At 52.5% G+C, this 54,345-nt stretch overlaps 1 protein-coding gene across 1 annotated transcript; it reads right to left on the bottom strand.

Moving 5' to 3' along the window:
- Positions 1-7,385: 7,385 nt before the first annotated feature.
- On the bottom strand, positions 7,386-40,282 carry TGM2 (transglutaminase 2). Its single transcript, XM_032845739.1, has 13 exons — positions 40,183-40,282; positions 36,983-37,162; positions 32,173-32,415; positions 28,551-28,669; positions 25,980-26,108; positions 24,494-24,671; positions 20,531-20,666; positions 19,758-19,861; positions 17,680-17,922; positions 15,828-16,100; positions 11,167-11,327; positions 9,989-10,125; positions 7,386-9,213 (listed from the first exon to the last, which is right to left on the bottom strand). Exons 1-13 carry the CDS (start codon positions 40,190-40,192, stop codon positions 9,066-9,068), a joined length of 2,061 nt encoding a protein of 686 aa, XP_032701630.1. The 5' UTR covers positions 40,193-40,282; the 3' UTR covers positions 7,386-9,065.
- Positions 40,283-54,345: the final 14,063 nt, after the last annotated feature.

Genomic DNA, 54,345 nt, shown 5'->3' with positions numbered 1-54,345 from the left:
GCTCATCCCTCTCATCCCGAGCCGCCGTTTAGATGTTTGTGCCGCCAGGGCTGAGCCTTTGGGTTGTTTCCGGCTTTGGGGTCTGATGAGAAAAAGCCATTCTTGCACATGTCTTTGGAGGATGCATTGGACTCGTTTCTGTTGGGTAAGCATCCGTCAGAAGAATTGCCACCTCACTGGGACAAATGAAATGTTTGGCTTCAGGAGACACCGTGAATCGTTTTCCCAAGTGGTCCTAGCAATTTACACCCCTCTCCCGGCCACACAGCAGAGTTCTTCTTCCAGGTCTTCCTGGACACTTTGTGCATGTGTGTGTGTGAGTGTACATGCGTGCATGTGTTTGTGTGTGTCTGTGTGTGTAATGTAGACAGAAGGAGGGATTGTGTATCTGTAACTCCTTTCATTTTAGCCATTCTGGTGAGTAGACTGTATTATCATATTGTGGCCTTAATTTTGATTTGAGGGGACTATCTTTTTTTTTTCTTTAAGATTTTTATTTATTGGGGCGCCTGGGTGGCTCAGTGGGTTAAGACTCTGCCTTCAGCTCAGGTCATGATCTCAGGGTCCTGGGATTGAGCCCCGCCTTGGGCTCTCTGCTAGGCGGGGAGCCTGCTTCCACCTCTCCCTCTGCCTGCCTCTCTGCCTACTTGTGATCTCTCTCTCTGTCAAATAAATAAATTAAAATCTTTAAAAATAAAAAAGATTTTTATTTATTTATTTGAGAGAGCGGGAGAGTGAGAGAAGGCAGGAGCAGAGCGGAGGGAGAGGGGGGAAGCAGGCTCCCCGCTGAGCAGGAAGCCTGACCTGAGGCTTGATCCCAGGACCCTGGGACCATGACCTGAGCCGAAGGCAGACACCTAACCGACTGAGCCACCCAGGCGCCCCTAGGGGACTGCCTTTAAGAGAAAAAAATATAAAATAGAATTTTGAATATAATATGGGGTAAAAAAAATGAATATTTACTAAGAACGTGAAAAGAAATCATAACATATTTCTGGAGAATTTCAAGCTTCAGATTCCTTTCTTGTGAGATTTTTTTTTTGAAGCTGTTTCCCAGAAATGCTTACACTGAAGGGCTGCCTGATAGCGACCTGGCTTCTCTCTCGGCCTGGAGTGCTTAACAGCTACATGAGAGAGAACAGACCCCCCGTGAGCAAAGGGCCCAGAGCTCAGGCGTCCCCAGCCTCCTGGGAAAGGACTTATGGCCCCCGACCATCTCCTCCGCTCTGCTTGCCTGACTCCTTCTCTTTTGGGTCTCAGCTTCCACGTCAGCTTCTCAGAAGGCCTTTTCTGCCCTCATTCTGTAAGGCCACGTCCTGAGACAGATGATGACAGAACAGTCACTGCAGACCCAGCCTGCCCGGTTGACCTCGTGATTCCACCATCTCCTAGCTGTGTGACCTTGGACACCTCTCACAGCCTCTCTGGGCTTCCGTTTTCTCACATGTAGAGTGAAGTAGGCCATGCTAGCTCCCACGTGGCAGGGTGTCGTGAGGACCCTGCTAGTTAACGCACTTGAAAGGGTGCGTGGCACCCATGTTTGTGAGATTGTCACGAGGGCCGCCATTATCATGAGCCTTGGTTCTCTCCTTCCGGCACATCTCCCCTCACATGGGTGATCAGCTTGAGAACCGTCTGCCATGGGGCGTGCTGTGTCCCCAGGTCAAATGCGGCACCTGGCACACAGCAGGAGCAGAGAAGACGTCGAGTGACTGACTCTCGTCAACAGAGCTCACATTCATCCGGGTATCCCCAAGCCACAGCTGTACCCTGGTCTGTCTCCTTCATTCCCCGCAGGCAGCAGCCCCCTTGCTCCCCTGCAGCAGGCACGACTGAACACACGAGCCTTGGCCGCCTACCTTGATCTCAGCTTTCTCGGACTTGGGGCCAGAGCTGGCTTCTGTGTCTCCAGGCCTTTACAGGTGACAAGGCCTCTTCCCTTCCATAACCACATCTCTGGGGTCAGTGACAGGGCAGTGATTGGGAGCCCCAGTGCAATGGAGGTTTGGAAAGGGTGAGTGGCTCCCTCAAAGTCACATGGCATGAGAAAGGAGAGAGAAAAGACATAAGCCCATGACTCCCGGGTGAGCCTACCCTTGGTCCCAGGGCACCTCTCATCCTTCCAGTGAGAGCCACAGGATGAGCACATAGTAGGCACTTAGGCTTGTTCAGAAAGAATGGAAACAGGCTGAGCTTCAGCCATTGGCTCTGGGACCGTGGGCATGGCCTTGGCCCACCTGTGCCTCAGTTTTCCCATCTGTAAGAGGGGTTCACTTACCAAGTGAAGGCAGATTTGTCTCAACTGGCCTGGGTGGTATTTCTCCTTGGTCCTTTTGTCTGTCTGTCTGTCTACTCCAGGATGACTTTGGAAGGAGCTGGGGTGGAATCAGAACTGACTAATGGCATGGAGAGTAGCTGGGATTTTCCCTCCAAGCCTCTGGTGTCCGTCTTGACCCAGAGCAGTGGCGAGCAGCCATGTTTGGAGAAATCTCTCCTCTGCCATCTTTAAAGGATATTGCTGATACGTGGCCTGCCTCTGGTGAGGCCAGATGATCTGCAAAGATAACAGTGAACGGTTAGGGGTAGAAGTCCCTGGAAGACCCTTCAAACCCCGCCCCACCACTGCCACCTCAGAGGGCGGACAACAAGCAGACATGATCTTGGACAGCTGTTGTAAACAGTGTGATAACATGTCCAAATCAATGACACTTCACAACTCCTCTGCTCCAACTCTCCCCTCTCCCAGGTGACAGCAGGGACAACTAAAGCCCAGAGAGGGAAGGCATTTACCTAACATCACCCAGCATATCCAGGCAGATCTCTCAAATCAGAATCAAGTCTGTGATTCTGGGTCTCAGCCTTCTTCCCCACCCCCCTTGCTCATGACTAATTATTTTTTTTTAAATAGCTTTATTAAGATATAATTCACATATCTTGCAATTCACTTTTTTAAAGCAGAGAATTCAATGGCTTTGAGTACAGAGTTGTTCACCCATCACCACAGTTAATTTGAGAACATTTCTCCACTCCAGAAAGAAACCCCGTACCCTTCAGGTGTCAACCCACTTCCGCTCCCCCAGGATGCCTCCATCCCCTCAGCCCCAGGCCATCACCGATCTATTTTCTGTCTCCGTATATGGTCTATTCTGCACATTTCACATGCAACATGTGGTCTTTTTTGACCGGCTTCTTGCACGAGGTATAGTGTCTTCAAGTTTCCTCTGTGGTGTAGCCTGTATCAGTCCTTTGTTCCTTTTTACGGCCAAGTGATAGTCCATTGTACGGGTGGACTGCACTTTATTTATCCTGGGATCAGCTGATGGACACTTGGGTTGTTTCCCCTCTTTGGCTGTTGTGAATAATGCTGCCATAAACGCTCGTGTCGAGTTTGTTGCATGGGCATGTTTTCAGCTTTCTTGGGTGTATACGAAGGAGTGGAATTACTGTTCCTATGTTTGTGAGCCTGGGCTCCTGGCTCTGCCTTTCTCAGACCTGCAGGGTGCTGGTGGCAGGGAGGCTTGCCACTCCCGGTGCCCAGGGTCTGGGGACCCATTCCTCCCTTACACTTTGCAGAGTCTCCTGCAGGACACGTGGGAGAGCCAACTGGATTCTAATCCCTGCTCTCTGCCATCAACCGGCTGAGCTATGTTATGTCTCTGAACCTCAGTCTTTCCACCTGGGAAATGGGATGGCAATCCCTATGGTCCCTGCTGAGGGTGAGCTGAGATCATAAAAACACTACTTGTGTCCGTTCATTAGTGGCTGATGTGCCAGCAGAGGAGACACACAAAATCCCCTGTAGTTACACAAGAAGCATCTTACTGAAGCCTCACAATAGCTCTGAAAGGAACACCTCCCCATACCCCACCTCCTAGGAGAAGAAAAAGAGAGAACTCTGGAAGCCAAGTCCCTTTTCTCTATCCCCCTTTGGACTTAACTTTAGAACTTTGGAGTACTCTATCTTTTGAACTTTCATCGCAGTAAGCCCTACAGGCAAAAAGAGCACCATTGAAAGTACCTGTACTGAGCTCCCAGATGAAGAAAATCAAAACCCATCCCCATCCCCCCGAGCCCCCTTGCACTCCAGCCCTGTCTTCCCTGCCAGGGAGAACACAGGTGAGTTCTGCCTGTTCATGAACTTCACATGAGTGCAGTTCCATAGTTCACAGTCTTTTGTGTTTGTCTCTTTTGCTTGACGTCAGGCCTGTGAGATTCATCGTGTTGTCGTGTGTCGTCGTAGCTCTCCTGTATTCAAAGCCACGCAAACCATCGTTGTTTTCACTGCCTCTGTTTTTAATGGGTCTCATTGGGCTTTTCTTCTTGAAACAGAATACAGGGTCTCACACTCTCCCGGGCGTGTGTGTCTGTGCATCTGTCCAGGCCTGTGCAGTAGGGAAGCAGGGAAGCCGGGATGGCATATGTGCTGACCCAGTCCTGGCCCCAAGGTGCACGGGCTTAGAGGAGGCCGCCGCCTGGCCCTCCTCCCGAGGCCCCTCCCTTTTGGACTCTGTCAATGTTCTGTTATTCTAGGCTTGGCTTGGGGCTGAGGGGTGAGCTGGCAGGCATCCTAGGTAAGCAAGAGCAGTGGAAGAAGAGAGGGACTTTCAGGGGTGGGAAGATGGACCCAACAGGTCCCCACTGAGTCCTGTCGGGGCTTGTGTGGAGGGCGCTGCGCCATGTGTCCTGGAGCACAGTGGGAAGAGGGTCCGGGTGGAAATCAGGCCTCGCCAAGGCTAGCCTCTGTGCTGGGGAGGCCAGGCTGCCTGGGAACCAGTCACAGCTCTGTGACTATAGAATCTGTAAAATGGGGGCAACAAGCGGATAAGGTTACCCAAGGAGGAAGGAACTCAGTGCACGGAAAGTTTCCTGAGCCTGGAGTGAAGTTGGCTCCTAGGATTATAATGTGTAAGACTCAGGTAGTTTCTCTCCGTCATTGCATTGAACCTGTGTACTGGTCATGGAAGGAGACACCAAATCATCTCCATTCAACAGATGAGAAAGCAGAGGAACAGAGAGGTTGAGAACCTGCCTGCAGCCACACTGTGAATCTTTGGCAGGCTCGGATCCTGGGTCTGTTTGGCTCCAAGCCTCTGAGCCGCCGAGGAGCCAGGCACAGTTGCCCTGCCCTGTAGGACCCGGATTCAGCCCTGCCCTGGTTTGGGGAGCCGGAGCTCAGGCTCATCTTCTTTGTCTGGGCCTCTGGGAGCAGCAGGGCCTTTGTCCTTCCTGGGTTCCTGGCGAGTGGGCTCCTGGGGGTGGGTCAGACGTGGGGGCTGGTCAGGAGAGGCCTCTGGATCTGCTCAGCATTGGGGAGGCAGTCAGGCCTGCAGGCAGAGTCAGCAGTCCTGAGTCCACCTGGGGGCCCCCTTGTAGGGCGTGCGTCCTGACTGTGCTCTTGGGGTGCTACGCCGGTCAGGCACACAAGCAGCTACCTATGATAGACCCAGGTGAACCAGAGGTGGAAGCCATTGACCGCAGTCCAGGAAGGCTTCCCAGAAGCGGCCTCCTTGGAACAGGGTCTTAAAGGCTGATTAAGTGTTGATGAGGTAGAGAGGACGGGAAGCTGTTCTTAGCAGAGGGAACAGCGATAAGCATAAGCTACTCGACTCCATCCCCACGCCGCACCCTTGCTTAGCCATCCGTTTTTCTTGGGGTGGCTGGAAGCCTGAAAATGATATTTTCCAGAGCCCCTTGCCAGCTTGTTTCTGGTTAGGCTCTGCCAGTGGGGAGAAGGCAGGAGGGGAAGAGCTGCCAACCGGCCTCCAGCTCCCGCCACGGCCTGGGCCCGCCGACTTGAGCAGACCTCTGCCATTCCAGCAGCCCTGCTGGTTCCAGCAGGTAGGTGGTGAGCACCGGCTCGGCTGGGGGCTCCCAGCTATTCTGGACAGCAACTGCCTTGTCACTTTCCGTCTCCCTTCTACTCTTCCTGCACGTTGGATGCATTTGGAACCCATGTCCCTTGTCTTCTCAGCCTGGAAATGGCCCAGGGGTTTCTGTTTTCCAGTCGGTCACTATTGATAAAATGTTCAGTCCACATAGACCAGGACAAGCTGCAGTTTTCAGGGGACAGAAGGCTTCAGTACCCCGAAAATGCGATGTCGTGTTTTCATTTTGATTTATTTTCTTAAGTGCATGTCAAGTGTTTCAACAAGAGTTCCCCGAGGGCAGAGGCTGTCCTCCATCGCTTATTCAATCAACAAATATTTGCTGATGGCCGGTCAGGAGGGAATGAGGTGAATGAACAAGTTCCCCTACTTTTACAATCCCAGTCTAAAAGGCTCCTATGGTTGTTGAGAACCTGAAACGCAGTTAGTCCAAATCGAGACAGGCTGTCGGTATAAAACAAAGGCCACGTTTCATACATGTAGTATGAAAAAAATGTAAAAGATCTCATTTCTTTTCTTGATTACGTATTGACATAATGTTTCACACATACTAGGTTAAATAAGATACGCCATCAGAACATGATTTACCCGTTTCTTTTTTTTTTTTAAAGATTTTATTTATTTATTTTAAAGATTTTATTTATTTATTTGACAGAGAGAGATCACAAGTAGATGGAGAGGCAGGCAGAGAGAGAGAGAGAGAGGGAAGCAGGCTCCCTGCCGAGCAGAGAGCCCAATGCGGAACTCGATCCCAGGACCCCGAGATCATGACCTGAGCCGAGGGCAGCGGCTTAACCCACTGAGCCACCCAGGCGCCCTACCTGTTTCTTTTTACTCTTTTTAATATGGCCACTAGAAAAACTTAAGTTCCTATGGCTTTGCATGTGTGGCTCGCATGCTAGCTCTCTTGGACAGCCCTGGGCTTAGGGGAGCTGAGCCGAAACATTAGTGTATCATTTCAGCATTTGTTGTAGTCTATTTAAGAGACAGAATTCAGATAGGATGTTCTTGGGGACTTCAGACAGGATGAGAAGGGGGACAGATACAGCAACATGGAAATAAAATTCACAGTGATCAGTGTTTGAGTTGGTCCGTGTTCCAGCAGTCTGGGGGTTGCTGAGAAGAAATCTAGAAAGGCTTCACAGAAGAAGTGACTTTGGTATTAAGCATAGGATGAGTAGGAGTTTGCCACATGGATAAGGAAGAGGAAGAGCACTCCAGGCTCAGGGCAATACCGAGGCAAAAGCTAAGAGGTTGACAGGTGCACAGGGCATTTGAGGGATTCAGGAATTTGACTGTGATCTCAACATGACTCGTTGGAGGAAGGGGCTAGAGATGGAGCTGGACTGGGTAAAAGCTTGGATGCTAGTTGAGTTTGGACCTGGGGAGGGGGAAACTGAGGCTGTGGACGCTCGGGCAGGAGGAGGTGGCTGGTTCCAATGTGAGCACGTTCACCACACACCCTCCTCCAAAGCGGAAAAAAGACTAGACCAGACTTTGTTTGAATGTGCAAAGCAAACGCTTTTATTTCGGTGCTCACTCTGTGGCTCGAAAATGCATCTACTGCCTGCTTGGAATCCAAAAATGTTTACAGAATCATAGAGAACTACTGCAACCTTTGTAAGAACATACACAAGTCGGCTTATTTGGGGATCCTTCCCAGTGCAAATCAGAAAGTTCTATGTGTGTCTGCATGGCTTTCCCCAAGTCCCCCTCTGAGATTTTGGGGGCCCTGGAGGCTGTGACCCCACCCCAGATATAGCATTCTCCCTCATCCCTCTTCCAGCCCAGTCATGTGGACAGAGAGGGGGATAGAGTCAGAGATGACAGCCCTTAGGTTCTCGGAGCTTAGTCGGGGCTGGGGCTATGTTTCTGGGCCCTGGTCCTGCAGAGAGGGGGCGGCTGAGGTGCTAACCTTGTTAGTGACCCACACAGGTGGTTAAGGCTCTCGTGAAGTCTAGGCATTGCAGTGGGCAAGTTCATGGGTAGGACAGGGGCCTGTGGAGCTCTCTTCCCCAGAACTGTAGTGTGAAGGAAGGTGACTGGGCATGACAGGGGACACAGTTGGGACTGGGGGTGGGAAGGTGGTCATGGTCAGAGTCTCACACTCAGAAGCATCTGGACCTGTGGCCTCAGGCTGTGAGAGCCAGGGATGAGGACTTGCTGTCATTTGCAAGGCTGGGTCCTATAAGCATTGGAAGAGCAGAGCTGAGAGGGCCTTACTCGTGGCTGGGTCAACACCCCATCGCCCAATGAGGAATCTGAGGCCCAGAGAGGGGAAGACAGTGACCGACTGGACTTGGGGCTCAAACCCAGGGCTCTGACCCCTCCAATCTCCTCCCCACCTCACCCCAACTGCCTCCTTTCTGCTCAGGTCCCAAATGGCCTCTTTAATATTCTCAGGTCGGGACTGGGGCCATGAACGAGGAGCTGGACTCGGAGTCAGAAGTCCTGGGTTATGTTCTAGAGCTTTCCTACTACCCAGCCTTGCAAATATCCTGCTGGTGCAGAGAGAGCCTCCCCTCCCTCCTCCAAGCCCCAGAGTCTTCATCCAGAAAGCAGCTCCTACCCTGCCATTTCCCATGGTGACTTAAATGGGTTGTAGTCGTGTGAGTACTAGCAAAGGCAGGGAAAGTGCCCCGCACATGGCCGGTGCCTCACAATGGTGGCAGTGGGGATGACTGGGCCAGGGCTGCTGGGATATGAGGGGACCTTGGGTCTGACCCTTCCTGGGACTCCACCTGCCCTGGCTCTCATTTTCCCAAGGGCTCCTGGGGCCTGTGTATTGTCTGGGATCTGGTCAAGGGGCATACCGTCTCTCTTCTGCTGGCTTCAAGGGGCTCTGGAGTAAATCAAACAATATGGTGGGTGGTCAGTGGTTTCCAATAGCATCTAGGCTATAAAGGGAGGCCTGGGTCCCTCCTCCCCGACCCCAGACCCAATCAGCCAAGGGCAGTGCTCCTAATGGGGAAGCACAGAACATTCTTCACAGTTAAAGGGAGATGGGAATCCAAGTTCAGGGGCACAAGATAGGCTAGGAGTACATTCCATCCCAAAAAGCGCCCACAGGCTCTGAGGTCTGGGGCCAAGAGGGGGCAAATTGGCGCATTAACTTGGAACAAAAATTGGGATCAGGTTAGGGGCTCTGAGCTGGCTGAGGCGGGGCTGGGCACATGGCCTTTAGGCGGGACCAATGATGACATTCCTGAAGCCTTTCACAGACTTCAGCTTGTCGCTCTCAAAGTTCACCACCAGCTTATGGCGGCCCACGTGGCGTGGCATCAGATCCACCCTCACCTTGACCTCCCCCTCTGCCACGGCGTCCGGGCTGCGGAGAGAAAGAGCAAGAGGGTGAGGGGAGGGGCCCAGCCTGGTCCCTGCAGTGGGGTCAGACCAGGATGACCAGGGACCCTGGCACAGAGCTGCTGTGCATGCACAACGTCATGTGACAAGAACAAAATGGGCCGCACTCACCACTCTCCAAGGGCCTGGGGCAATGGGCCCTCCCTCGTGCAGAGTGTGTGTGTGCGTGTGTGCACGCGCACGTGCGAGTGGACACTGTGCTTGGGGATAAGAGTGGGTACGCGCAGGGGACTACATGTGTGAAAATGCACTGAGCCCCACATACACCATTTCTGTTATTCACCGGACGTAAGTTACAATAAAAAAGTTTAAAAAAGTATCTATGCTTGTACTTGTGTGTGTAGTAGATGTGTCTCTCTGAGGACACAGCCACAGGTGCCCCCTCGCACACACTCCAGATGCGGGTACTTGTGTTTACACGAGGATTCGCGTGTCCAAGGGAGGTGCTTAGGGACTGCAGTGTGTCAACTGCTCAGGTTTGGGAAGACAGGTGCTTGGCGCGCTAGCTGCGCGGTGCGGGTGCTCACGGAGGATGCAGGGGTGGGAACCGTGCCTAAGGGGGCGGCCGAAGGGTCACAGCCTTAAATTAAGGCAGGCGTGTGGGTGCGTGGGTGGGAGGCGATGAGAGGGAGTTGCCAGCCAGGGTTTAGTGCCTGCGGGCAGCCCGTCCCTCCACCCGCCCTGCTCTGTGCTTCCAGCTCCTCCCCACCCCGCCCCCTGCTGGAGGGACCGGCACTTACACGTCCACGATCTTCTGCTCATCCATCAGGCCGGCCCCCTCCATGGTGAAGGTGCAGCCTAACAGCGGCTTGGTGAGAGGGTTCCGCAGGGACGCCTCCGCCACCAGCTTGCGGTTCTGCTTGGGCTCTCCCAGGATCTGGAAGACAAGACGACAAGAGGGACAGATGTCAGGGCGGCCCTGAGGGAGAGGAGCCTAGAGCCCCTCGGGGGCAGGCAGGAGCCCCGCGAAGGCAGGACGGGGTGTGGGAGGCATCTCTGTATTTGCTGCAATTTGGCCCCGCTGGGCATGATTGCTCCCCACCTCTGCACCTGTTTCCTCATCTAGGAAACATGTTCAGGGACCTGCAGTGAGATTCCACGTGACTGGGGGGATGCAGAAAGTGCCTCCCTTGTTCTAAGGTCTGGATGGATAGATCACAGGCTTTCCGGCCAGGCTGATCTCTACCCCTTCCTCACTGTGTGACCTTGGGAAAGTAATGACCCCCTCGGAGCCTTGGTTTCTTCTTAGGAGAGAAATGCCTTGCTGCGGGGCTCTCATGAGGATTAACTGAGCTAACACGGGGGTGCCCACTCCCGCCCCCTCTGCTCTTTGCCATTTATTTCTAACGCTGCATTTGGGATTCTGGGGCTGTGGCTCTCTAGGATGACGATGATGATGGTGATAAGAATAGTCAGCTACTGTGAGCCCTTATAAGGCACTTCCTTGGATGTACATTTCATTCTTACAACACGCCTAGGTGCTAGGTATGTAACTCCACCTTGCACACAATGAAGTGATACCCAGAGGGGCAGAGTGACCTGCCCAGGGCTACCCACACACAAACTCAGGGAGTCAGACTGCAGAGTCTGTGCCCTTAATTCCTTCACCTCTTCCTGCCCCACCAGCGCCCCAGGGCCTCGATGGAATCCAGGCAATCAAGGGTCCATGATTCTGAGATCCCTAAATTCCACCTCCCCATCACTCTGGAATTCTAGGATTCATTCCTAGAGGTAGGAGTCCCCAATCCTTCCAGCTTTACGATGCTTTCCTTCGATGAAGTTAGGATTTGAGGAAGCCTGGGGCATCAAAGATCTGGAGAGGGCCGAGCTGCTGGTATGTACATGGGCGGGGCAGCGGTGGGGGGGCTGTTCTGGGACCCCGCCCCTGCCACCATCCCTCGCCCAGCCCATCCCTTACTCGGATCTTGATTTCTGGATTCTCCAGGTAGATGTCCCTCTCGGCCAACAGGTAGCTGTTGGCAGCCGGCTCTATGAGGAGGCCCCGCACCTTGATAAGGTTCGACTCGGTCAGACACTCACAGTACTTGTCATAGAGGATTCGGAGGGGAATGCTTTTCTCTGCAAGAGGCGAGAGGGAAGAACACTGTGATCGCTGAGTCATGGCCCCCACTTCTCCCACGGCATTGCCCCAAAGCACTGAGAGGGGAAAGACTGTGCTTGAGGTCACTTAGTGAATGAATGGGCAGATCCCAGGCCTCGCCCCGGCCCCCATTTGTCCCGGCTTGGGGGTTCCCAGGTAGGAGCCTGGTCAGGCAAGTGCTGGAGCTCCAACAGGCCTGGATTCTGATCCTGCCTCTCTGCCCTTTGCCAGCTGGTGATGCTGATCAAGTCACTCCACCTCTCAGGGCCTCAGTTTCCCCACATGAAGCGGGTGGGATTGTGCCCATTTTACAGATGAAGAAATACTTCTGCCAGTAAGTGCTCAGATCAGGAGACCTGGTGTGGCTTGGCCACTGATCGACTGGCTGTGTGAGCCTGGGAAGGTCACCTCCCCTCTCTGTTTCTCTTTTGTACCCTGGGAATCTTGCACCTGCTGGGAGGAGCTAAGACCAGGGGTCACTTCAGAGCAAAAGCCACATAGTGATGAAGAGATGAGAAGGGCCAACCCCTCCCAATGCAGAGAAGCAAAGTGTGGTTTCTAGCCCCATTTTTCTGACAACACTGTGGCACGAGGGCACCAGGGGTCAGCTTGCAGGAGGCAGGAAAGAACAGTGCAAAGAGCACAGGCCTAAGAATTAGCAGGCTGGGCCATGGAGTGCTTGTCCACACCATCGCAGAGTCACTTGGGCAAACCCCATCTGGAAGGTTCCTCGGACCTCCCCTGTCAAACGGGAGTGCTGGACGGCCAGTCTTGGGGCTCAGCGGGGCTCAGCCATCCCCGGGCCATGATGGGAGAAGCCTCTTTTCCCACCATCTGTCCCCTCCGTCTCCCATCAGACTCCAGCCACTCACCGGACTTTTCACATATCTGAGGATAACCTCATTATTTGCTCATTGTTTTGCTCTCAGCCCACTCGCTTTATACTTTTTAACCTTTTCTGCCTGGGCACACTTTTCGATATTTGCACCAACCAGTCTCATTTACTATAAATAGAAGGTAACTGGCAAAAAGAAATACAAAGCCAAGTCATTCTCACTCAGTTCCAGCTTGATATTCTTGTCTGCCGAGGGCTCCGGGCTGAGATCCATGAGGGGTAAGGGTGCTGGGCCTGTAATTGCCCCCGAGATGCTCCTTGCAGGGCCCATATGAAGGACGGTGAGGGCCTGGCGGACAGCCAGCTTCTTGCTGCTGGTCAAGGTCTAAGCCCCAGCCAGCCCCGCGTCCCAGCGGCTCATCCCCAGGATGGCTCCGCCACAACCTCTGAGCAGATGACATTGGGGAAGAAAACCCAACCTTCTGCCAGTGAAGACAGAAAGGAGTGAAAATCCCCAGGTCAGGGCCTGGTGGAACCGAATGGAAACTGGCCAGCTACACGGGAAAGGACAACACTGCCCTCCAGGAGCTTAGAGGATGTGGCCCCAACTGTTGACTTTTCCAGAAGGCTGACGTGAGGGTGGGGCAGGACCTCTGAGAACCGTGGTCCAACGGCCAGGGACCACAGCCTTGGTTGAGAGAATAGAACCTGTGTGGTCAGTCTCAGTCGTTCCCTAGGTGACTAGTCCTGTTCTAGAAGGTGCCATGGGTATGGCCACAGAGGCCATAGTGGCTACAGTCCCAGTGACCCACCTGGAGGGGTGAGGGGAGGAGAGAGAGGACGGGTGGGGCAGGAAGGGGAAGGGAGAGAGAAGCAGCGCAAGGAGGCAAGGGTGGGGATGGCTCCCTGTCCTCGGCCTGGTTTCCTGTCCATTAGCACATTCTGGAAATTCCCCAGATCTTATCATCAGAGAATAACAAGCAAGCCAGCCAAACTCTGGGGTCTCGGGGCAGGGCGGGGCGGAGGGGGGGATCATCTATCTGAGGCTGAGCTTGGGATTGGAGGCGACAGCCAGCATCCTAGACCAGCCCCACCTTGCAGCCCGAAGGCAGTACACAGGACCTCTGCCCTCCTCTGCCCTCTCTCTGCAGGCTGTGCCCTTCATGGGTCTCCGAGGCAGGAGGGACCGCTCTGCGGTGAACACGTCCCCGGGGTGATGGGAAACACCGACAGGCTTGGCTGAGCCTCGGCAGAACAACGCTCCAAGGGCCCAGATGGCAGCGGCCTGGCAAAGGGTGACTCAACAGGAAGTTCTTCTGGCATCGCTGGCCAGGGCTGGAGTTCACCTCATGCCACACATTGCAGGAAAGACAGTTCCTCCCTTTGAAGCGGTTCTGAACGTGAGAAGAACCCGCTGGAACACAGTCACACCCAGGGGGCGGGCTCTTCAATCATGAACCAGCCTTCCTGCAAGGGAGGAACCTGAGGCCTGGAAAGGAGAGGACAAATCCCCAGGAGCCCACAACCCATCGACAGCATTGTAGGAACTAGAACTTGGGTATCCTGGCCGTGGCACACACCTGTGGAAATGGACCCCTGCCCCTGACACCCGGGGCCAGGATGCGGAGGTGACGGCTGGGTCCTCTGCATGCCATCGAGGTTGGCAGGGGCTCAGGAGCCCCTGGGCCCAGCACTGAGACCACCATCTGGCACAGCAGGTGTTCAGGACAGATTCTCGGGGATTCTCTGCCTTTCTATGATCAGGTCCCATTTTATACTTTCCAGATATTTCCTGAGCACACGGTCTCCTCCAGTCCTCCCAGAGGCCCATCAGGAGGGTGTGCTGTTGCCCCACTGAATGATGGGTGTGATTCGAGGATCTGAGTGCAAGGTCATGCTGCCCAAGTTTGTACATTCAGAAGTGGGGCAGTGGGCAGCGGCAAAGCCATGTCTGGATGGACTCAGAACGTGTGTTCTCGCAGATCTGAGTGTTGGGGCCCCGTCCTGGTGCCACTGGCTTTGCCCCTGAGGGGCAAAGGGTGAGCATGCAGCCCCAGGAGTACCCATGGGGGGCCCAAGATAGAGAAACCAGGAAGGAGGCCATCTATACCACAGATTCCAGGCCTGAAACCCAGACAGGCCTTCTGAGGAACTCCAAGGCCATGGCCCTCCCACCAGACACAGGGGCCAAGGGCAGAGGCAATAAAGGGGAGGAAACATGGGTTTGACAGGCAAGAGTAGGGGGGCCAGGGGAAGGCACACAGACGCCACAAACGAGAGCCCTCCCCGCCCTGGGCCTTTCCACCAGCTTGGTACGTGAGCATGCTGGCTTCTGGATAGGGGGCACCTACACTGGACACAGCCCCTCCCCACTCCCCCCTGCCGGAGAGTCCTAGGCTGTCAGGTCCTGACTGCCATGGACCTCACAGGCGACACTGAGGTTCAGGGAGGCAGCCATTGGCCTAGGTGACCCAGCGAGTGGGACGCACCTCTCTGAGGCCCCAGGGCCGAAGAGTGTCCACACTGCCCCTCAGAGGACGACCAGAAGGCTCCATTACCAAGACCCCTTTGCCTCCTCAGGCCTGAAGGCTGCCACTGCACCAGCCAGGATCAGGTGGCTGGGGGTGGGGATAGAGGGCAAGACACCAGGCTCTGTGCTGCCTCACTGAGTTACCTGAGGGGCCACAACCCCCCTCAGGGCCTCAGGCTTATTTTCAGGAAGATAATTGGGTACAGTGACCAAGCCAGGCAGGGAAAGAGACCAAGGAATGCGTACGTGCGGGTTTCTGACCACGAGGCTTGAGTGACAGATGCTTTTCCCTGGGGCTGCAGACTGGGCCGTCTACTGACATCATTTTGCCCCAGAACAGGGCAGGAGATCTGCCTCACAGGGAGGCCAGGCCAGGCGCCAGAGCCAGGTCAGAGGAGAAGGTTGGGGGTGGGAGGAAACACTTCCTCCCTGGGGGCCCCGCCATTCTCCTCTCCTGTTGCCCTCAGAGCTACTCTGCCCAATAGGGCAACTTCTGGCCACATGTGGCTGGTTAACTTTAAGTGGAATTAAAACTCGAATTCCACAGTTGTGCTCACTTCATTTCAAGGGCTCAACGGCCAAAGGGAGCTGGCCGCCAGCGACTGGACAGCGCAGACGCAGAAGGGCTCCTGCATGTCGAAAGTTCTATGAGCAGCACTGGCCTAGAACCCCTTCTCTCTGAGGCCGAGTTCTCGCAGGGGCTGTGGGTGGAGGCAGAGGGAAGGAATGAGCTGGGAGCAAGCAGTAGCACACCCCAGGAAGCGGTCTGAGGTCACATGAAGATGACATGGAACAAAGCAGTATGGCTGCTAAGAGTGTAGGTTCAAGTCTCAGTCCTGTTCCTTCCTAACCGTGTGGTCTTGGGAAAGTTGCTTAAACTCTCTGCGCTCTGTCTTCTCATCTGAAAAATGGGGCAATAAAAGAATCCGCCTCCCACTTTTGTTACAAGAATTAAATGGGTGGCTTGTTTATAAAGGCTGTGGGAAGGGCGTGACCCACAGAAGTGTCACAGAAACATCCGTGAGGTCAATCGCACATGTCAAGTGCTCGGGACACTAACGACTGCGCCGCTCATTGGTGGTCAGCAACTTCTCCGGGACCACAGGGCCTTACCAGATGAGGGCTCCAGGGAAAGGTTGAGCAGGTCTTTGCTGCCACACTCAGGCCCCAGGATCCCATTGTAGCTGACGGTGCGGGCATGGAGCATGAGGCGGCAGGTGTGGGTCTCAGCCGTGTTGTTGGTGATGTAGGCGAAGACATCAAAGTCACTGCCCATGTTCATGCTCTGGGCCACGCGGATCCGCATGGCCACCCCCATCTCCTCTTTCTTAGTCAGCTTATTCAGGTGGTTGGCCTTTTTGAAGGCTTCTCTCTCCTCTGGGGACCCTGTGGGAATGGGGAAGAGAGCTCTGGTATGGCTGAAATAGGGACCAAGGACAACGAGGCTGGGGCAGGGCGAGCTGGCTCTTCAGAGTCCTGGGGACTCAGATCAGGTCTAGAGGAGCCCCTTGTCTACACTCCCGTGTCACGAGGATGATAGGAGATTTTATTTACTTTCCACAAGTAAACTCCTATACATCCCTCAAAACCCAGTCCCAAATGACGCCCCCTCCTCCAGGAAGCCTTCTCTGAACACTCCTGCCCCAGGATGAATGAGTCGTCATGTCTCCTCGAGTTTCACCAGTGCCTGTTGCCTATCATGCTTTTTATTTAACCAAGTTGTTTTCTGTTTATGTACTTACCCTCTTAAGCCGCTCAAAGACTAAGACTGTATTTCACTCATCTCTTGTCATACCTGAAGCCTCTAACAGTGGTTGGTAGATAGTAAACACCAGTAGGACGAAAACTTTCTCACCTCCCAGTGTTTGCCCTGATTTCATCTACCTGAAATCTTTTCCTCCCCCTCCCTACCTGTAGCACTCCCCTCCTCTGTGTCCCATCTACCTCTCTCCTCTGCTCCTGTTTCTTCCCCAGTGCTGCTGGGTGCATATCTATGTCTCCCATCAAACCATCAGCTCTAGACCTTTCAGAGACCAGCGGAAGCAACTTTTCCTTCTGTCAGAGTATGGCTGCTTGTTCTCCAACCCCCAGCTGGCACAGGTAAGTCATCGGGAGTCAGAGGAGGGCAGGAGTGATGGTTCCTTACGCACCTCTGTGAGCCGCCCCACCCCCCCCACCCCCAGGCTCACCAAGGATGCTTAGAAAACAGCTACTGTATTGAACTGGCTGCTGGTTGTGCTCCAAAACGATTAAAAAAATAAGCTGTGTCCTTTCTTCCCTCTCCTGATTGAATATAAGCTGCAGAGAGCGGCTTCATCTTTGGATCAGATTACAGCTCTCTCATTAAGTCGCTCTTACGATCTTTCTCTCCTTCCCTCTCCATCTGCCCACTCACCTCCCCAGCTGTGTGTGAAACACCGCACAAATAAACACTATGGAGTTCCTGGAATCTCTCTTCCAGGACCCGCCCCTCTGGACTTCCAAGTCTCTCTAGTCCAAACATGTTGCAATTTAAAAAAAGGAGGGGGGGGTGTGGGATTGCATGTCTTCGGTTGCAGGTACCATGATGACAAATACTGTCACAAAACAACACAGACATCATTCATTTTTCTGTTCGGAGGCAGGCAGCTCCTCCATAATGAGTATCCTCCAGTTGTGTTTTAAGTCCAAACAGCCAAAAAGCAAGGCTTAAACAAACCCCATGGAATCCTTTTGTGAAATACAGAATTCTTAAATTAATACTCTTCTACTACTGTGTTCCAGTGTGTTTTTTTCTAAGAAAAGGTGTAAAATGGAGAGTAACCTACAAATCCTTATTGTATGCAGGCTGCCAAAGAAAACACATCCGTGTGTGTGCGCACGCGCACACACACACACACACACACACACACAAGCCCACTGGCTGGTGAAACAGGCTGCTTCCCTGCAAGGCATTGGCGAAGGCTCTGGGGAGCCGAGCACCTACCCTCCGGGTACTTGTAGGTGTGGGTGATGTCCTCCCGCTCATCACGGCCCACCCTCTTCGTGCTGATCTTCATCCCCACGGTCAGGGCGGTGTTGGTGGACTCGCGCATGGACCCATCCTTCTGCTGGATCCAGTTCACCACGTCGGCATTGACCTCAGCAAAGACAAAAGGTGCATCGTACTTGGTGCTCAGGTCACCCTCCTTGATGGCACGAACTGGAACCGGGCCACAGCAGTATGTCCCTGTTTGGGGGTAAGAGGCGAGATGGGCTTGGGCTGAGGGGAGGGTGACACCCTCTCCCACTTTCCACATTTCAGCCACATTGTTGCAGGGAATCTTGAGACTGTCCAGCCATTTGACTCAGGGACTCCACTGGTGGGAAGGTAGCAGAGAGTAAGAATTAAAAATGCAGGCTCTGGAGCCTGCCCAGCTTCTGGGGTTCAAATCTCAGCTGGCCTCATTAACTGGGGGACTTCTTATTCCTTGGGGAAGTGACTTAACTTCTCTAAGCCCGTTTTGTGTGGTGGGGATATTTACGACCCACCTAATGAGGATTCGCATACTAAATACTATGTAAATGAAATGTGTTTTTTTTTTTTTTTTAAGTGTCTGAAATATTAGCAGAAGCGTATCCCCAGGCATCCCGAGGAAGGGAGAGAGCCATGCTGTAGAAGACAGTTGGTCTGTCCTTCCGCCTTCCTGCCCACACAGAGAGCCACAGCCGCCCCCATCAATGTACTCAGGGGGTGCATGTTGACTGAATGACCATGAGAGCTGGATGTTTCTCTCGCTGGGGTTCACAGCTGCTTCAAACTGGCCACAGAGTTAACTGTGGAGGGCTAGAGGCTGAGTAGCTCACTACATTGTATCCATTTGATGCAACAGGCATGGTAACATTCATTTAAAATTAAAATCAGGGGAAACTATGAGATAAAGAAATGTCCATGACACATGGAGACGAGACAGGACCAAGACAAAAGGTCACATGCAGCCGGAGATTTTAACCGAGGGACCAAAGACCCCCAAAGCACTGCCAGGAGAGTTCGGGGGTCCGTGAACTTGGATGGCAAAAAATGACATCTTTGTCTGCACTGAATTTTGCTAACACTTCTTTCGATTGTGAAAGCAGACAAACCATCGTCTTAGGTGCACTTATGACTTCTCACCCGTAAGGAGCACAGACACTGAAGCATCACTTTTTAGGTGTCGTAGACAACCGGAAATACCGCTTATATGCACCTGTAACAGTACATCATGGAACTTACTATCTTTACCACTAGACCTTGTTCTGTAAAGCAGATATTACCATATCATAAATATATTTTTTTAAAAATTTTGATAACCATGTTTTGGTGTAATTGGTTTTCTTTGTTTCCCTAGGTAATATATTCTATGCATTTAAAAATATTATTCTGTTGGGAAGACAGGGTAACTGGGTGATGGGCATTAAGGAGGGTACGTGATGTCATGAGCACTAGGTGTTACACGTAGCTAGTGAATCACTGAATACTACAGCAAAAACTAATGTTGGCTGATTGAAATTAAATAAACAATAATAAAATAAAATAAAAAATATAAATACAAATATTATTCTGAGAAAGGATCCATTTGGTTTCACCCAGTTTTGCCTTGGTGTTCTCTCTCTCTTTCTCCCTCTGTCTTTTTCTGTCTCTGTCTCTTTCTCCCTCTCTCTGTCTCTGCCTTTCCGTCTTTCACACACACACCTACCAACAAATATATAATGGGAAATTACTGGAAGCTGTGTGTGAATAGGAATGATACTTCTTTTGAGGGGGAGAGGACAAAGATGTTATTTGATCTTTTTCTTTGTGCTTCTCCATATTTGCTGTTTTCCACAATGCATGTGAATTACTTTTCCAATGATAAAAGAAGCTGATCAAATGCTCTGAGTGAGGACCCCAACACTTGTGCAAGCCACTCAGTGGTCTCTGGAGTCAGCCAGACTGGGGTTAGAACCTGGCTCTGCCACTCCAGGCTGAGGGACTTGGCGGTGGGGGGAGCAGTTCTCACCAAGCCTCAGTTTGCCGGCCTCGGGAAGGGGGCCACACCTACCCACCTTCACTCTTCTCCTGGGGCGTGGGGTCGAGGGCCTGCCACCCCCCGTAGCCCGGCTGCAGGTCCGGCCTGCTCATCCATGACTCCGCCCAGCAGTGGTAGTTCCTGTTGGAGAAATGAAGTGAGGACTCATACTTCTCCCGTGGGCAGTACACACTCACCTGTCCTATGCTCACCCCAGAGCATCCCCAACACACCTGCTTGCTCTTCCTCCCTTGGGCCCTAGCCAGGTGCTCACTCCTGCCCGGGGAGTCATTGTCAGCACCTCTCCCACAGCCCTCCTCTTTCAGTGGCTCCTTGAGTCCACCGGATGGGACCTCCTCACTTCTCGGCTGTCCCTTCTTTTCCAGCTCATGGGCTTTGCCCCGTTTCAGACCTGCCTGGGCCACACCCTAGCCCCCTGCCTGCAATCTCTCCCCTTCTGATCTCCTGCTCTGGTGTCATCAGAGTTCCTCTCCCAGTTTGAAGCCTTTGGTGACAACCTGTTGGTTTTGGAGTCAAGCCCAGACCCTCTCACCTGGCATTCCAGACTCCTGAAAAACCAACACCCTGACACATTTTCATGCATTATTGACTTTGTGTTTGACTTTCCCTCCTTTGCTCATGCTGGGGCCCCTACCTGGAAAGCCCACCCTGGCCCCATTCCCCCTTGTCTCAATACTGTTCAACTTTTAATCCCAATTCAAATGTGACCTCCTCTGAGAAGTCTTCCTAAGTTTCCTTTCCAGGGGACCCCCCATTGGGGTTTACCCCTGACTCCGGGCCCCAGCTCACCAGATCATCTCGCTTTTGTCCCTCTGCATCTCTCCAAACTCGTTGTAGACATACTCGATGAGCAAGTTGCTGTTCTGGTCATGGGCTGAGTTAAAGTTGGTCACCACTCGGGTGGGGATGCCAAGGCACCGCAGCACTGGGGGTGGGGGAGGGGACAGGATGGAGAACGGGATTCGGGGATGAGCTGAAGATCTGGAGCCATCTGCCCTGCTCTGAGCATCCACGCTCCCATCTGTACCCCGGGCAGCAATGTACCCATTATCCAGGTGGTAAGGGCGGGCACCTACCCCTTACCTGGATGATAGTGCCCACCTCACTGGTCACCCCAGGTCCACTCTGCCTCCTCACCTCACTGCTAACAGAAGGAAACCCCAAAATGCAACAATCCTCTGCTAAACCTTCAATGTCTCCCCATGGCCCTGAAGGTCAAGGCCAGACCTCTCAAAGCTTGGCCCCTGACCACCTCCTGGGCACTTTTCCCCAGCCACACTCGCTGTTCCTCCAGCACTCTACACTCCTGCCAGCCACAGGACATTGGCCTATGCTATTCCCTCAGCCTGGAAGGCCACCCACCAGGTATAGATGGCTCCATCATTTGCATTCATAGCAAGACTGGGGATTCATTATCATTCGCAGTGGATGGGCACAGGAGGGATCCTTTCATTTGTCCCCTGAAGGCAGTGAGTGATCTGTCTTATTTCATGTGCCCAGAGCCCAGCACAGGCCTGGCACAGACAATTTTGTCAAATGGATGAAGGGGCAGATGAAGAAGAGAGAGGAGGAGGACGAAGGGGAAAAGGGAAGAAGAGATGGAATGGTAGAGATTCAGGGCAAGGAGCACACAGTGGAGCAGGGAGCCCAGGGAACAAGGGTCGAGGGGCCTTCCCCGCAATGCTGGCTGCTTTGGGCTGTGTGACCTGGGGCCAGGCCCTCCACCTCTCTGGGCCTCGTTTCCTCCTCTACCACACAAGGTCATGGTACACACGCAGGGCTGGCAGTTGTGCTGGGGCACCGTCGTGGAAGGGGAGGGCCCGATGCTCATGCAAAGCACAGTTTACAGAGGTCACAGTGATGGGGGCGTGGGAGGCAAGGAGGCAGGACAGCAGGTGGCACCTACAGACCTCCGAGGGAAACCCAGGGCACAATTCATGCCTGAACGGCGGGGTGCTCCTGACAGGCGGTGTTTTTGGTGCCTTTTCACTCCCTCGTTTTTTAATGAGCTTTCTCTGTGTTTTGTGAAAGTAACATATTCTTGGGGTGGGATAGAGGAAATAAGTATCTTTTCTTAAAAAGTGAGAAAAGCCCTACTGAATGTAACCTGTGAGACTTCGGCCTTTTAGTTTTTATTGAGATTGAGTCTTGGAGATAGTGGGTGGAGTGAGTGTGTGTGTGTGTGTGTGTGTGTGTGTGTGTGTGTGTGAGAGAGAGAGAGAGACCTTTGCCCTGTTGCCCTGGGCCCTCTGTCAAGCAGGGTAAGAGGTCTCAGTCAAGACCTAGATTCTGGCCCTATTCAGGGCGTCTGGGAAGGGGGGAGGAAGGGCAGTGTTGATCTTCCCCCTCCTGCCTGGTTGACAGTAGACTCCGGCACCAGCAAACCAATCCCAGGCCTTGCCCCAGGACAGGCCTCAGGACACAGACCAGGCGTGAGGAGGCCTGTCCCCGCCACTCGAGGAGCAAGGCATCACCCCTGTCCTAGAGAGGCCTCCTCATCCCAGGCTCAGGCCAGAAGGCTGCCCCAGAGCCAGGAACGCCTGAGTTCAAGCTTGGCCTCGTTGCTCCCCAGCTGTGTGACCTCAGGCAACCACTTCCGGTCTCTGAGATTCAATTTCCTCTTCTAAGAGGAGCTAATAATAGCGACTTTCTGGGCTGTGGCGGTGATTCAGAGAGGCAGTGGGTGTGGGCAGTCTCGTCTGCCCTGTGCCCAGGGCAGAAGGGCAGGGTGCCACAGGTGCCCGTCACTGCCAGTGTCACTGCAAATGCCCATCCAGTCACCGCCCATCCAGTCAAATGACTCTCAGACATTTTGAAATGCTCCAGGATCCGGCTGAGAAATCCCAACTTCCTCTGGAATCCACAAACTCAAGTCTAAGCTGAACCAGACACTGGGTGAAGACATCTCCCTGGGAATTATTTCATCACTGCTGTGTCCACTTCATAGGTGAGGAGAAAGGCTTGGAGACCCCAGTTCTCTTGCCCAAGTCCACCCAGGGGCTGGCGAAAGCGCTGATATTCAAAACAGGCAGCGGGACACCAGAGTCCCTGGGCCAGTTCAGCAGGACGTTCCCGCTGCTCCTCGGGGCCACTTCTCCCTGACTCTGTCCAGCACCAGGCCTGGGAGAAGGCTGCAGGGAGCCAGACTCAGCCCTGGCCTTGGGGAAAGAGGGGTCTTGAGCAAGACCTCTGGAGGTCACAGCCCCGGGGGAGGGAGGTGCCTGCAGGTGAGCTCAGGGACCCAGGCCACAGATGGTGGTGGGTCTCCAGAAAACACGTGGGGTTCTCAGGAGGCATTTAAGGCCCCTCAGAGGAAGGTCTGGGACAGGGAGTTTGCCCAAGAAAAGGGAATGCTCAGGTCCCAGAAGCAGGCAGGCATGGGTGGTTGGGCCATGGGGAAGTGGGAGCAGAGACAGCTCTGTGGGGAGCCCAGGCGGCACCACCCCTACCCAGACTGCTGGGGTAGAAGACAGCTCCGGGATGCCCGGAGGCCCCTCCCCTAGGCCTGGGTCCTGGTCCCCGGAGTCAGAGAAGCTGCGATTCAGGACCAGACTCTTAGATTTCCCAAGCCTAATAAATGATAATAGCAGGGGCGCCTGGGTGGCTCAGTGGGCTAAAGCCTCTGCCTTCAGCTCGGGTCATGATCTCAGGGTCCTGGGATCGAGCCCTGCATCGGGATCTCTGCTTAGCGGGGAGTCTGTTTCCCCCTCTCTCTCTGCCTGCCTCTCTGCCTACTTGTGATCTTTGTCTGTCAAAAAAATAAATAAAATCTTTAATAAATAAATAAATAAATAAATGATAATAGCAGTGGTAGTCATCTTAATAAGAATAATCTAGCAGCAGGAGGTAAGTATTCGCTGTTATGCATCTGAAATCATTTCCAGCCCTTCATAGTTATCCTCACAACCGCCCCAGGGTAAAGGCACTGTTCTTAGGTCCGGTTCCCCGTAACAGAGCTGAGCCTCAGAGAGGCTCAGTGATTACCTGGGACACAGTGGTAAGGAGCAGAGCTGGGACTGGGAATCGGGCCTTGACTCTGGAGTCTGTGTTTTTAACTGGTACAGGATACTGACCCATTCTCATACGTGCCATCCCCAGCCCAGAATAATTTTCGCCATTTTCTGGGCTCGAATTTTTAAGATTTTTTTTAAAGATTTATTTTCCATTTAGTTTTAAATTGCTTTCTCTTGCCTAATCTGTATTTCAGAAAGTGCTTTCCCTTTCTTGACATTGATATGACTGTTACTATTAAATTAGTAAGAGCTAATATTTACTGAGAGCTGCACTGGGCTCAATTCTGTGCTGAGCAGTTTTCTACCAACCCACCCCAGGATGAAGGTCCTCTTGCCCCCATTTTACAGACGAGGAAACTGAGGTTCAGAAGGAAGTCATCTGCTCAAGGTCACAGAGCAGGTAAATGTTACCGGGGATTTTAAATTCAGGGGTGTCTGGCCCCAAAGCCCATCTTCTCAACTCTGAGCCCAGGCTGCCTCCCACATGACATCCCTTGATCCTAATAACCACCTGCAGGATAGTTGTTGGAAAAAGGGCCAGAGAGGGGCAGCTGCCGACTCCAGGCCTCACAGTATGTTGGTGGTGTCGGAGGCAGAGACAGGACCAGAACTGGGGTCTCCTGATTCCCACTTGAGAGCTCTCTCTGCACTCCCCCAGAGCTCAGGGAGGCTGTGAGCAGATTCCAGCCACCCCCACCCCCCCGCCGCCACCACCACCCTTGCCCAGGATGCCACTCACCTGTGCAGGCCACAGCAGCGAAGACCCAGCACTGGCCGTACTTGACACGCTGGCAGCCCGAGGTCTTCCAGCGCCGCAGGATGTCCACACTGCCAATCCAGAACATGGGGCTGACACCATCCTTGTAATCGTTGTCCCAGCGTCCCAGCAGCACACCCTGGTCATCATTGCAGTTGACCTACAACCAGCAGGGCATCAGAGGGACCGAGCCTGGGGAGCAAGTGCTGTGAGTTCAGTACGTGGTGAAAGGCAGGGAAAGGAATTTAGGAGAGGGAACAGCCCATGCAAAGATACCAAGGTGTGACGGGCTGGTATGTGGGAGATGGTTGGGGCTGGAGCCCGACATGTGGGAGAGAGAAGGAGAAGAAGGGAGGAGGTGGCGAGGGGTCAAGGTCATGAAGGTGATACTGGTGGTGTGAATTTGTCCATGGGGTGGCAGGAGGGTGACAAGATGTGATCTGAGTTTTATGAAGACCCCCTCCGGCCCCTGCCTGGATTGAGTCGTTTCCCTCACCCTCCCATTGCCTTGAGAATAAAATCGAGCCTCCTGACTGTGGCCCATGAGGCCTGCATGGTCTCACCTCTGCCCACCTCCTGCACCCCACTCCTCCCCGCTCACTCCACCCCAGCCCACCAGCCTCCTTTCTGCTCCTTGAACCTGCCAAAGTTGTTCCCGCCTCAGGGCCTTTGTACATACTGTGCCCTCTCCCTGGAATACTCTTCTCCCACTTACTATATCAGCTTAGGGATCATCAATTACGGAGGTCCCCGCCCCCCACCCCCAGCCTCTCCCTGAAGCTGGACTCTGCAATTAGACACTCTCACACCTCTGGCTTCCTTCGGTGCCTGCATCATCATTTCTTTTCTTTTCTTTTTTTTTTTTTTTAAGATTTTATTTATTTATTTGACAGAGAGAGATCACAAGTGGATGGAGAGGTAGGCAGAGAGAGAGAGAGAGAGAGAGGGAAACAGGCTCCCTGCTGAGCAAAGAGCCCGATGCGGGACTCGATCCCAGGACCTAAGACCATGACCTGAGCCGAAGGCAGCGGCTCAACCCACTGAGCCACCCAGGCGCCCTGCATCATCATTTCTGATTATGACACATTCCCGCAGTGTTTCTGTCAATGTCTGTTTCCTCCCACCCACCCACCCATGAGAATATAAGCTCTATGAAGTTAGAGACCATACATGCCTTACGCCTACCTGTTTCTCCAGTGCCTAGGACACAGGTGACACCTAATAAATATTTGCTGAATGAGTGAATTAATAGATGAATTGCTTTTAGGGACCACATGACATTACCTCTATTTGTGTAAATCTTGTCTTTCCAAATACAAGCTCTCTCAGCTGAGACTTCCCCATCTCCTGGGTCCCCCCAACCAAACCCAGTGTGGAGTGTGGCCTCCATCATCATGGGAAGGTGGGAGGCCCTACTAGGACCCACAATGGGCCCCGACCCTGTGGTGGGGCGCAGCCCCTCACTCACCATGGCACTCACCACCCGGCCCATGTAGACAGGACTGCTCCGGCGGGAGCAGTCACGGCAGGCATCCTTCAGGAACTTGGGGTTCATGTCCAGGAGCGTCAAGCAAATGTCCAGGATCCCATCTTCAAACTGTGTTGGGAAAAACAAGAGAAAGATGCAGGAAATGAGAAGCCACCTCCTCCAGGAAGCCTGCCTTGCAGTCCTGCAGCTATAGGTCCTGTTTCATCTCACACATTAGGGAAGTCTGGGCTGGATCTGCCCCATCTCTGTGATGCCAGATCTTCCTGGCCCAGGATGGGGTGGAGGAGGGGGGACAACAATGACTGAGTTTGTGAGAAAGAGGAAGGGATGTGCCTGCATTCAGGGCCTAGCTGGGGGGTGAGGGAGTCCTGGGAACATGGAGTATAAACCACAGTGTCCCCAGGGCTTCCCTCTCCTCAGAGTCACCTCAGGCCCTGCCACTGCCCCTTTCCCATCTCTGCTGTGCCAAATATCTCATTTCCCCTAAGGCCTGACTCATCCTGCATAGCTGATGAGAATCCTCTCTACCCCCCAACCCCTTCCACCCCAATACACTATTCTGATTGGAACGGAGGTAAATTATCTCCTCTGTTTCCACTGCACCTAGAATAAAATCTAGACTTTTCCCTGTGACCTGCAAGGAAGGCCCTTCACAATCTGTGTTTCACCCCATCTCTGACCTCATTATCACCACTCATTGCCCCAGGGCCTTTGTACTTACTGTTTCCTTTGCTTGGAATGCTCTTCCTGCCACTCTCTGTGTGGCTCACACCTTCTTATCCTTGCAACTCAAATGTTACCATTATCAAAAGTAGGGCCCTCCCTCCTTGTCCCATTACACTGGACTACGTCTCTGACCACTCTGACCAGTAACAGTGACCTGTTACTCACCTCTGCCGTCTTGTCCCAAACCAGGCTTCAACGGCTTTGAGCCATTTTGTGGCTCTCTATTGCCATATGCCTGACATTCACAACCCGGACATTGGTGACTTCTCCCACTTCATCTCTTGGGACTCCTTCAGACATAAAGCACTCCCTGAGCTACAGAATTCTTCTTAAGCACAACATAAACTCCCACCTCTGAGCTTTTGCTCAGACAGTTCCTTCTGCCTTGTATACCATGTTTCCACCTCCTCCATTGCCCAGCTCAGATCTTGCCTACGACAGGAATCGCCCTGATTCCCATCCACAGTTATTCACTTCCTTCCTCTCAGTCTTATCACTCTGGATTGTGATGGCTTCCTGAAGATTCTTGAAGATTCACGAGGGCTGCATTCAATGGCTCAGCACAAGCCTGGACACAGAACAGGAACTCGGGGAATGAAAGGAAGGACTTGGCTTTGTTCTGTTTCTCAGGGGGGAATACAGATCACTGGGAAATAAGAGCCAATTGACTTTATGATGTATTTTTTTGTACCCCTCCCCCACACACCACCATTTCATGTACATCCCAGAGCGGGCGATAGGTTCTTGGGCAGATATTCTTGCAATTAGTATCCCCAGTACTCAGATGGGGAAAGTGAGGCAAGAGCCCCATACCACACAGGGAAGACTTCCCTGTGGTCCCAGGGCAGGACTCTGGGGGCCTGCATATGGAAATCCTACCCCAGGGGCTGTTGGGAAAAAGTCTCATGGTGAACCTTGACCCAAAAGGCCAATACCCCCCAACACACCAGGGCCAGGAAGAAGCGTGACGACTCTTGATTTATTAGTTTTCTCAGCACTGTCTCAAGAATTGTCATGGGAGGCTGGATGGCAGAGGAAATAAGAGCCCTACTTCGAACGACCAGCCTGGGCTGACTTGCTGGGGGACAAGGAACCACATGGAACAGAGATGTGCCATCTGGCAGAGGTCAGCCAAGCCCAGGCTAGGCAGCCACGCCCCAGCTGACCCATAGATTTGTAAGTAATAATAAACAGGTGTTGTTTCAAGCCTGTACATTTTGGGCTTGTTTGTTATTCAGCAGTAGCTAACTGATACAGGTAGTGGTTCGCAAACTATAACCACTGATCAGCAGCATCAGCATTGCCTGGGAACTTGTCAAAATGCAAATTCTCAGCCCACACCCAGACCTACTAAGCCAGAAACTAGGGGCGGGACTCCCTGATCTGCATTTTAACACACATTTCTGGTGATTATAGATACATTCAAGTTTGAAAGCCACTGATCTAGGTAATAGTATAAAACCTCCTCTCAGCACACATAATAGCATTTCTATCATTTTGGTATATGGCCTGGAATATTCCCTTTCTCCCTCCTGGAGCACCTGCCAGCCCCACAATTCCCAAAGGCTCTCCTGATTCTTGTTCCACTTTGAATCTGGGGCTGCTGTTCCCACAGTGGGTAGGGTAACCCTTTGCTGTAGGAAGTCAGGCTTGGCCTGGACCCCTCCCCTGATCCTCCAGCCACTCAGGGCCCTTGAATCCCTGACAGCATGGGGAGGCCAGCTCAGAGACCAGCACACATATCTGCAGCTTTGACCTCCTCAGACCCAAGGCCCCATAACCAGTGGGCCTGCAGCAGTTGGGAAGGACAGGATGTGGCCCTACCTGCCCAAAGTTCCAAGGTATGCTTTTGATGCACTTGACCGAGCCCTGGTAGATGAAGCCTTGCTGGGTGAGCACATACTCCTCCCGCTCCTCCTCTGAGTCCAGGTACACAGCATCCGCTGGGGGCGGGAAGGAGGAGACCTCAGCTCTGGGTCTGGCAGGTTGCAGGGTCCCCAAAGACACGGCAGCCAGGGGGCCAAGACCCAGGGCCAGGTCAGAGTCTCAGAGGTCCTTCTATCTTTGAATCAGAAAAGCTAATCATTCATTAATAATCCCATACCCATGAGATGAGGTGTTCTTGGCTAGTGTTACCAGTGTTACATTTAATTTCTGCAAGAGTGCGATGAGAAAGGGACCTTGAAAGACCATTTTACAGGTAGGAAAACTGATGCCCACCCAAGAGATAGAGGAGCACAGGAGTCAGGAATCTCCTAGTTGAACCTCACTTGTTGTATGACCTTGGGGAGATCACGTCTCCTTCTTTGTCCCCCTCTCTGTCTTCCCTGAGCGTGACATGGGATGCAGACTTGCAAAGGGGCTTTGCAAGCTAAGCCCTGAGCCAGTGTGAGAAGGAGCTCGATTCAAGGTAGAGAGAAAGACTACTAGGGTCACTGGGGCTCAGGGGAAGTGGGGTCCTGTCCAGTGGGGGGGGGAGGTGGTCAGGGAGGGCACTCTAGAGGCGGTGGCTTGTGATTGCTACCTTGAGAAATGACTAAGATTTAGATACTCGGAGTCTGGCAGAATGACTTCCTAAGCAGAGGACCAGAGACAGGACAGGGACAACTGCTGGGATGGCACTTAGCTCCCCATGGCTGGCAACCACAGAAAAGAGGATTGGGACCAGCAGGGTCAGATGGCAGAAGGTCAAAGATCAAGCTGGCCTTTACCATCCCCCACTTCATAGGTGAAGAAACTGAGGCTGGAAAGAGGAAATTCAGAGCCACTTTGTGATTTTGGTGGGCCTTAGGCATTTTTACTTCAGTGGGCCCCTTCTTCTGTAAAAAAAAATAATAATAACAGTAATAATAATAATAATAATAATAATAAATTTTATGACTGCACTGGTATGATGACAAATATATTAATATTACATATTAAAACATATTCTCTGACCTAAACTTTCTTTTTTTTCTTCTGATTTTAAAAGAAATTAAAATATTTTTATGGGTCCCTAAAAATACAGTGGCACTGGCCTGGAACACAGCTGCTCAGGGCCCTTGCGCCTCCAGACTCCATCAGGCCCATCTGCGGGCCCCCTCTTATGGCACAGAGCAAAGTAAATGTGGAACTGGCCGAGCATCTTTCGCCTTCTAGAACTTGCACTGTGGCTACCCACCCCCACAGATAAAAATCAGCCTTCCAGCAAATGAACTATAGTCAGCTGATGGTGCAGGAGAAAGAATAAAAGAGAAAGAAAAACCCACAGTGTTTTGTCATTGGGGTGAGAGTGTTGTCCCCACCCTGACCCAGGTGGCAGAGACTGTGCCCTCCCCCGAGCTCTGCTGGTCAAGGTGGCCGCCTTGGGGACAAGAGGTCCCGCCCATACTTCATGCTCGCTCCCTCCTATCCTCCTGTCCTCACTGAGCTAGGGGTGGAAGGCTCTGGTTTCAGGGGCAGGTCCCAGAGGGACAGCAGTGTTCCCACCCAGCAGCCCCACCCCCACAGAACCCAACTTCCTGCCTCTGCATCTCCAGCTCCTCCGCCCCGCTCCAGGTTCCCACCCTGGGATGTGGGTCACTTTAGTCACTGTGCTGTTTGGCTGACAGCCACCCCAACCCACAGGGCAGGGATGGAACAGGGCTGGAGGAAAGGCCAGAGGAAGGGGACATCCCCAGAACCTCATTCCCTGTTCCCTGAGCTCTGAAACCCTGCCATGTTGGTGAGCAGCAGGGGACACTGGCCTCTTCCTCCTCCCTGGGCCAGGTGGCCTACTAGCCGTAAGCTCTGTAGATTGACAAAATCCAAACAAGTCTACAGTGGGGTCTGGCAAGGCCGCTTCTGTCCCGAGAAACCATTCCATGTGGCCCCAGGTCGTGTGAACAAGGGTGCTTCATAGATACCCTTCCTGTAAGGATGCCCTGGGGACGACCTCATTTCCCCGGGGTAGAGGGCCAGATCAATGAAGGATCCACATTGGCTAGATACAGGGCACTCTGAGCTCTTAAAAAGAAAAAGCTGGGGCGCCTGGTTGGCTTGGTTAAGCATCTACTTTGGGCTCGGGTCATGATCCTAGGGTCCTGAGATAGAGCCCCGCATCGTGCTCCCTGCTCATCGGGGAGCCTGCTTCTCCCTCTGGCTCCCCCTCTGCCACACCGCCCCCCCGGCTTGTGTTCTCTCCCTCTTTCTCAAATAAAGAAATAAATAAAATCTTTAAAAAAAAAAAAAAAGATGTGTATGCACACCGACGTGGAGAGGTCGTCAGGATGTGCGGTGGAGTGGAAACGTTAAATAAGTCGTAGGCTGATGTGTACTGTGGGATCCTTTTGTGTTTAAGAGGGACGCAGAAACCCATTAAGGTAGCAGTGTCTCCAGACATATACACCGGAATCTAAGGAGATGAGTCCCCCAAGACAGCTAATAATCCCGCTCCCCAAGGAGAGTCAAAGTGGGAGCTGTTTCCCTACAGTGCTTAAAGCTTATAGGAAGAGGACATCCTCATGTCTTACTGCGATAAGTAAAAATACAAGCCAAAATATATAAAAGAGAAAATAAAAAATCCTCTCAACTATGTTATAAAATGCCCCAAAATAGAGAAGAAAAATATAAAGCAGCGTCCCAGTAAGGAGTTGGTTGTCTGGAGCTGGAGAGGCCAGAACTTGTGGCTGGGTGCCAGCTCTGAGGAAGGACACCCCATTCCTAGGCTGGAGCCCACCCACAAGGCTTGTCTCTCTGTCTCACTATGCAGGAGCAAGAAGGAGACAGTTCTGACTGCACTGTTAGTCCGAGAGGGAAACTGAGGCCGGGGCTGCCACCCCCTTCCTCCTTGAGCCAGCCTGCTAGTTTTGTCAGCATTGTCCACTTACTGAGGAACTTCCAGAAGCCACTAGACCTCTCCGAGCCCTGTGGGGACACTGACAGTCTCCCAGTTGGGATTGTTGAGATGAAGCATTGAGGAGGCACGTAGGTCACCAAACTGCTCCTGCCCACCGCTTCCGGCCCCCCTCCACCTCCGCCTCTGTCTCCCTCAGTTTCCCCTCCCCAAGTCGGTCTGGTGAAATTTCAAACAGAGCCCCAGGAACCAGAACCAGGCGTGGAGCCGTGGCCCCGGGCATCCCCTGGGCACCCCATTCTTGACTGGGACTGTGAACCCCAGACACCTGCACGCCCAGGTCATGGGGCTCGGGGAATACATGCGCCTCAGATGCCGGGTGAGGTCGCTTGGCAGCTGTGTGGCCTCGGGCAAGGCATTTTGCTTCCAAGTGCCCGTCTCTTCCTGTATGACATGCGGGGGGTGGGCAACAGGACACCACCAGGTTCCTGTGAGGCGGGAGCACGGGCGCCGCCCAGAGGCCTTCCCTCCATCTTCGGCCCCATCCCCCCTCACCACTGTGCGTGGCGCCCATGGGTGGTCCAGCCCTGCCCAGCTCCCCGCGTCCCCCCCTCCACCGAGAGCACGGCTCACCTGGGCACCAGGTGTTGAAAAGCAGAGTGAAGTGGCCCAGCACGAAGCTGGAGCCCTGGTAGCCGGTGGAGGCCTCCAGGGTGAGGCGGTACAGGCCAACAGGGGCGTTCGCCGGGGTGCTGAGCTGCAGCGAGAGGACGCCGTCCTGCTGGTCCATCACCACGGCCGTCCAGGTGCCCTCGTCCGCGGCACTGGACAGCGGGAAGCGGGCCTTGGTCCCGGCCTCCTCGCTGGGGGCTGGGCCTGATGGGGAAAAGGCCGTGGCCGTGAGCCAGATGTGGGCAGAGGGGCCGGGCGCAGGCCAGGGGGTGTCCCGTGGGCCGGGGTTGGAGGCCTGGTTCCACTGCTGACCGCTGCTGACTGTTGAGGAAACCTTGGCAAGAGGTCATCTCCCTACGACTTGGTTTCCTCCTCTACAAAAGTGAGGATCGGACCCCAGCCTGGCGGGGTGCTTTTGCGAGAATTTGGAAAGAGCCACAGGCACCAGACGGATTTCTCCTGGGAGAGGGGACAGCTCCACCCGGGACAGGGTCTCAGTCAGGCTGCCTGGGCGGCCATGACTGTGCACAAGACCCTCCCCCTCTCTGGGCTCCACGTGTCCACCCGTAGCACAAACAGGAATCCTTTGGGACCATCCCCTTTCCCACCTGAATGCTTTCCCTGCTAGGAAGCAGCTTTCCCTTTCAGAAGAAGCAGCTCAGACTCTGAGCAGGATAGGACCTCGGTCCTCCGATGTCCCCGCGGAAGCCCATCTGAGAGGCCCCTTGCTGTGGGGTGTTGGCCCGTCCAGCCTTTAGGTGTTTGTCTCCCGCCAGCTCCCTCCAACTTTTGACCTCTGTGTCTCCATAGGCAGCTCCAAGCAGGCGTCATCACCGTCCCCTTCCCAGCCCACAGCCTTGGCACTTCCTGCTTCCCCTGAGACCCCTTGTACAGGTAGGAAAACTGAGGCTCAGAGAAAGAAGGGTCTCCCAAGGATAGCACCAGGGGTCTGGGGCAGAGTTAGCGTCCGAGCCTAGGTCTCTAGGCTCTGGGCTGTCCTCCACGGCGCCTCTCATTCCCGTGCTTCCTTCTAGGGGTCTTGAAGGCTCGGTGAGAGAGGGGGCCGGCCTCAAGCTTGGCTGCTTGAGGAAGGCCCTGCCTCTGCAGGCAGGTCTGAGTCATGGGAGGGCGAGGAGGGGCTGGTCATCCTTTCTGGACTTGGGTGGCCGAGAGGAGAAACAGAACCTTCTCTGCCTAGTTGGGCAGATGCCCAGAAAAGTTTATATTTATTCTTCCATCTCTCTCCGTGTAGCCCGGCCCACCTGCTGCGGACAATATGGGGGCCTATTCCCTGAGGGGTTCCCTCTCCGCACTCCGGCCTTCCTCCCAACCCTCCAGCCCCACCCATGCCCGGGCCCAAATATAACCATGAGCTAACAGGCATGACACAGGCCTCCGGGGCCCTGTCTGGGTGCCAGGAGTTGGCTGTAAGCCTTTAAATGCTCCCGAGCAGTGGGGCCTCACTGGGTCCCCGGGAGGCCGCCGGGGTCTGGTTCTCCTGCCCAGGCTCTGAGCACTGTGTGACCCGGACTAAGTCAACAGGCCTCTCTGATCGGCAATTTTCTTCATCAAAGAAGAAAACAGGCTTAGACCACATGCCTGGGAAGGTCTGATTCTAGGTCTCAAACTGGCTCTGTGACCTTGGACAAGCTACTTAGCTTCTCTGTGCCTCGATTTGCTCATCTATAAAATAGGGTCAATTACAGGCAGTTACAAATACCTCTTTATAAGGTCACTATAAAGTTTAAAAAAGTGGAGGTACATTGCACAGTGTCTGGCACAAAGTAAGTGCTCAGTAAACGACTGTTTTTTGTTACCATCACTCCCATGTCCTAACGCAGTTCAGAGACTTCGTAGGAAGCATTCCAAATAGTGACTAAAACAGTAATTACACAGGATACGCGAGCGTTCCTCTGCGTCACCAAAAAGGACCATTAAAAGTCAGAATCTGCAAGCCAAACCACAGATTTGGGGGACTGGAGTGAAATGCAGAGATTACCTTGTTCAGCTGAATCACTTTACAGAGAGGGAAACTGAGTCTGAAAGGGACCAAGTCAGGGGGACCACATGGCCTAGTCTGCCTGGGACAGTCCCTGTTTACAGACGTGGCCCCAGCTTAATTCTTAATGGTGTTCCTTCATTCTCAGAAATGTCCCTGTTTGGAGAATCAATGATCTGGTCACCCTGGTAACAGCCCGGGCTGGGTCCCACGGCCACTGTCATTCCTGACCCTCAAGGACAGGTCAGGAAACACATTCCCCCTTCTCTCTATCCTGGGGCAGCCATGCACACGCACACACACACACACACACACACACACACCTTTCTTCCAAGGGGCCCTGGGCAGGGGGCATGAGGACAGGCTGCCCCACCACGGCTCACATAAGCTCACATAAGCCAGCTCGGAAAATGCACTGGCTGCCGCTCCACGTGGTGCTGTTTGTGCGCCCAGAGATGTTTCAGGGACCCCCCTGGGCCTAAATGACCTGGAAATTCAGGAGTCCTGGGGACTCTCCTAGACCACGGTTGGTGTGGGGTTGGGGGAGTGGATGAGGGAAACCTTCTGGAGGAAAGCCCTCTATCAGCCTCATGAAGGTTCTTTATACTGACCTCAGTCTCGATGTTTGTCTCTTGTGGTCTGTTCCCCATAACAGAGCCTGCCAGGTCTCCAACCTTCTGGGCAAAATACACAGCATCTCGGTCTATACAGGGTCAGGCCACACACTCTGCTCACTGAGCTACCTTCGCCAGTGCTCTCCCCTATCTGGGCCTCAGTTTCCCTAAAGAGGTAGTACAGGCTGATTACAAGCTAGAATGTTCTGGCACCAGAGCAGGGTGGCCAGGCCAGGCCCGAGGCTGGGTGCTAATCCAAGCCAGGCTTTGAGGTGAAAGACCCAGCTTCCTGGTATTGTCCCTCAGGCTTCCCCACTCCATGAGAGTTCTTGGTAACTCAGACATGGAAGCTGTGTTGCCTCCAGAGAGGGAATGTCTTCCCAGACTGCCCGCCGGGGCTCTGGAGGTGATCAGGGCAGACTGGCTTGCGTCTGAGATAAGCCGGTGGAGACTGGAGAACAGAGTTGAGTTGCTAGGGTGGAAGAGCAGCTGGTCACCCAACCCTTAATTTAGGGCCTAACTACCGAGCCGCAGGCTGCCTAGATGCAGGGAGAAGAAGAAAGGGAATGCCTTCAGAGTGAAAGAAGCGAAAGAAGGTGGAAGTCACAGGTAGCTCCCACTGGCAACTCCTCGACCATTCCATTTCACAGAGGAACAAACAGGCCTGGCTGGCTGGCCCTCATGGTAAGTAGGTCAATGTGCCTGCTGTCAGCTTGCAGCAAGGAAAACTTCAACGCTGGGGGCGGGGTTTGAATCCTGTTTTGTCCCTAACTCACTATGTAACCTGGGCAGGTAACTCAACCTTTCTGAGCCTCAGTATTTTCATCCGTAAAATGGGGTCTCCTTATGCTTCCAAGATGGGAGGATTTAGGACGAGCATGCATACAGCAGGTGCTCTGTAGGTGCTGTGATTCTCATCATCCCAAGCCTGACTCTTCTCAGGGTATCCTGTTATGCACCACAGCGTTCCACTTTATAGAGAGGGAAACTGAGGCTGAAAAGATCAGAGGCTCCTGGAGGCTCCTCGGGTCAGTTAAAATGGGCCCTGAAGCTGCTGGCTGTCTGTGAGGGGGGCCAGCCCTGGAGAGTGGGTGTATCCCTGCCAGAAGGGGAGGGAGAGGGAGGAAAGGCATGGGGTGGATATCCGTGGCCAGTCTGCAGGCTCAGCGATAAGCCTTATCAAAGGGCTGCCAGGTAAATACAGGCCTGAGCCTGTTTGTTGCTCTCTCGGCCCTTGCAGGTCTCAGAAAGAACTGGCCTTTCTCACCCTCCAGCCTAGTCCCAGCCAGGCGGCCCCTAGCTGACCTCAAGGGAGTGGTTCCCATCCAAAGCCCAATCCAGAGATTCGGCATTCAAAGCTCCTTTCTCAGGAATGGCAAACCAAGAAGACTGGGCACTGGGCATCGGGGATAGGGTGGCTGGGGCCTCACTGTCCCTTCACCCATCGCTGGAACCACCCCTTCCCCACCCCAGCCCCGGAGCAAGTGCAGCGACAGCTGCTAACATCTACAAGGCAATCTCCCATGTCAGGCCCTTCTGCCCTAACAACCCTCCACCGTGAGTACTTTGCACAGGATAAAACTTAAGCACAGAGAGGCTAAGCAACTTGTCCAAGGTCACACAGCGGGTGGGCAGTTTAGTCTGTACCAGAATCCAGGTCTGTCAGCCCCCAAGCCTGAGGCAACCTACCAAGGCCTGGAGAAGGAATTATGGGAACACAAAATTGTCCTCTCAGAGAGACGGAGCCTGCTAGGTTCTCTCTACCACCCAGATATACCCAACGTGGGCCAGAGCCAGAGGCCTGGTTGGGTTATGTGGATTTGGGGAAGTAGCTGTTGATAAGAGTTGAAAGCTGTTTTGATGTAGGGAAGAGCGGGCCGGACCTTGATAGACCATTGTGGTCGGAAGCTGAGCCCCACTCCTTGGTGATAATGGGTTTTCGGAACCCGGGTGTCCAGCCCACTTGTTTATGAGGCTGGGTGGCCTGGGGCATTACCCCCTCCACACTCTGGGCCTCAATTACCTCATCTGTAAAATGGAGCTAGTGGCTGCTAAGAACTCCTCAGGGAGCAAAAAGGAATGGAGCCCCATGCCCCTTTGTCAGGGGGCCATGAAATCACAAAACAGGTCAGGGCAAGGGGATGGTGGAGGGACTCACCGGTCACCGCACTGAAGGTGAGGCTGTCCACGCTGGCCTCATAACTTCGGCCCTCGAAGTGCAGGGTCAGCCAGAAGGGCTGGCCCCGCCGTACCACCAGCTTCTCCCGGCACAGGTCAGCTGTGTGGTGGTCACGGCCATTGACCTCCAGCTCCAGGTCACAATTCTTCAGAACCAGATCTATGGAGACAGTGGGAGGGGTGTGAGCCGTGGTGGCCTCCCTCAGCTGGCTGTGACCCCGGGGCTCCCTGGATGTGGGGACCCCCAGGGTCATCTGGGAGTCAGCCCTCTCTAAATAATGCCTACCTGTCCTACCCCCTCCCAAACCCCCACCCCGCCCCGCCACCCTGGGGCTAACCGGGCCATATTTCCCCAACTCTCAATCACAAGGTCATGCCCACTGTGGCACGTGGGGGAGATCTCTGCCACCTTCCAGCAGTGTGACTTCAGGCAAGTCCCCTTTCCAGGTGTCACCTTCCTCATCTGTCCCCAGGACCATTGCGAACCCCTCAGCCTGGTGCCTTGCCCATCACCTTCTTTCTTCAACGCAAGCTGTTCTGTCCTTATGAAAGGGTCCTTTTGTTAAAAATGAAGGGGGGGAGAGCAGTATTTGGCGTAGGTTATTTACACAGGCTTGGCCTTTTAGTTTCAATTTTCAATTTATAAGAAATATGGAGGACTGAGGAACATGTTCAACAGAGAACCAGGATGCAATTGACAGAAACACACACTCTGGGAAACAACAGGAGGAGGATCCTTAACAAATAAATTGCAAAGGAAAAAAAAATCATTGAGGGGAGAAACTATAAGTTAAGAGAAACTTAAGAGACATTTCGGCCTATGTGGATCCTTATTTTTTAAAAACTCTTCTAAACTTCTCTCTACTTTGATGTACGTTCAGTATTCTCCATAATAAAAACTTTTTTTTTTTTTTTTTTTTTTTAAATGCAGGGGGTCTGGAGTCTTCTGGACTTCCATTTTGGTCCTGTTGTGTTATCCTGAGCAGGTCTCTCTCCCTCTCTGGACCTCCTCTGAAGTCTCAGAAGTCTCCTGTGAGGACTAGGAGAGAATGCTGGGCACCCCTTCCCCAAGGCCTGGACCAGGGCAGAAGTCTGTTATGTGAAAGCTCTATTTATAGTTTTGGAGGGAGTTGAAGACCGGGGCGGAGGCAGGGGTGGTGGAGGTCTGAGGGAAGTGCAAACCTCATAAATCTTGGCAAGCTCAAGGTCACGATTAGGAAGACCATAGCATGGGGAGAGTGAGCAAGGTAGACTCTCAGCATTGTGGGGTCTTTGGAGAGTACGTGGTCCAACTGAGTGAGGCCAAGGGCAGGGATTTGCCCAAAGTCATCCAGCAAATGGGTACTTCCACGGACACATTGACTCAGGTCCCCTGACTTTTGCCGTGGAAGATCCCACAGTGCCTGGTGACTGCTGAGGGAGGACCCTGACATGGCTTATCTCTACTTAAAGCTCATAGCCTCTCCACCCACAAGGATACTATCACCAGCTCCCCGGTGCACAAGGAAATATTCTGTGGTCCCAGGTCCAACGGCAAGCACCAGTGTAGGGATTTGAATCCAGGGCTGTGGAGTCTGAAGCCTGCGCTGGAAACCACCTCACTCACAGCTCAGGGTTTGCTCACCATCCCCCCACTCCTTCCTTCCTTTGCCTCCCACTCCTGTGTTGTTCTGAGCATGGGAGGAGGCCTGAGGAAGCTGAACCCCTCTGCAGTCACAGCGGGAGAGACCTCCGAGCCACCAGAAAGAGCTTCCTGCTGGCCTGCTGAGGTAAGGAAACATTGTTTTTGGAAACTTCTATTCCAGAAAGCTTAAGTGGTTAAGAGACCACCCCCCTCCCCCCGTCCCCGCAAACATCGTGAGATGGTCAGTTTCTGGGTTGGGGCAGGTGGGGTGCCTTCTTGGGCTATGGTCTGAAGAAGGATTGCCAGAAATCATGACCAGCTCCAAAGGCGCAGAAACACTGAGTTCTAGGATCCTAGGATTTCTGTGCTGAGAAAGGAGCTACAGTCTTCCAGGCCAGTGGGACCCCTGTAGGAAGTAGCCACCGAGTCACTAGGGCAGGTGACTCATACAGTCAGCACCTCCAGGGTAACCTAGCCCCACGGAGCCTCTCTTGGGGACAAGGATGGGAAAATGCATTGTAGACAAGCAGCCACCTAGGTCACCCATGACAGCCAGCCTTTCGAGCCCCTATGTTGGGGAGCCAGATCCCAGATAGGGACTAAGGTGGCCTGAGGTCACACTGCGAGTCAGGCAGGTCCACGGGTTTTTCCCTCTCTTCCCTTTTCCACGCGCCCCGCCTCCCTCTTCACATTCCCTCTCCCCACACCTTTGTCCAGGGGCTGCAGTGTGCCGAGGCCATTTCAAGTGGACTTGACCCAAGAGTTAACCGGGACAGGTGTACAGCGCATTTGGGCACTGACATCCCCCATTGCAGAAATCCTTTCCCTGAGACAGAAGCACTGCCACTGTGTACGTGTGAGTGCGCGCGTGTGTAGTGGGAGGAGCAGGTAAGAAATTGGTCAGATCCCTTCTCTACTACTCTTGGCCCCCATGGAGGTACCAAGACCTGCAGGGCTGTCCATTTTACTGGAGGGGAAACTAAGGGTCAGCAAGTGGCCCAAGACCAGAGTTTCAGAATCTGAGGGCTGGAGGGATCTTAGAGAACCCGTCTGCTAGCAAGCCAGTCCCTCGAAGGGTGCTGGAACCTGTTCTCTGGCCCCGGACGCAAGCAGTCTCCCAGGCACCACTAGGGAGAATGAGCACGCCTCTCCAGCTGGCAGGGACTAACCAAAACTAAGCGTTCTGAGGCCAGGCCAGACCCTTCTGCACAGCCTCATGGGACCCATCCCCACTATCTGACTGAGGACAAGTGACAATGGTCCACTAGCCCAGTACATTACAGTTTACAACACATCTTCACGTTCCATTGCCTCATCTGATCCAGGGAGGCAGGGGTTAATGATCATGCCCTGGGGATGGGGAAAGTAAAAGGCCCAAGCTGGGCCAGGACTGGGAGCCAGGCACTCCTTACCCAGCCCAGCCTTCCTGCTGCTCCCAAACTGGGCTACTTAGGGGCTGAGCAGCCCCTGGCCAGGTGTTTCCCAGGCAGGACCCCTGAGACCAGGGAGGGAAGGCCAGGGGCGGGGCGTCCGAGTGGTGGCAGCCTGATACTCACCCTCGGCCATAGTCAGGTGGTGGCAGTGACTCCTCCTCCGAATGGTGGCTGCACCCTCCAAGTGCGACCACTGAAGGCAAGCACTGCCGCAGCTGAGAGAGCTGTGAACTTATAGCCCGCTTTGGGCGGCAGGGGGCGGGGCCGTGCTGGAAGGCGGGGACCTGGTGGGGCCACCTTTGCCCAGTCTGGGACCGCTCTCCGCTCAGTTAGGGTGCCCCCAGGGGCAGGAGCCCGAGGGAGGGAGGGAACAGCTGCTGGGCAAGGGCGCCCCCTGCGGGAGCGGACAGACATCAAGGCTGGGACAGCAACGGACCGGGCTACACAAGGAGACCAGGACCCACAGACACACCTGGACACCTAATCAGATTTTGGGTAACAGAGACGTGGAGGCGCAGAAATAGACACAGGCAGGTACAGACACAGAGCTTCACCAGGACACAGCTTACCTGGACTCACAGACACGGATCCACAGTCAGGTCTGCCCCGGATGGAGAACACACACACACTCACACACACACACACACACACTCACACTCAGATACAGATGAAGCAGACACAGACACAATCAGAGACATTGGGACATGGGCACCCAGTGACACAGACACTCCAACAGATACAGCAGATGAACCTGGACACAGAGAACCAGTGACATGGATACAAAATCAGATTAAAATCACCAACACACACACACACACACACACACACACACACAAATCACCAACACACGCCAGGACATTGATACAGCCAGACACACACGGACAGGTCCTCAGCCCAAGCCACCCACAGACCAGCAGGTGTCCGGATGTAGCCAGCTCCTGCACGCACATGGACCGACCACACACACACACACACACACGTCGTCAGGTGTGGACACAAAAGCAGGTTGGAGTGCCCATAGACACACGGACACATGCAGACACGGGCTCATGTGCAGACATGCCAATATGCCCACAAACAGATACACCCCCACCTCTTCCTGTAGACCAGCTCTGATAATTTGCCCCTCCCATCCAACCCTCTGTCCCCCTCATCATCCATCCATCCATCCATCAATCCACTCACCCACCCATCCCTCCCTCCCTTCTCCCCCTCTCCCTCCACTGAGCTTCCTTGCGGATCCCCTGTGTTCCAGAAGAGACCAAAGCCTGAACTTCCAGGGATTCAGCCTCTGACCCTGGGAACCCAGCACCCTAGCTGTGCCCATCCTGGTCTCTCTGGTTCCCCAGAGCCTCCGACACATCTTACATGAGGCCTGAGCGGAGAGGGTCCCTGGAGAGACCGGGGCCTGTAGGTCTCCCCCAGTCTTTTTCTGGAATGAGTTCCGTATCTGTTGATGGATCTGGGCTACCACACTGGTCTTCGTTCCCATTCCTGTGTAACACAATGCAAGGAATAAACCCATGTTGCTTCCATGGATGCTTGTCCCTGGGCCCAATGGGTCCTGCCTGGGGTCTTGATGAACAAACTCATAACAGTGCTGACCTGTAAAATATAAGTAACACTAGGAGCGAAACTTGTAATTGCCCCCCATTATACAGATGTTGTAAAAACCGTTTCCTGCAGCTGGCAAGAGCTCAGAGGAAGAAGCAGGGCGAGTGGACATTAGTCAAGAAACTCGGTTTTGAGTTCCCACTCTGACCGTGACCAGCCATGTGACACATGTGGGTATTTTGGCTCTCCGGGCCTCAGTTTCTCTTCTGCAAAATGGGGGTGAGTGTTCCTCCCTTACAGGCCTGGAGTGAGAGTCTACCAGAATGACTGAAGTGGACCACCAAGGATGTAATGAGCACTTGACAACCTGGGTCCCTGAGTTTTGGAACAAAGATGCCAGTGTCTCCAAACCTGGCCCTGAAGGACAGGAGGCCTAGGGACAGTCAGGTTCTGCAGAAAGAGCTCTGTAGGCTGTTATGGTTCAACAAGGGTTGGCCCTGCCCTGGTTGAAAGGGTGGATTTTGCTTTTGTCCATTCTTTTCCATTTGGAAATGCTAGCTTCTTCTTTACTTACTGCTTGTTTCCCTTGTAACCTCTGGGAACTAACTCCCTAGGGCACAGGAACCCACATGAGTCTTATTAGAATACCCACCAGGTTGTTCCAGACACCAGGCCTGTCCCCACAGCTATCTCTGCTTCCTTCCTCTCCCCTTTCCAGAGAACCGTGATCACCTGAGTGATGCAGTCGCTTGAGCAATCGAGGGTCAGTCGGGGTCAGGACTGGCTTCCAGGAAATGGCAGGGGGGGGGGGCCAGGGCCCAGGCTGGGCCTAAAGACATGCCCCACCCCCACCCTACTCTGGGTTTCAGTTTTCCTATCCGTTCAGAGGGGCTGGGAAACTCTGCCTTACTTTACCTTACTGGACACGTAAGGATTCAAAATTCCATTTTATTAAAGGAAAAACAGGGGCCCAGAGAGGGTGATAATCCACTCCAGGTCCTCGAAGAGTGGAGGCTGGTCCTTCGTCATCCCATGCAGGAGAAGTGCTGTGCAATGGTTGGATGGGGAGCATTTGAGGTCACTCTTGGCTGTGTGACTCTGGGCAATTACTAGACTTCTCTGAGCCTCAGTTTCCTCCTCTACAAAATGGGTATAATAAGGACCCCCCACGACCCGCCACCTCTGGGGATTAGAGATGATGTCTGTTCAGTACCAGGCACAGTAGTAAGTGCTCAAAAAACATTACCTAAAACTACTTAATGATGATGCCATCAAGAATCAGGACTCCCCTCCCCCCGAACAGGGACAGTCTGATGTATAAGTAAAGCAGGTTGCAGACCACGTAGGACAGTTGGGGTAGAGGTGCTCAGAAGAACTCCCTGCATCCCAGGTGAGTCCTATACCTGGGGTCACTGACTGATGCCTAACCCCCACCATTAGAGAGATCAGTCCTTTGCCTCCATATGGATCTCCAAGGCTCGAGGTAGAGACAAAGGTCAAGTTTTAGAACTTTTGAATAACCCTTTACCAGCCAGATGTGGCATTTAAACCTCACAATATGGCTTCTGTCATTTTGTTCAATAAGGAAACTGGGGCTCAGAACAGTGAAGTGACTTGCCCAGGGTCACACAGTCAGGAAACGGGGGCTTGGAACCGGGCTTGATTCAAAAGCCTGTGCTGGCTCTCCCATGGTTCAGAGAGCAGTCATGTCCCATCCCGGCCCCCAGGGGTGGGGGTCTCAGGGGACTGGGTTATGTTCAGTCCTACAGCTCTTGGCAAGTGAGGCCTCCAAAGGCAGTGGTCCATGCTCCTGAGCCATGGTGTCTGGTGTAGGTTCAATAAATGTTTGTGGCAGGAGAGAGAGAGACGGATGAGTCAGAGAGAGCTGAAGGAAGAATGGAAAGAAGGAAGGAAAGGAAGAAAAGAATAAGGTTTGGAGAGGTTGGGTAAACCGCCTGAGGTCACACAGCACAGCTGGGCTCCCAGGACATGGCTGGGCTCTGCCATTCCCCAAGGGCAAGGGACCTCCAGGCCAGAGATGGCCCTGGATGGCTGAGCTAGGAGGAGGGGTGAGGGCAGGGCAGCAGTGGGTGGGACCATAATAGGACATTTGAAGGCCTCAATTTTTCTACCAGCTGGTGACTAATGACAGATGAGCAGTGTCTAGCATGAGGGAGCCCAGGGAGGGCAGGGCCAGACTCCCCTGAGGTGGGATGGGGTGAGGTAGGGGTGTTAGGACAGGGGGACTTTTAGAAAATGTCAAGGCACAGGCATGACCTTTCAACGGGTGTCCTGTCTGGGCCTAGGATCTTGGTGGCCGGGGGGTGGGGAGCAGAGAGCAGAGTGCCTGATTGGGAAGGGCCCTCCCAATGTGTCCATTTTAGAGATGGAAAAACTGACCCGGCCATCTTGTCGGCTGCTCTGCCTTCACAATGCCCCCTAGCTCTGGAACTGTGGGCACTTTAGTTCCCTTTGGTGGGGCTTCAGTTTCTGTTTCTTTGAAAGCACGAATCACCTCCCAGACCTCACGGGGCTGCTGTGATGATGAGGGGAGCCGTGGAGCCAAAGGGAGCCTTCTGGGAGCTGTGTGCATGGGCCTGTCCCGCTGAAATACCTCAGGGGCAAGGCGAGCTCTCCACCTGCCATTCGAGGCCCTTCACATCTGGCCCAACCTACCCTCCAATCATGTCGTCCACATCTGCACTCTCCAGCCTCACACACTACACCACTGGCCGCAGAAACACTCTGAGGTAATCTGCCTCTGGGCCTTTGCTTGAGCTGCGCCCTCTGCCTCGGATGCCATCCCCTCTTCACCTCTCAAAGTTTCACCGAGGCTCTGCGCCCTTCGCAAAGGCCACCTCCTCCTGGAGCTCACCCACAGTGGGACTTCCTTTCCCTGACATGCAGGGTACTGTCACAGAACTAGTGTATGTATCCATCTCCCTCCACCCACCTGTTCAATAAATGTTTGTTGAGTGAGTAAGTGACCTGCAATAGTGGGGGTGGGGGGAAGAGACTTGTTCAAGCCTGGGCTAACCCCAGAGCCTTGATTGGCAGGAAGCGGGGTGCCTGTTGCCTGTGGCAGGACCAGGAGCCAAAGTGTGATTCCGGGGCCTCTCTCCACTCTTGTTATATCCCTCAGAAATGAGACGTTTGCACCCACCTTACCTCTGCTACAATCCCAGGAATAGAAAGACCTCCTGCTAGGGTCAGGGAGGGCCACCAACTTTCCCTGGGGCCACACAGCCAGGGTTGGAATAGAGCCTCCAAACACTATACCAAGTAAATTCTGGCCTGCACCTCTGTTCCTCATTTTGAAAAGGCAGAAAGCTGGTTTTATGTGACTTGCAGTGGGGTACCGCATTGTCCTAGGGAGCAGGGTGGGACAAGAGGCATGCGGGATGGGACAAGCGTGAACCGGCATGGCAGGGGCTGACCCAGCTCCCACCGCCCCAGATTTAAGCATCTGAGCCTCAAGTCTCTGTCTCCTACAAAAAGAGACTCCAAAACCCCAGCCGACTGGGCTACGAGGAGGAGATCCCAAGAGGAAGTGAAAGCCCCTCCCAAGAGGAAAGTCGGTTCTATTATTGTTGTCCCCACTAAGTGGTTTCAGTTGTGATCTTTCCAGACAACCTTAGGGAGTGGAGAGTTGTAGGACTTTGGGAGAGTGGAGTGCTGACCATTTCAGGCAGCAAGATTTGCTCTACTCACGGGGAAAACCTGCTTCAGAGCAGGCTCACAACCCATTATCCCTTCCTTGGCACCCCGTCTTAAAAAAGAGATAACATCCTGGTCTGATGTAAGCACCCCCAAGATTAGAAGTTGAGAAATTGGGATCGGAGAGAAAAAGAAAAGCACTAGACGAGGTGCTGAAACAGACAAGAGAGAGAGAGAGAGAGAGGAACCCCAAATGTTGCACAAACAGCCAGCCCCAGCACAGGAGCTCCGACTGTGGCCATGCCTGGGGCCGTTGGCCTTGGGTCCAGCTCACTCTGTCCGGCCACACAGGGCACTGGTCAGCGCTCATGACAGCAACCCAGGGGCATCCTGTGAGTAAAAGTCCCTTTGTGAGCTGCATCTTGAGCCCACAAGGCACTTTCCACTCCCTTCTCCTATGAGAACATAGGAGCAATGTAGTTCAGCTAAGAGGACACAGGCTTGGGAGCTCATAAGACCCGAGTTCATTCCCACCTCTGCTGGTTACTTTCCCATGCAATGGCAGGGGGAGTGGGGGTATAAATCACGACACCTCTCTAAGCCCCGGCTTCCTCATCTGTAAAGCAGGGACGATCACGGTAGTGACCCTTCTTGGGCTTTCTGTGAGGATTAACACCTTGCCTGGTAGCGAACAAGCAGTCGGAAGGGGCGGTTGATTATCTGATGATAAAACTGCCCGATGTCCTGACACATGCTACAACATGGATGAATTTCAAAGCCATTACACTCAGTGAAAGAAACCAGTCCCAGACCACACATCATACGATTTCATGTACATGACACACCCAGAAGACGTAAATCCATAGACACAGACAGTAGACTCATGGTTGTGAAGGGAGTGGGAGTCGAGGAGTCATTGCTAATGAGTCTGGGGTTTCTTTGGGGTGGGGGGCAGTGAAGAAAACGTTTTCAAATCAGATTTGGTGATGGTAGTACAAGTCTGTGAGTTTACCAGAACAAACTGAACTGTGTACTTGAAATGGATGAATCTTCTTGGGTATGAATTATATCTCAGCGGCATGGTGTTTAAAAATAGGAGTTGCTGGGGCACCTGGGTGGCTCAGTGGGTTAAGCCTCTGCCTTCAGCTCAGGTCATGATCTCAGGGTCCTGGGATGGAGCCTTGCATCAGGCTCTCTGCTCAGTGGGGAGCCTGCTTCCCTTTCTCTCTCTGCCTGCCTCTCTGCCTACTTGTGATCTCTCTCTCTGTCAAATAAATAAAATCTTTTAAAAAAGAAATAAGGGTTGCTTTAAAAACGAACAAAACATCAAGGAAAATCTCTGAGATCTTTGACAAATAGTACCCCATTCTCCAATCAAGAACTTAACAGAAGCACTTCTGAATGTTGGCCAAGGGAAATGGACAGGGAGGGTCTTTACAGTATTATTTGTTATGGCAAAAACTGGCCACAACCTGAGTGCCCAGCAAGGAGGGGATGGCAACAGTTGAAAAAAGGAAGAGGTAGTCCTCCGCACACAGCCAGAGTTGATCAACTCCAAGTCATAACGTTGAGCAAAGAAAGGAAATGGTAGAATATTATGTGGGGGATGACTTCCACGTGACTTTCTATGTGAACGAATAAGGAAATATATGTAAAGTATGTCTATGTAAGTATACAGAAAGGTTGAAAAAAATGCACTCCAAATTGTTGACACTGGTGGGAGGGGTTTGGGGGCCATGATTGGGAGGGTGGGCAGCAGTGATTAAAAGTGGTTTCAGTATTCCCTGGAAGTTGAGAAAAATTGCTAAGTGGGGAAATGTTTTTACGTATCCCTGTGGTTTTTGTTTTTTTTTTTTTAAAGGAGGTCCTACTTTTTTTTTTTTTTAAGATTTTATTTATTTATTTGATAGATAGAGATCACAAGTAGGCAGAGGGGCAGGCAGAGAGAGAGGAAGGGAAGCAGGCTCCCTGCTGAGCAGGGAGCCCCATGTGGGGCTTGATCCCAGAACCCTGAGATCATGACCTGAGCCAAAGGCAGGGGCTTTAACCCACTGAGCCACCCGGGTGGCCCCCTGTGGTTCTTAAAGACTGATTTTTCAGAAGAAAAGAATAACCCATTTTACACTTAGAATCAAGGCTTTGTAAAAATGGAAATACTCTAAAACAAAGAAATTCTGGCAAAGTTAGTAGAAAAAATATAGACAGAGATAAAACAGAAAATAAGTGTGCCCCCCCCAAAAATAAAAATCCACAACCAACCCATAAAATACTTTTGTCAATATCGGCACAAACTTAACAAATAAAGCCCACAAACACAGGACATGAATAAGGACGAAACTCATGATGAGAGTTCCCACATCTGAAATTCAGAATTTTGAGGACTATATATTGCTTTTCCGTTTATTCCATAGCCCTTACAGATGTCTTACGATGCTTCTGGAACACCACAGCCTCCCCCCACCCCCGGCCCCCTGACACACACACACACACACTCCAAGAAAGTGCTCCAAAAATCTTTTTCTTAGTTGAAAAGAGAATCAGAGAGGTGAAGAGACTTGTCCAAAGTCACACAGCTTGGGAGGAGCAGAATGGGTTCTCTGAAGTCCAAGATTATAAGCAATATTGCTAGAATTTCAGGCAAGGGGAGTTAAGCCTTGGGGTGAGTGCCTGCTGAGTTCCCATCCGGGGATGAGGCACCAGATTCCACATCATTCCCCAGCATCTCTGCCCCACCCCCACCCCCTGAGGCTGAGTCATGGGCTGTGTCTGTCTGACACACCCAATTCAGTCAATAAGAATCAAACACACTTTCTTTCATGAAAATAAATGGCCCTCTAGGGCAATGGCTGAGCTTCTCTGACTAAATTGAACACTTGTTTGGCTGAACTGACCACTTGTTTCTCCCTCCTGTTTGATGAGCCACTTGACTGACTGTCTACCCCAGCCGAACGCTTGGAGGGCTGAGGCAACACTCAGCGTGACCCAGTTAGTCTGAAGCCAGACCTTTCCAGCCTAACGGGGGCCTGCAGTCACCATGTCTCAATGACACAGGAGGTGGGAAGTTTGACCTCATTCCTGAAAGGGCAGACCTCAGCGTTCCAGAATAATAAACTCCAATGCACACAGGTCTCTGCAAGTTCATGGACCCCTTTTTGTACGCCTTGTCCACCGGTTTGCTTCTGGGTAACTGTCCTTTTCTATTGGCTTAGGAGGCTGTCAATCAGTAGCCCTGCCCAACTGGAGTACAGGGCTGGCCTGAGACCCAAACTCAGCCAATCAGAGCCTCTCCTGAGACTTCGTCTCTTCCTTTGGGTAAATATCTGTGCGCAGTCCCCATGCCCTTCCAACTGAGTTTTTGGATATTAAGCTTCGCTGAGTCTGTGTCTCTTCATGCAACCAAAGAACTGAACGGGTGCACCTACATTTCTTTCCTATAATTCTCCCCACAACACTACGGGGTTCAGGGGTTATTGTCCTCATTTTACCGAGGAGACGGGCTAAGAGAGCCTAAATACCCAGCCCTGGACCACACAGGAGGGACTTGAATCCAAATCAGAGTCATGAAGGGAGCCACAGCTGACTTTCTAAACCCCTAGTTATGGGAGTGGGAGGAGAACAGCTCCCTCACGCCGGTTCTAACCAATGTTCACTGATGGGCCGTTGATAGAATCAAGGTTTCACTCCTTTCCTCCAGCCTCAGTTTGCCCATTTGAGAAATGACAAGGTTGGACCAAATAGTGAATTCCAGATGCCCCTAGAGTCTGTGCTTCCCACACGCTGAGACTGTAAGAGCAGAGTCATCAAGCCCTGGTCTTCGGATGAACTATTCCAGAGAAATAGAGCTGGTGGGGGAGCGTAACCCCGCACTCACCTCATGGCAGCCCCCACAGAGGGCTTCCTGAGCCCGCGCCCGGCTGGTTGACCCCCAGAGGAGCAATTTGCACCCTCTGCTTTTCTGGCCTCAGATAAAAATACCCCTGTCACTTTGGATTAGCGTCGCCTCTTTCCCGGAGAATCTTCTCACGGATGCAGCCCCCTTGCTTTGTCAATATTTTCAGAATGTTCAGATTTCTAAACAAGACCTGACAGGTTGGGGTCTTTTTTTTGAAGGCTCAAATGAGATTAACCCTGTCCTTTCCTGATGGCTGTTGGCTGCTGTTGGCTCGCTGGGAGATGGAGAAGTGGAAAGAGGGAGGTGACTGGTGTCCCATCCCAGGTCAGGGCAAATCCTGCATGAGGACCCACCTTCACAGCAGGCCACCACCCTCCCTGGGAGCTCGGGGCAGGACCCAGGCTTACTCCAGCTGCAGGACCTGATGCAGGTGTCTTCCCACTTCTGCACCTATTTTCTCACCCCCAAAATGGGCATAAAGGGAACACCCACTTCCCAGACTCAGGAATAATGAGTTAGGGCCTGAGATAGCATGGGGCCCAGGAAAAACTGTACAAATGTTGGCTAGTTTTGTGACTCCTATGAATGCCAAGTGCTCCATTGGGCATGTGCAAGGGGACGTTGGCATCACCAAGACCCAATGCTGCTAGCTCTGCATGGAGGACATGGGTACACCTTAGTGCTTTTTGTTGGTTTCCATCCCCAGCTGGCTGCCCAAGGACTCTACATTGTCGTTCTCTCCAGTGGTCCTCTGTCAGCCTGATGAATGGCTGCATCCCCCAATTTCCAGATGAGAAGGGTGAGGGTCAGAGAGAGCAAGGGGTTGCCTGCAGTTGTGGGTGGGACTTTGGGAGCCAGGGTGGGCCCTGGGTCTGCAGGTTGGGTTTGCATTCCATCTGTCCCTTTCTTGAAGGTCCTGGTCCTGTGTTATGACACATTCTGCCAGCTGAATGCAAAGGGCCCCTCCACTCCCCACCCCACTCAATGGCCATCAGTAACTCTACGAAAAGTGCATCTTTCTAGACAAGCAGCTCCAAGGAAGCCACTGGAATTGGATTGCTGGCATTGAGATAGGCCACCCATTGGGGTATCCTGAAAGGCAGCGGCCAGAAGGACATTGGCCTTCATTAACCTTCCCTCCCAGATCCACTGGAAGCCTGAGATGCTCTTCCCTGATGTGGTTATCTGAGCATGGTTTTGCATCTGAGTAGTAGGCTGTAGTAAGCTCAGAGGAAATTGAATAATGACAGGGTAAAGATTTGGCCAACACTTTAGATGCTGTGTTATCTTAGAGATTTCTTAACTTTTCTGTGTCCCCATTTCCTCATTAGCTAACTAGCTTTTAAGTGAGCTGATGGCATCATTGAGGTTTCTGAGTTATCACAGCTCGTGAGAAGAGATAGGCCATGCCCTCAGAAACCAGCAGGTTCAGCCTTGCAATCTGATGGTTAGGGATGCTGAGGCTCACACTGTCCAGAAACCCATAAAGAGTTAGAGACTGCAGATAGGGTTTGTTTTGTTTTGTTTTGTTTTGTGGGTTTTTGTTTGTTTGTTTGTTTGTTTGTTTTAGGGATGACTTTACTTACTAGATAATCTATTTATTGAACATTTTGAGCACCTCCTATGGCTGAGCCATGAATAAGACACAGTTCCTGTTGTCAAGGAATTGTCAGGTCAGTGGAGGAAATAGATTCTAATTCACTCACCATATAAACAGCAATTCTCATAAACTATGGGACAGAACTGGGTTGAGGTGGAGGAAGGCTTGGGGCTGAGGGGACTCAAATGGGAAATTGATTCTTTCTGTGTGGCAGATCAGGGTAGGCTTCACGGAGGAGGTGACAGTTAATCTGGGTTTTGCAGTGTGAGCAAGGGTTTGTTAGGCAAATAGGGCAAAGAGAAACATGTCATGCAAAGGGACCTATCTGGGCATTCAGGGACAAAGTCACAGAGATGAGAGAGACTCTGTGGAACCTATGGGAAGGTGGAGTCAACCAGCATGGCTTGTACCTTGGGGGGATGTGGAAGGAATGTCAAGGCTGGAGAGTTTAATAAGAGGCCAGACCACAGAGGACCTTGTATGCCAGGCTCAGGTCAAGTCATAAGAATCCAAGAGAAAAACTTTTAAGCAGGAGGGTGATACAGTTAGGGCTGAGTTTTGGGGAAGATCGTGATGTAATTTTTAACCATGGAAGTTTAGAGCTTGAATTTAGTGATAATTATTATGATCCCTGAGCCTGATTTTAAGGCTGAACAAATTCAGGGGGCAAGGGCGGAAGTGATGCCCATAGCTAGCCAGGGTCAGAAGCATTTTCTCCCTCCTGGTCTCTCTAGGTGGGTGGAGTCTGAGGCTGGGATATCTTTGCAGGTCCTGCGAGGTAAACTCTCCCCAAGAGGACTAGTTCCCATCCTTCTGTGGCATCCCTTTCTCTGTTTCTCCCCTTCAGTCCTGCCCTGGAGTCTCTGAAAGTCGTGACTGATAAGGGAGTCCTCTCCCTACAGGTTTCTTTTCTGGTTGTGGGACCCTGACCATATCCCTTCCCCTCTGGAGCTTCAGTGTTCTCGTCTGATTAATGGGTGTGATACATGAAGTGATGGCAGTATTATCAAGCATCCTACGGTTTCCCCCAACCCTCACTAAGGTCCCAGCCATTACCAGGTTTCCTGGCCACTGGGAGAAAGGGTGTGGCAGAAGCTGATGGAGAAACAGAGGCAGATAATCTGCTCACTTGCCCAGATGTGGCTGTGGGTGTCACAGAGCTAATTGAGACTCTCACTTTTCTCATTGTGGTCCCTATGCTCCTCTTAATGTGACCTAAGATCTCAACAGCTGTGTACATGAAGGTGGTACAGCCTGTCCACTGAGGAACTCCTGTTAATACCAAGGATTAGCCCTGAAGAAGGACAGACACCCCTTTCTGGTCCCCACAGGGCCTTTGTCTGGCTAAGTCCAGCAAATAGCAGTGACATCAGGCCTCCTTGCTGACAAACCAAAGCAGCAATGGCCCCAGGTCCTGACAGGTGCACAGGAGGACCAGGACTGAGTCACTGATCTTGCTGCTAAAGACCCTTGAGCATGACCTCACCCAGGTACAGGCTCCACAAACATTCAGGAATGGCACTCGGGAAGAGTCCCATGACTTTGGCACTTGGCCAGTTTTAGCTGGGAGAAGCACCAACATGTTAGGATTATCTTCCCTCAGGTTCCTTGAGAAAGAACCAGAAATCCCTCGGGCAGCAAACGAAGGGGCACTCACTTTGTCACCAAGCATGAATTGAGGCCCACTCTGGGCTCAGTTCTGTGCTAAGCCCTGAGGGAGCCAGAGAAATGAGAAATGAGAAAGGCATGTTTTCTTTCTGCGGCTTTAACCAAACATCTGTGGTTTTCTCCTAATGGATATAGAAGCGTGTCCACTGTTCAAAATTTATAAACTACAGAAGAGCCAAAAGAACAAAGTAAAAGCCACATCAAATATCGTAGGGGCACCTGGGTGACTCAGTCTGTTAAGTATCTGACTCTTGATTTCAGCTCAGGTTGTGATCTCCCAGTAATGAGATCGAGCCCCACGTCAGGTTCTGCACTCAACACAGAGCCTGTTTGAGATTTTTTCTTTCCCTTTCCCTCTTCCCTTTCCCCCTCACCCAAATAATAAATAAATAAATAAATAAATAAATAAATAAATAAATAAATAAATATTTTTTTAAAATATCACTACCAGAGAGAACAATTGTTAGCATTTTGTTGTATTTCTTTCAGTGTTCCTAAATCATACTTAAATCTATGTGTATTTGTAAGTTTGGGCATATATAAATACATTTCCACTTACATATACTTAGTGACTAACAATAGAATCTCTTTCAGTCACCCAACACATGTTTACTGAGCACCTGCTCTGTCCCAAGCAGGTCCGACAGCGCACGGGACACACAAGTGTACAGGACAGGAGTGGTTCCTGCTCTTGTGAAAACCGCCTATAAGGACTATCTTGTCACCCATTATGTTTCAATACGTGTCTAACAGTTTTCAAGTCACAAGTGTATTTCTACAGTGCATTTATTGATTGTCTAGAATGTGACCCAATAGGGGCACCTGGGTGGTTCAGTCTGTTAAGAGGCTGCCTTCGGCTCGGGTCATGATCCCAGGGTCCTGGGATAGAGTCCCATATCCGGCTCCTTGCTCAGCAGAGAGCCTGCCTTCTCTCCCTCTCCCTCTGCCTACTTGTGCTCTCTTTCTGTAAAATAAATTAAAAAAAAAAAAAAAAAGAATGTGACCCAATAGATGAAGCCTAATCTCTCAAACCCTTTTTGTGGCACATTTAACTTGTTCCCCATTTTTCAGTCTGTCGATGGTGGTCATCCCGGCAGCCATGGGTTATGGTTGGTTGGCTCATTCCACGTCCATTTCAACCTCTTTCCCTGTACTGCAGGGGCCAGAAGGGTGAAGACCGCATTTCTTAGACTCCCTTGCAGCTCAGGTTTGGAGACCAGTGAGGTCATGCCCATGAAATGCCCTGTGTGAGATACAGAGGACAACCGTGAGACGCAGGTCTTTTCTTCCTGCTTTGGCTCTTCCTGCTGGTTGTAAAGTCATCAGGATTTCTGCAACCATGGTCTCAGTGTCTAGTCACCAGCTTGTGGGTGGCCAGGGGGTGGTGATGGGAACATCATCGCCACCTGCTCCCTACGCTAAAGTGAATGTGACGAGTTCCTGAAGACAGCAGTCCTAAGCTTCGGGCTTGTGGTGGAGGCAACAGCTCCCACTGGTGGAAAGGCAGACGGGGATGTTCTGAGTCATTCCCGGAGGCCCACCCCACTCTCCAGATCTTTCCATAATTTTGCAAGAACCTAACTTCCTGAATTAAATGCCTTTCTGTTTAAAGTAGTAAAAATGTAAAAAATAATAATAATAATAATAATAAATAAAGGGAAAATGTAATTTCTGCTTCCCGCAACTGGATTCCGAGTGATATGGCTCTTTGAGCCTGTTGACAATTATTGCCTCAGGGTAAATTTCTAACCATGGAATCAAGGATTCACCCTTTGTTTTTCTTTAAATAATTTTACTGAGATATGATTAATGGGTCATAAAATTCATCCATTTAAAACCCACAATTTAATAGATTTTAATGTATTCAAAGTTCTTGATCCTCACCACAGTCTACTTTCAGGACATTTTCTTCACA

Source organism: Lontra canadensis, unplaced genomic scaffold (assembly GCF_010015895.1).
Source record: "Lontra canadensis isolate GAN:19392208 unplaced genomic scaffold, GSC_riverotter_1.0 scaffold169, whole genome shotgun sequence".
Lineage (NCBI taxonomy): Eukaryota > Metazoa > Chordata > Mammalia > Carnivora > Mustelidae > Lontra > Lontra canadensis.
This window is presented reverse-complemented; position numbering and strand designations above follow the sequence as displayed.

Bases quoted from the DNA above. Each gene is read 5' to 3' on its own strand.
- TGM2 (XM_032845739.1), bottom strand. The intron at 11,328-15,827 runs GTAAGGCCCTGT...CGCCTCTTGCAG, and splicing joins TTCCCTGGAGCCCTCATCTG to AGAAAAGCATTCCCCTCCGA. The intron at 9,214-9,988 runs GTAAGTGCCGGT...TTCTCTCCGCAG, and splicing joins GAGCAGAAGATCGTGGACGT to CCCGGACGCCGTGGCAGAGG.